Source organism: Protomyctophum parallelum (assembly GCF_964188405.1).
Source record: "Protomyctophum parallelum genome assembly, chromosome: 8".
Classification (NCBI taxonomy): domain Eukaryota; kingdom Metazoa; phylum Chordata; class Actinopteri; order Myctophiformes; family Myctophidae; genus Protomyctophum; species Protomyctophum parallelum.
This window is the reverse complement of record NC_139703.1, coordinates 44387424-44458884: the sequence shown is the minus strand read 5'-3', so window position 1 is coordinate 44458884 and position 71461 is coordinate 44387424. Positions and strand designations below refer to the sequence as shown.

The 71461-nt window shown below is 41.8% G+C and overlaps 6 protein-coding genes and 1 gene segment (V, D, J or C); 5 read left to right on the top strand and 2 right to left on the bottom strand.

Annotated features, from left to right (window-relative positions):
* Window positions 1–10473: 10473 nt before the first annotated feature.
* LOC310862637 (transcriptional repressor scratch 2-like) lies at window positions 10474–13394 on the top strand (the record flags this gene model as incomplete). The annotated part of the gene is made up of 2 exons (XM_083770630.1): window positions 10474–10643; window positions 12559–13394. The coding sequence occupies exons 1-2, from the start codon at window positions 10484–10486 to the stop codon at window positions 13392–13394; spliced, it is 996 nt and encodes a 331-aa protein (XP_083626756.1). The 5' UTR covers window positions 10474–10483.
* Window positions 13395–20636: 7242 nt separating this feature from the next.
* Window positions 20637–24160, top strand: tcf15 (transcription factor 15). The gene is made up of 2 exons (XM_083770663.1): window positions 20637–21339; window positions 21975–24160. The coding sequence occupies exons 1-2, from the start codon at window positions 20854–20856 to the stop codon at window positions 22038–22040; spliced, it is 552 nt and encodes a 183-aa protein (XP_083626789.1). The 5' UTR covers window positions 20637–20853; the 3' UTR covers window positions 22041–24160.
* Window positions 24161–30077: 5917 nt separating this feature from the next.
* csnk2a4 (casein kinase 2, alpha 4 polypeptide) lies at window positions 30078–44522 on the top strand. Its single transcript, XM_083771224.1, has 13 exons — window positions 30078–30198; window positions 32626–32934; window positions 33472–33583; window positions 34824–34925; window positions 35435–35485; window positions 35847–35906; window positions 36673–36756; window positions 37122–37232; window positions 37373–37474; window positions 37658–37758; window positions 38096–38244; window positions 39475–39564; window positions 42933–44522. Exons 2-13 carry the CDS (start codon window positions 32834–32836, stop codon window positions 43043–43045), a joined length of 1176 nt encoding a protein of 391 aa, XP_083627350.1. The 5' UTR covers window positions 30078–30198; window positions 32626–32833; the 3' UTR covers window positions 43046–44522.
* Window positions 44523–44849: 327 nt separating this feature from the next.
* Window positions 44850–49943, bottom strand: slc2a10 (solute carrier family 2 member 10). Of its 2 annotated transcripts, XM_083770925.1 has the most exons (7): window positions 49881–49943; window positions 48810–48887; window positions 47269–48543; window positions 46986–47108; window positions 46401–46536; window positions 46184–46291; window positions 44850–45187 (listed from the first exon to the last, which is right to left on the bottom strand). In XM_083770925.1, exons 2-6 carry the CDS (start codon window positions 48814–48816, stop codon window positions 46189–46191), a joined length of 1644 nt encoding a protein of 547 aa, XP_083627051.1. In that variant the 5' UTR covers window positions 48817–48887; window positions 49881–49943; the 3' UTR covers window positions 44850–45187; window positions 46184–46188. The 2 variants fall into 2 exon arrangements, with proteins under 2 accessions (XP_083627051.1, XP_083627050.1); XM_083770924.1 differs by lacking the exon at window positions 44850–45187 and having other exon boundaries at window positions 45874–46291.
* Window positions 49944–50813: 870 nt separating this feature from the next.
* Window positions 50814–53368, top strand: tp53rk (TP53 regulating kinase). Its single transcript, XM_083771430.1, has 2 exons — window positions 50814–51081; window positions 52220–53368. Exons 1-2 carry the CDS (start codon window positions 50841–50843, stop codon window positions 52702–52704), a joined length of 726 nt encoding a protein of 241 aa, XP_083627556.1. The 5' UTR covers window positions 50814–50840; the 3' UTR covers window positions 52705–53368.
* On the top strand, window positions 52756–57236 carry LOC310863046 (immunoglobulin heavy constant gamma 1-like). The segment is given in 7 exons: window positions 52756–52773; window positions 54329–54581; window positions 54896–55228; window positions 55318–55425; window positions 55626–55994; window positions 56239–56556; window positions 56902–57236.
* Window positions 57237–58104: 868 nt separating this feature from the next.
* Window positions 58105–69474, bottom strand: serinc3 (serine incorporator 3). The gene is made up of 10 exons (XM_083770502.1): window positions 69253–69474; window positions 66434–66595; window positions 65794–65987; window positions 64705–64784; window positions 64246–64383; window positions 63132–63301; window positions 62724–62814; window positions 61925–62126; window positions 60681–60911; window positions 58105–59320 (listed from the first exon to the last, which is right to left on the bottom strand). Exons 1-10 carry the CDS (start codon window positions 69289–69291, stop codon window positions 59182–59184), a joined length of 1446 nt encoding a protein of 481 aa, XP_083626628.1. The 5' UTR covers window positions 69292–69474; the 3' UTR covers window positions 58105–59181.
* Between the last annotated feature and the right edge of the window lie 1987 nt (window positions 69475–71461).

Here is a 71461-nt window from a genome sequence, read left to right as displayed (position 1 = left end):
GATTTTTTAAGGGATAGAAAGTAGGCTGACAGGAAACGGGAGAGAGATGGGGGGATGACATGCGGTAAAGGCCGTGTCGGGTCCGGGAGTCGAACCCGCGGCACACCGCGACTGGATCACCAGTCCGGTGCCCAGACCGTTACGCTACGGCCTGGGCCCAGTATATTACTTTTGCAATTAAATCACAAAACAGCCTATAAATGAAATGCAAAAGGATGGCTGTATTATACAATGCAAGAGGGTACTGTAGGCCAAATGTAATGGAGAAGAACAACTATTATTGCTATTAAAATGATAATTTAGCAGCCTAGATACTTCTATTGGTACATTGTGTAGATTTAGGAAAGTCAAATTAAATTAGTGGTTGGTAGACAAACAATATCATTACTGTGCGTGAATTGGTTGGAAGCATAAGGTCGGATTTCAGATTTTTGTGCTACTTGACATAGTAACTGTTATTACCCACATTTTCAAAATACTGCATTGTAGATGTAATAGCTTACTAACTAGTAAAGCATTAGTTATTTATTTAATGCGTTTACCACCAACTGCTGATGCAGGACAGGCAAGATCTTATGGAATAAGGTTGAGAATTATAGGCTAGTCCATTGAGCAAATGGAGTCACTGATGTACAGGATAGTTTTACAGTTTCAAATGCACATTATTAATTCATAGTTGAAAGTAAATATGTTCCAAACATATTGGGTAATGCTAATCAATAGTCCTGTCCAAATGTACAGAACAAGGAGAAGAATGTCTTACTGTGTTTGTTCTTTGACCTGACAGTCATTACCGATACTGAACAATATCACGGTTAGCCGTAACAAATGCCTATTCCCATGTAAGGTGAGGAAGCACTTTCTATGTTGAGGTTGATGCATGCTGGGACAAAGAAATTAATGTTTTTCATTCTGGGAAAATGAATGAATAAATATATCCCCCATCCATTTAATGCCTCGAACCTTTAACCTTTAACCCAGGAAAGCATCTGTGCCATTTTAGATTCTAACCATTATATTATACTTTGGCAATTCAAAAATCATGACGATTTGTGCAAATCTTTGAATTTAGTATATCATTTTTAAAGAAAACATTTAACTAAAATCTTCTGGTGGGTCCCTGGAACAAAATATTCTGAGATGGGGATCGGCTAAATGCGACATCATTTTGGGGGTCCTTGACATGAAAACTAATATAGCAACATACGTTCTTCAGAAGAAAACGATTAGTATTTAGAAAACATTTTAGATCTTGCCGATCTTAATGGGCTAAAAGTGGTGAATAGCTCTATATTCCGACAATAATTCCCACAGAGTATTGGTTCTCTATCTGTCCTGCTCTGTAGTAAACAGAAAATAAATAAAGTACAGAAAATATATGTTCAGGTCGGGATACCAATTTAACCCATTTTGGGGCCGGGAACCCATTTTTGGTGTTATGTTATGCTTTAGCTATTGAAAGATAGCAGATCTACAAGCTCATAGCGCGCCACCGAGTGGCGCGCTACGAGCTTGTAGGTCTGCTATTTTTGAAAAACGATGAACGACTGACATAGAAACTTTTTTTTTCTTCAGAAAACGGTCAAAATGGGTTAATTCAGTCAGGAGAAAGAAGTGTAGGCTACAGGAAAAGCAAGTAACAAAATTGGAACACAAGCTGATAAATGATCTTTTTTTCTCTTCCAATATAAAATGTGTAACCCACCTGAAATGTCTGTTCTGAGGATGTGGTGCATCTGGCTTTGTGACTGCACATATTCCTACAGGCTGTGGCAATACAGTTATATGGAGACGTGGAGACCCTATTAGAATATATTTACTTTTTTTCCTTTTGTGTACAGTAAGTTGACAGGAAATGGGGGGAGAGAGATGGAGAGTGACACGCAGCAAAGGTCGTCGGAATCGGGACTCAAACCTGCAACACACTGTCAGGCTTAGCAGCCTAGGTGCACAGACGGCAAGGCCAGCCTGGGCAATATTGCTTTAACTTCTTAACAATAAACCTTTTGTTTTAACCAAAAAATATCACTTTAATATGAATAGTTCTGTGACAGCTGCTGAGCTTAAATCTAGAAAGTCATTAGTAAATCATTACAGTTTGTCCTCTTTAATGCCCCAAATTTCTTACGGAGCTTAATCTTAAAGCCCCCTTTCTAGAGCACTATCCCTATGAACTATCACTCTTAAAAACAGTGCAACGTTTTTTTCTCAATGCATTCGAGCTTTCGAGGCCAAATTGAGAGTAGCCTAAGTAGCAGTATAGTCCTCAGTCATTCAGGGCAGGAAGCATGACTGCCCAATGCAGTAAGCCAATTCTCCATGTTTCTGGAGTGAAGGCAAGGTATGGCTCTATGGGGAGGCTGAAGCAGAGTCCCCGTTCAACAGCTGTTGCTGCTTCCCTTTTTTGCCTGAACTATCCTCTCCTCTTCTGCAGAGAAAACGGGACAAAGACAGGCACGTGACCAAGGCCTGAGGGAGAGAAACCCAGCAAATCCATCACAGTGAAAGAGACAGCTGCATGGGCCCCCCTTTAGTCTTCCATACAACATATAGCAAAGCTCTCCTGGTCCTCCCAGGACTTCCAAAAACAAAGTATATACAGTAAATTCACAATACAATTCAAGTAACATGCACAGTATAACAGTAAGATGCTGCAGAGAAACACATCTTTATTGCAAATACTATGAACAACAATCGACAAATTCACTCCATGTCTTTTCAGATCAATTGGATGTCACTCCGTTCATTAACTATGATTGCCTTCAATGTGAATGCACTAAAAGTTCCAAGTTCCATCTCCAATGACCCAACCAGCCTTATAGAAAGAAGAATGTGTGTGTGTTAAGCCCTAAATCAAATTAGCAAGCTTTCAATCACTGTAATTGTATAATAGAATAATACTGTGATGGAGCACTATATTGGCCTCACTGTATACAGTAAAAGGAAAGAATATCTCTCAATCAGAATAATTGTATGCAGATAAGAAGATAACCCTGTTATCCATAGCCCCTGTGTGCGTGCGTGCGTGGGGCACAAAGACCAAGCATATGTTATTTTATTAAACTAACAATCTGGTCCATTTGTTTCTCTTTATCCCATTTATGAGAGTGCATGTACTTTTAAATGAATCCCTCAGTAATATTAATTGTTAATAATCTTATTCCATCAGCAACTGTATCATGACAAAACTGTCATTCCTGTTTTTACATGAAAATAATCAAGGGCTTTCACACTGCCTAACGTTTGCTGTACATTTGATGTGTTCATTATCCGGATAGACCAATGGCCCTGATTATCATATGAAATATCTGTAGTCACAGGCCATCTCCATAATTAACTCCACAGCCTGATTGCACTCTATTTGTTGTATTCAGATGTAAAAGGCAGAATGAGTATGGACCAGTTGTGGGAGGTGTCAGATGGTCACTGACACACACACACTCCCACATCCATTCTCCTACCCGACCCGGTGTGTGTACTGGTCTGAGTGGAGCAGTCCATCTGCTCACTGGGTCAATAAAACTCTCACACACACATTTTCTCAAAGAGTGAGAAGGGTGAGAATGCCAATTAGCTAAGTGAGACAGATTTTGACAGTATTCATTTGCATTCTTTATGGCCCTCACATGATTGTAATATTCTGAGCATAATCATGGATTTTTTTTTGGTCTAACGTGACTCAGATATAAAAGAACAATTGATATGCCATTATTCATATACACGCACACAAAGCTCATATAGTACTGTTAACCAGGCCTAATTAGGTATATTTGTCATTACTACATATACAATTGAGAAGAGCACACTTTGTGTGTGGTTCGGTTGGCCAAGTCAGACCGTGACGTGACGTATGTGGAAGTACCGTTATGTGGCCTGTGCTTTGTAGCCAACTGGCCGTGATACGTCACTGACTTTACCTGCATTTTCAATCCAGCTTTGTGGGTATTCGCAGTTTCCCTTTCCGTGATGCGATGGACCGCTTACAGAGCGCCCACACAACCTTCCCAGCATGAAAAAAAACCCAGTGGCCAAAGATACATCGCTGTCTGCCTTTAAATGTAGATTCAAAATGTGTGTGTGTCAAACTCAGATCGCAGTGCCACATAGACGTGTGGCGTTAGACGTGAGCACTCCGCAGGCACACGCTTTCTGTTGTAGCGAAGTTACGCAGTGAAGTTACGCATGGTTCGCATGACTGCACTAACAGCAGTACAACACAACATGAACAACATTATGTATCCAGATTAATTATAGTCCTAATTATTTGGCACATGATTCTTGGTGTGTGTGTGTGTGTGTGTGTGTGTGTGTGTCTGTCTGTGTGTGTGTGTGTGTGTGTGTGTGTGTGTGTGTGTGTGTGTGTGTGTGTGTGTGTGTGTGTGTGTGTGTGTGTGTGTGTGTGTGTTCATTCTCAAGGTCGGCTGTACCTTTGACTATAGCCTGGAAGAAGCCTTTCTAACCAAAGTGCTGAAGTATCAGCAGCTAATGCAGACCATCTCACAGCTAGGCTACAGATGTAAACTTTTAGTTTTTATCTTTGGCAGCCTAGGGCATGTGCATATAGTTGGTTGTGAGGGGCTTACAAATGGCCGGCCTTTCCAAAAGGAGAGCCAAGCAGTTAGCGAGGTATTGCTCAGTTTCAGCCATTATAGGAAGCCGCTCAATTTGGAGGAGGCGTTGTTTCCTTTATCCATGATTTATGTCTGCTGCCCTGTGTCCGACATGTCAGCTGTACTGTATGTAACGATGCTTTGCCGTCCATGCACGTTGTAACTGGCTGCTCTCCCACTGTCAAACTGCACTGTCAGTGTCTATGTCCTTTGTACAAGGTATTCCTGTACTTCTCATTATGTGGACATAAATAAACATTTCAAATGTGTGTGTGTGTGTGTGTGTGTGTGTGTGTGTGTGTGTGTGTGCGTGCGTGGTATGCATGGACACATTAAAGAATAACACCAGATTTAGTTCAGTGCATTTCAACATATCCCATCTCTGGCCTTCTCATGTGGCTATGCTCCACCACTGAACTGAGGCACATTGTCCAGTATTTCCCCCATTCCATTCTTTAACAAAATGGCTGATGAAGCAGAATTGGCGTGTTGGGAAATGGCGAGTAGTTGTGGTGCGGTCACCCTGGGGGACAGTAAATTTCCCTCTGCTTGTGTTTCAGCGTCTGCGACCTCCAAGCTTGGCCAGGCTCTGCAGAAAGCCCCAGCTGAGGGGCTGCTGCCACGCGCATGGCTAAGGTGACGGAATTCAGCCCGACTCCCCCTTCTTACGCACAGCCTCACGCCCTTTATGAAACCTCAGCAGATGGCCAGGAGACAAAGAGTGTAAGGGTGAGAAGCCCCCCTTTCTCCATCTTTTCCCCATGACCCCCATCTCACCCAACACTACTCCACTACAAGCACCCAGTCAGTAGTTTCAGCTTTACAGCTGGCCCCTATCACACCCATTGTAGCCTCTTTCTCAAACACTCCCCCCCCCCCCCCCCCCCCACCATTATTATCATCACTGACCCCAACCAACCCCCACTATCCTGCAGCTCAGGCTCGCCACGTGCTTCTCAATTAAGTCAAAGCAACGGTACTTTAGCCCCTTTTCCTGCTCATGCAGATGTAACGATTACTCTCTGATATTCCATTTCTGCCAAATGAGCTTTTTTAATGCGGACATTAGCCAAACTGTTCCCGGTGTCCTTTTCAGCGGAGAGCTCCCATTTGGGGCCCTTCGGCAGGTAATTCTCCTTTTGACAGAGCAATTGAACTGGACAGCGCTGAAGGGCTATTTGGCAAAGAGCCATTTAGTGTAAGTGCTCTCAAGGCCAACGAATGACACTTGTAGAGACAATGTCACCCCCAGTGACACCATCAGTTGATTGTATATTGAATAGAAATGGTGGTGATGTACGCCCGGGCGAAATGTATGCAGTATTATTGGCAGGAAGAAGTCCAAGGCAAGTGTCCCAGGGAAAGTTAATTCACTCGGGTGCAATGGAGGTCTCTATCAATATCAGGTGCCAAGGACAGCAGGACAGGGACTTTTAGCTGATAAACTGTGTTATTTCACTAATGTGCAAGTCGCAGTGGTACACTGGCACCACAGGTTGTGCAAGGGACAGTGTTCCAAACCCAAAGTCATATAATGAATGGTCTAAACATGCTCAGGGTTGCAAATGTAGGCTTCTGCAATGGAATAACAATGGATTTAATTTATAATGCACTTTACATTCCACGGAATCTCAAAGTGCAAATACAATAGGCAAATGTATAAAAGAGGAAACATCACACGATTTAATTATAACAGTGGTCCTCAAAGTGCGATCCAGGGACCCCCATGGATCCTGAGGGGGTTCCAAGGGGTCCCCAGCAAAATAAGGAAAAGTTCAAACAGGACAACCCTCCCCAATAGTCTATGTACAAGCTCACTACGCGTTCCATGATTGCGTCACGACATTTTCTCTCATGGCAATCTCTGGCACAAAATCTTTTCAAATGGCCATATATCAATTTGGGGTGATTAATTTGATATTTGAGAGCTTTAAAATGAACACAGATGACTGCAATGTGTGCTTTGTGTTTTGATCAAGTGTATTTAATGTATAGATAGTTGCTTTTGCAATGCCTCTTTGTACTGCACCTGTTGTCCTATTGTCAGTCTCACAGTGTCATCCACGACCCAGCATGTCATTGTACCCCTATCACTATCAACCATCATATTCCACCTCCAATACCTCTCTGGCCTTTCTAATTTCCAACAGCATCTCTAGCTCGCGCCTGGTTGTTCCCCCGAGACCCCTGACACACACACACACACACACACACACACACACACACAGCGCAGGCCATGCACAAAGAGAGTGTGCAGGGAGGGAGTGACACATTTGATTGATGACCCCTAAAATGGAAAGGATAGAGATGGACAGATTCCTTTTATCAGGATTGAGGGCTGACTAGATTAAAATGTAGTTGTACAGCCCCCCCCTTTTTGCATCCCTGGCTGTTACCTCCCTCAAACCCCCCTCCCATCCAGCATCTCCTGTCATTCACCACACCACACCTGACGGCTCAGAGTTTTCCTCATCTCCTTGGCTAACCTGTCACCTCACCTTCTCATTTGAGTTGACATGGTGTGGACATGGTTGATTCTGCAAGACTTAACCAGCCACCTCTAGATTGATCTGTTCCTTTTTCCTTTTTTTGCCCCTACAGAAGTGCGTGCAGGGAACTCCTCAGCAGGCCACTCATAGCACGAGGCTCAATATGAAATGAATATATGAAATGTGTGCTTTTCCACAACCAACCACCATTGCATCTGAAAAAACACGCCTATTGAAGTGGGGAATTTCTCTTTTTCTCATTTAGTGACTACTGATTAAAAGAAGAAGGGATACAAAGACAATCACTCTCATTCACTGGCTTGCAGCTGCTTCATTGTCAGCCCGTAGAGAGGGAGAGGGAGAGAAAGATTTCAGTGGAGGCACTGAAAAGATATTGCAGTGAAAAGGACTTGCATTTGTTTTTTCAGAGGGCTCTTTAATGACTGGATGTGATTAGCACAAATTATCTCACTTATCACAACTAAACAGGACTTGATAGCTCATCTGTGTCTGCTTTCATCTGCAGCTCTACCCACTATGCATTTAATCAGATTCAGCATGCTACAGGGTACATTGAATCAGTGTCACTTAGTGTACATTAGCTAATGCTTTTGATAGGGATTGCAATTAGTGCTTAGATCGGGCCCCCCAAAAAGGCTGACCCTAACCCAAGCCTATGTACTTTAGGGTATAGTTTTATACCCTGGGGCGCAACCTGGACTATAGCCCAGAATATACAGTACCTTGGGGTATAAAATAGGCTATCCCCACTTTAACTTAAGTTTGACAGGGGGTGTATTTTGTGCTGTTACACATACACAACTTAGCTGGCCCGTTGCTGCCTGGTTTAAATCCAGACAGCTGTTTTTGTGTGCATAAAGTGCCTGTCAATCACAGTGATTGATTCATACAGTCTTATATAACATTCTGGTTAACACAAAAATTGTTTATTCCTCACCCTAACTATAAAAAAAATCACAGCCATGTGAAGCTAGGGACGCTTTTATCATCATACATCATCTCATTCCAGCCAATGAGAATTTGCGTCCTCACCTTCGTCTTCAATGTTTGTGATTACTGTTTACGCACTGATTGTGTTTACACAAACACTCAAAGCTTGACGAAATCACACTTGTGTGAACTGAGAGGCACCTACATGACGTCTCACGATGTCAATGTTTGTTTAAATGGACAGGTACCAGTCAAAAGGGAGACATCGAAAAGGAAGGATGGATGGGGAACGATGAACATATATCCATATACTAATATTGATGACATCAGGGATCTCCATCTCTCTCTCCCCATATATGGGCTTAATTGTGACAGCAGGTCGCATTTACCATGAGGCCGATTTCTGCTAAACACATTGTTAGTTAGTCGCACAGATTTCATCCAAATCTCCTGTTGGATTTCTCAGATTCTACACTGATTAGCTACGATTGCCTTCCAAAGTTTTCAGGAGTAGCCCGTTTTGTACAAAATGCTGCACATGTCCTGCTCATCCAGAATTCTATCCTCAGAGATGCTATGAGTGATCTGGCTCTGCATTTCCTTAACAAAATGAAGAAAATTGTTGCAAGAAACAAACAAACAAACCATGTTTATATTACTCCTAAACATTTTGCCACACACACACATACTATCATCCTGGTGGAGACCTGTGCCCAGAAGGGCACTTTTTCTAGTTCTCTCTGAAAACATGGAAAATCCCCCACATCAACATCTGTCTGTGAGATTATATATATATATTTTTTTATGATCTTAGTCAAACTGTACTTTGTAGAGTGTGAGCCATGCAAGCTGTGCGTGTGTGTGTGTGTGTGTGTGTGTGTGTGTGTGTGTGTGTGTGTGTGTGTGTGTGTGTGTGTGCGTGTCTCTGTCTGACCATAGTTTGACCCATGTAACCCTGCCGACACACAGGGGTCAGCCTGTCACAGCCGACAGGCCGGAAGTCACCATGAGGACCATTGTATGTGGAGGAGGCTTGAGGGGGTGCAGATCCATCAGAGGGGTGTAAATATGCCATGGACTTACAGCATAGAGGATGTGACTTATCAACCTCACTGAAATGTAAAGAATGTAACAGTGAATTGTGTGTGTGTGTGTGTGTGTGTGTGTGTGTGTGTGTGTGTGTGTGTGTGTGTGTGTGTGTGCGCGTACGTACATATGTAAATATATATATATATATAGCTATTATATATATATATATATATATATATATATATATATATATATATACATATTTATAATAGCTATCTATGTATTTATACATAGCTACATGTAATTTAATTATCACATGTATCATTATCGTAGAATACACACACACACACACACAAACAGGACAGATAATGCAGAAATACAAGTAACACACAATTTATAACGCATGGTTTGAATGCATGTTGACATACATTAAATTCTCTGTTCTAACTTCCTACAGTCACGGCAAGTTACTGCAGATTAGCATCACATCACATTTCAGTAACGAGCTGAGCCCACTAATGATGAACTATGAGGGGAAAAACCCTCTGATCTGATGAAGAGAGTGAGCCGTTTCAGGGCAACAGAAAGTGTGTTACCTACTTCATTGAAAGACAATGGAGGACAAGATGTTGTGTGTAGTGTCACCCACGTGCTCCTGCAATGCTATTGTCTGCTCCCCTTCCCAGTTAGAGGAGAGCAGTAAAAAAGGAGGAGGGTGATATGTTGACTGATTCCAACGTTTGAGAGAGAGAGAGAGAGAGAGAGAGAGTGTGTGTGTGTGTGTGTGTGTGTGTGTGTGTGTGTGTGTGTGTGTGTGTGTGTGTGTGTGTGTGTGTGTGTGTGTGTGTGTGTGTGTGTGTGTGTGTGTGTGTGCGCGTGCGTGCAGCATGCAGGGGGATGCACAGACGGCTCGTGGTAATTTGATGTCTGTCCCCGGGGATGTTTGATGGATTAATGCAAAGCAGCTCCCTTTTCCAAAGCACCACCTGATCTTTGGGGGCTTATGCCCCACATATAAAAGCTTGCAGTAGTGCTGAGCTCAGCTAGTCTAGCCGTTCCTCTCCTCTCTGTCTCTCCCCTCGCTGTGTACTTTCTTCCTTCCTTCCTCTCTGTCTGTTCTGTCCTCTTTCTGTTTCTCTCTTTCTCTTTTGTTTCTCTATACAGTGTTGTTTTTTTCCCTCTGGCATACAGGCCTTGTCGGTTGAGATTTTACCCCTTTTCATCTTTTTTTTTAAATCTTTGGACAAGAGGAGAATATCAAAGTACCCTTTCTTCTGCATTATCTGCCTCCATTTTGGGTTCTTTGCACTTTGGCCTTTTCTCAAGCAGTCTGTTTTTGATACACTTTTTTCTTTTTTTTTGTATATCTTAATTATTTTGGGGTTTTGCATCAGACAAAAGAAAATGCCACGTTCCTTTCTGGTGAAGCAGGTGAAGGTACATGATTTCTCCTCTTCTAACTACTACCACCATCAGCACCAGCATCCCTTGGATGGATCTTACAGTCTGACACATGCCATCACGGAGTCTGCCACCAACTTGGCCGTGCGCTTGAGTGAAAATGGTGAGTAAACACTGCTCTGTTTTGTCCAGTCTGTGGTTTATGTCCATTGTTCTGTGTGCTGCCATTGCTTTTTGCTTGTTGTTTACTGTGTTAAAATTTGTATTTGTTTGTACTTGTATTATCCAGTGTGTTTTTGTGTTGTATGTTTTATCAGAAGCAGATATTTATTTTATATAAACTGGGAAATGATGTAAACTAACAGACATTGATTCATGATCCACCTCCTGATGCAGGGGGCTGTGTTGCTGTCTACGCTTCATAATCCCCCCTTGAACCCCCCCCCCCCCACACACACACACACACACACACACACACACACTCCCCAGTCATGGGTACCCCCGTGCCTTCAGACTTTTGTTTTCCAACTCTGTGGATGCTAAATAGTATTCAGGTCACGCCAGCCCAATCAGCTTAATACCCGGCCAGATCACACAGCAGCCTTTGGCTTTAATACTATTGTGTACATGCATAATGATATATACATGTATGCAGGCACTGGGGGCACACAATCAGATCACAGCTTTCATGAGATCCCACTAAAGGAAAAAAAAGCTCGGGAGAAAGACGAAAGGAGATATCCACATGGGACTGGTTTGTCCTTAGATGATGCAGTTGCCCTTGAGTCTTTCCTCTGCTCAGCTAAACACCCCCAACCCCCCATCTCCCCCTCTCTCTTCTCCAACTGATCCTACAGGATGTTAGATAGCCACAGGGGGTAGGATTGCAGCAACACAATCCATATCTAGAGCAACGAGAGGTGATGGTACAGGGTTTTAGAGAATGGGTATTGACTGGAAAATAGAGAGTGGTGCAGGTAATTCAATGAAGTGCAATATGAGTAGTGAATTCAGATGACGTTTGCAGAGATAAAAGACCAGCATTACAGTGTGTGTGTGTGTGTGTGTGTGTGTGTGTGTGTGTGTGTGTGTGTGTGTGTGTGTGTGTGTGTGTGTGTGTGTGTGTGTGTGTGTGTGTGTGTGTGTGTGTAATTTAATGATAACATATGTTTTTCTCATAAGGAGCATAGTCATCCAAATGAATATGTGCTTTGACTGGAATGTACCAACATCACAGAGTATTCTTCTGCTCGTTGGATCATTTCTCCTCAGATTTAGGATGCCAGCTGTCTACTTCCCATTGTGTTGTGTTGTGGTGGGGGGGGGTGGGGGGGCTGCATGTGAGGGGGTGGCACAATATACTACGCACTGCTGTCAAGATCAGACTCTAACCCCCCCCCATATGCACACCCCCTCTTTATACCCGCCTTTCCCCATCACACAAATCGCACCCCACCTGTCACTCAATCTCCCCATTACCATATCCACAAACACTTTCAAAAACGCCACAGATGGGGAATGATCAGATTAAAATGATTTAGCGATTTAGGGGATTTCACCACTCAGACACTGCCATTACAGATACAGACGTGCCACTACTGGCAGGTGGCGACAGGTGGATCGATTGTGAGCAGAACTATTGCATTGAAAGGGTTTTGTCAATGTCAGCACATACAGTATGACTTGTATTCATCTGCTGTGGCCTTTTCAGATTTTTTTCTTTTTAATCATAGCACTTGTTGGAGCCAGATGAGTTATTGATCAGCTCAAAACTGTGCACTGAAGACTCATTAATATTTCATTCCCAAAGCTTTGCTGATCCTCGCACTTTCAAATGGCTTCCTGTATACTGTTTCATATTGATGACGGGAAGGTCTTTGGGGATAAACATTTTAATATGTATCAGTCGTTTTCCTTATACAGATAACATGCAACATTTCATTGAAATATAGATGGATTCAAATATGTATTTAAAAAAGACACAAGATGTTTAAATGTGAAAGTATAACTCACACTTTAGTGTGTCTACAAACGATCCCTCTTCTCTATGTTAAAAATGTTCCCCTTTTCCTTCACAGGCTACATCCAGGATTATATCATTCCCTCAGTGTGCCAGAAAACAAAGGAGCCGGGTTCCAGGCCAAGGCAAACTAGGCTCTCCACAGGGCCCCTGTACACCCAGGCAAGTGTTGGGGGAAGCGGAGGAGAGGAGTTCTCTGACCATGACATGGAGCATCCAGACAGTCCTGTATCCAGCGCTACGGCTGAGTCCGACAGTGGCAGCCTGCTGAGCCCCGATCCAGAGGAGTGCACCATCAACACCTTCCTCATCTCTGACGGACGCTCCCGCCGCAGCCCCAATCAGAAGTGTCCCCGCAAGGGGGGCAGCCTAACAGACAGCAGCGAGGAGGCAAGTTCTGCCGAGTCTTCTCCTACCAAAACAAAGTCCAAGGGACGCCATGTTTGCGGCGAGTGCGGAAAGTCTTATGCCACCTCCTCTAATCTCAGCAGACACAAACAGACCCACCGCAGTCTGGACAGCCAGCAGGCCAGGAAGTGTCCGACCTGTCACAAAGTCTATGTGTCCATGCCGGCGTTGGCCATGCACATGCTCACCCACGACCTGAGGCACGAGTGCAAGGTGTGTGGCAAGGCCTTCAGTCGACCCTGGCTATTGCAAGGTCACTTGAGGTCCCATACAGGGGAGAAGCCCTTTGCCTGCGCTCATTGTGGCAAGGCCTTCGCCGACCGCTCCAACCTTCGAGCCCACATGCAGACACACTCGGCCTTCAAGCATTACACCTGCAAGCGCTGCCACAAACAATTTGCCCTGAAGTCCTACCTGAACAAGCACTATGAATCAGCCTGCTTCAAAGGATCTGGAGATGAAGATGACTTCAGCTCTGAGGACTAACTTAAATGCTGCAACGTCTGCATTTATTTTCTATTTGAAATTCTTTTTCTAAACATAAGTGAGATGATAAGTGAGATGACAAAGACAGGTTGTGGATTCACAGACTGGTCTCTGTTTTGCATGCATGCATCTTCCTACTCCAGCCTTTTGGTAGAAGCAATAATCTCACTTACAATTGTTGAGAAGTTAATAGGGAACATATACAAATTCCTAACATTTTGAGCTTTGATTATAATTGAATTGTACATATTTTCTATTGTTTTGTATTAATTTAAATGCAATAATTTACCATTCAGTATTATTTTATACACCAACTAGCTCTTAATGTACTTCCAAATTGATGAGAAATATGTATTTGTGTATTTATTTATTTATTTATTTAACTATTTATTATTATTTATAAGATGATTTATTTATTTGTCAATGCATTTGTGAATTGAGCATTATTTATTAGAGAGATGATTTGAATTTGTTGAAAACAGAATAATTGAAAATATAATATATTTCTGAGAAAACTGTTCCAGGATCTGTTTCATTTGATGATGAAATGAGAAAATACTTAAATGTCCTTTTTTTTCATTCATGAAACTATGCACAAGTTTAACATTGAAAGGCAAGAGTTGAACTACCTGACCAGTAAAACAAATTACACAATGAATTGATGTAATTTGTGGAAGTTTTATTTGAACGTTCACATTTTTATGCTTCATTAATTATTATTAAATTATATTTTTCTCTTAATTGCATGTGGTCATATTTACTTCTTTGTTGTTCTGAATCCTAAGTAATTATAAAATACTCAGTTACTTCGGCCATAAAGAGATCAGGAAGAGAAAAACTCATTCTAAAATGGTTGTGGCTTTCTTGGCCAGCAGAGGGGGCAACCATGTTACAGAGCTAGAGAGAGTACCATCCCACCAAGCACAAGCCTTACAGTAAGTAAATGGTCTTAAAACTTCAATATAGTACAGTATGATAGAGTATATGCATACTGTTGATAACGTGTGTAAAGAGTTCTCAAGTCACATGCATAAAGGTGAACTAAAAATATACATCTTCCCTAGTACAGAGCCAAACAACTAACCTCAGGAAGCTAGGAATACATACACAGAGATGTCAGTCAAAATCACCATACACAAAAGGTGGACATTCACGCTGTTACTTAACAGGGTGTAACAGTGGTGCCCAGTATAGGCCTGTGCCCTTCCCATAGCTGCTGGCAGCCATGTGGGTCAAGGGTTTCCCTGGCATATAGCACAGGCCGCTAACAGCACAACGCTGTAGGCTTGAGGGCAGGATGTGCACTGAGCCTAGTGTCATGAGAACCAGGCCTTCTGGTCCAGACTAGACGGGGCTAAGCCCTCTTTGGCCTCCAGTCATCAGCCCCCCAAGGGAAACGCAACTATGTGTCTCAGTGGACAGGAGAGTGGAGATCACTATTTTCAGACACAATGACGGCCATTAAGAATACACGTGTGTGTATGCATGCACATATACACAGACAACAACATTCTCACGCACGCACGCACATACTCATGCACACACGCACACACACTCACTCACATGCACGCACATACGTACAATACATACGCACACACAACCTTTTGAAAAGGATATTGCCATAAGAAACAAACAAGACAGACATAAAACTTAGACAATGAACAAAAGGAGTAATTCCAGGTCAACAAATTAATGCTTGCCAGTCATCAATGCAAAAGAAAAAAAGCATGATGGGTGATTTTATAGTCTCTTGTATCAAATCTAAACCAGGAAAATGGCATCATGATCATGAGAGACATGTTTTTATTGCCAACTTCAACTTGTAGATTCCTCCTGTCTGATAAACTTTGTTGACCCATGGAAAGCTTGGAGGAGAACCAATAAGGACGCTGTGGTCCCAGGTGACACTGGAGGAAGCCGTCAAACATGGGCCAAATTTAAGGACAGATCTAGCCTAGTCTTGGATATTAAAGTCTACCGTGGGCTTCTCCACAAGAATTGTCGCGTGTGAGGAGACTTCCTGGATCAGAGCGGCTGAGCTGACTTCAGGCAGTCAGGGGGCCTCAAGGGAGATGATGACACCGGCCACAGGATCAAGAGGCACCTGTGTGGCTTTAGATATGTCCCATAAACAGCCCTATAGGGTGTTTATTTTAGCTAAGATGTTACCTTTGGCAGCTGTGAGTGTAACATGAGAAAAATGTTCACCTATGAAACTGTGATTTTCACATTTGCAACTTGGGACCCATCTTACACAGTGATCTCATTTTTATAAGAAGTGAAGATTTCATGCCTTAAATGGAGGTTTTGTTTAAGATATATTTTATATAGTCTTCAAATGAAAGGCGAAAGAGTGGAAAATGTGGTTGAGACCATTTGTTGAACCTTTTACAGTCCCACCTGTCTTGATTACTCAAGCTGTCGAGAGCTGTGTAAAACGATCAGTGTCTTTGGGAGGGAACAAGACTAAAAGAGAGGGAGAGAGTGGGGTTAGGGTGTAGGATGGGACAGAAGAGGAGAGGTTAGGCTAAGTCTTATCTTGAGGTCACACCACAGGGTTAACTGCACAGATAAAATACTGCTGCTACCGTATACATACTGGGAGCTACCTCACAATTGCGAATTAAATTAACAGGAACTGGGAAGGGAGAGTTTTGCTTTGACATATATCTATCTCCGTTATTATCAGTCATAGGAAAAATATAATTCTGTTATAAGTACCGTAATTTCCGGACTATAAGCCGCGACTTTTTACCCACAAGTAAGACGCGCAAACGCGGGAAGCGAACGCAGCTCGTAAATTGCAATAACAACAATTTGAATAAATTACGTACTTTTTTCTTTTTAGTTAGTAATTCTTTTTAAGTTTTCTACTGTGTGTGTGTGGTTGTTTGTGTGTGTGTGTGTGTGTGTGTGTGTGTGTGTGTGTGTGTGTGTGTGTGTGTGTGTGTGTGTGTGTGTGTGTGTGTGTGTGTGTGTGTGTGTGTGTGTGTGTGTGTGTGTGTGTGTGTGTGCTACAGCTGCACCCTCTGGTGAAGGGCGGGTGGTGTCACAGCGGGACAGACACACAGACAGACACACACACAGACATGATCTGCAGGGTCTCATAGTTAGTGCTCATTGCATTCGCAATCATTGCATTCGCAATCATTGCATTCGCAATCATTGCATTCGCAATGATTTGAACCCTGCGGCTCTGAGCTAACGAAACGGCCACTAGGGGGCCACCTGCGGCTTATAGTCCGGTATACATTTGGGATTTTCCCTAAATTTGGCTGGTGCGGCTTATATTCAGGTGCGCCTTATAGTCCGGAAATTACGGTAAATACTTATACTATAAGTATTCAAAATTACGAAGTAAAATATTTTTTAATATTGCTGTATTGAAATATAGAACAAAAATAAAAGAGCTTGTAGATTGTAGATCTACTTGTAGATCTGCTATTTTTACTATATTTAATAGGTCTTAAGCTGTTAATTGTGGAGTCAAAAGTACAATACGGTATTTCTATTTGAAATGTAGCGGAGTGAAAGTCACATGCATGCAAAATAAAGAAGAAAGAAAAGTACAGTACTCAGGTAAATATACTCCAGCACTGATTGTAGCCGCTATTTAAAAGAGCTCTGCAGGGGTGCAAACTGTGTAGTCATGATGAGTTTGACTGCTCGTTATCCAAACATTCTCCAATCAATCTCTGTCTCCCCTCTCATTCCTGTGGTTCTGCACTCTGTGCACCCTCTTATAAAGCATGAAGGCATGCACGCACAGTCGCACACGCACGCAGGAAAACATCAGCAGTGGTCTGCAGCTGGCTGTGAGGAATAACTGCTTATGGCCAGGGTCTCTCTGTGGTGCAGCTGTTTCTGATGGACTCAGTAAGTCAAGATGTCTGACCGCGGTCTCTCCCAGCAGTGTCCCCACTCCCCTCAGAGGAGATAACTGGGCAGTGTTGTAGCTGACTAGCCATGTGCTCATCATCGGCTCATCACTCAGTACTTGGCACATGCGAAAGGGGAATCCGAATGTGTGTGGGAGGGGTGTATTACCTGATGTCAGAAGAATGCAATGTGATGCAATGCAATGTGATGCATTGTGAGCTTGTATATAATATGCTATTCTGTTGTTGTTGGGTTTTTTTTGCCTTTATTGATAGTGGAAAGTGGAGACAGAAAGGAAACCGGGGGAGAGAGACAGGGAGTGACACACTGACATACAGCAAAGTTCGTCAGGAAGGGGACTCAAACCCACGATGTGCTGTCAGGCAGCATTAGGAGCCTAGGTGCCTGGACCACGAGGCCGGCTCGGGCCAGATAATTATGCTATTTTGGAAATGTTTTTTTCTTATGTGGTTAAATCACACTGTCTTAAAAGTTTGGGATGTTCTAATACCGGCTTCCAAATGTTTGAAATGTCTATGACCACTTCTCTCAGTAGTGTCACTCTTACATTTACCTTAACACAGGTCCTGCCCACTACTACACACTTCATTATTTCTTTAATCACCTCGAACAGGGTTTTAATGGCATTCCTTAGGTTGATGGAGTGGGGGCGGAGGGTAAAGTATTTACGGTTCCAAACTGTGAGACCATGGTGGCTAGGGGAGAGAAAACGCGGCAGGGTCGTGTTGCTGGCCGGCTGAGTGTAGTAAAACACCATGGTGTCCTGCTTTATGAGTGGAACCAGGTCCCGCTCAGGTCGCTATTGTTGGTGCAGCTGAGCTAGGGGCCAGGGGCCGCCACTGCACTGGTTTGATGTGTCAAGGGGCTGTGTTTGTGAAAACAATCCCTTTGATGACACACTCCCTCTCTCTCTCTCTCCTTGCACTGATCCCTCTCTCCCTACAGCAGCGCCAGTCAATCTGGAAGCCATTTGCTCCGTTTCCACAGAGAAAGTTCAGGCTTGATCACCTCCCGCATCTGCTGAGTGTTTATTTACACACAGCACTTAACCCATTAGACAAACCAAGCAGAGCCACTGATCACATTGGCCTTCTGAGGGCAGCGGTGGCTGGGTGGCTGGATTGGGTGAACTGTATTTGAATGATCTGTAAAGTTCAGATCAGTGGTTCCCAAACTTTTTAGCTCAAGCCCCAGAAGACAATTCTGACGTTCGCCCAGGACCAAAACTATAGTGACAATAGCAGATCTACATGCTCACAATGCATCCCTTTGCGCCACATTGTGAGCTTAGATCTGCTATTTTCACTACTTATTGTTCTTTGTGGAATTTCTTTTTTTTTATATATATATCTATCACACAAGGGAGACAATATCCAGTGAGGGTATATTTTGTGAGACACTATATTGATTATTGACTGGGTCTGAAAGAGAATCCAGACTAAATGTCAAGTGTAAATCTGTAGTAACATACATGGTGCGGCTAGGCTATAACATGGAGATCACAGAGAGTAAGCCTTGCTTATCTCCTGTTTCTGTAGCGTGAGGCAGCTTGATGTACAGTACAAGTACACCCCATGGTCATGACGCTAGTATAATTATGTCGCAGCCCCACCCCCCAATCCAACCCTTGTTGATGCTGAGTGCCAAGCAGGAAGGCATTGGGTCCCATTTGTCAGTCTTTGGAATGAGCTGGCCGGGGATCGAACCCCGACCTCCCAGTCTCAGGGCAGACACTCAAACCACAAGGCCACTGAGCTGGCATATTGCAAAAACCCTAGGAGTAATGGATTCATAGCATTATGATGGGCAGACAGATAATGAGACATTGAGGGGCATCACAAGGTGAGGTCCATCATTTAGTGACTTAGAACTATACAGTATATAGCTGCCTATACGAGAGGATATTTTTAATGCTCTAGAAAACCTATAAATGTGCATTATTAAATGTATTTCTAGAATTTCACTCATAACTGGGGAGGAGAGCCCTTTTGTTTATGACAGCATATATGAGGGGTTCAGCAGAAGAAGCTGTATACTTAGGCAAGAATGGGTAGTTGGTGAAATCTGCACTGGTACTGTGAGATAGGTGGCAATAGCCCGACTTAAAAATCAAACATGTGAGAGTGGTACCTGCATATCCATTGTGACATGATGTGCTTGGAATTTTTGGTTTCTGTTTTTTTATGGAAGGAATGTATACCATAAGCATTATTATCAATTTTATTTATTTATTATCACTGGAATTTGATAAAAGTTATTTTGTTTGGTTAAAGTAAGTGTTAAATATATTCTGATTCTCCATACATGACTGTCCAGCTCTTTATTAAACAGAAAATACATTTCCAGGTTGAGATAGCCTACCATTTTGATCCTATATAGAGGGTATACGCGTGACTGATTGATTGCTTGATTGATTGATTGAAAGATTTATTAACAGATTAGAGAATTACAGTATATTTCAAGCACAACTCATAAAGCATTACACTTGTTTAGAAGGGTCCACCATCATCATCATACCGGCCTCAGCATAGTAAAAGCCACCATCATTATACCCGGAAGTTATGCGGGAATGCCTACTGAGTGGAAAAAAACTACTTTCTGGCCTTCAGACATCCAAACAGAAAAGTCCTATTTGATTGCATTAAATGACTTTAAACAACATTAAATTCACTCACTTTGCCACTCGATCTGCCATCTAGGATAGAGAAGGATAACAAGTGAAATGGAAGACACGGCTCATGACAAAAAGAAATGAGCAGACATGGAACACTATAAAAAATGAAGCAAATAAATGGGTATAGGCTATACTCTCTCCTGGTTGTCTGAAATGTTGTCACCTACCTGGAAATGTATTTTGTATTTAATGTAAATACTAAATAGAGATGGAGAGAGCCATGTGACTGAACAAACACACTATAGCAATGAATACTATCAGAATGAGAATATATAGGCTATAGTGCTTTAACCTTTTAACAAAAACCTTTTTGTTTTAAACAATTATATGACTTATAGCCTACCCTACCTTAAATTGGGGGAGTCTTGTCGTTAAAATTAGTGGTTTGTCATGACAATATTCTGTTTTATATTCATGTCCTAGCTCAGCTGTGTGTTGGTTATAAATAATTATAGGCATATAACCTACATACAAAACCAACCCAAAACAAAAACTGAATTTGTAAACATGTGAAACATGTGATGTCTTCCATCATGGATGAGGAGGAGTGAGGACCAAAACATTAAGAGTATGATATTGGTCCCTCCCATTCAGTGGGGCGCAACTATAGTGTAGAAGAGTCCACTATAAAGAGCGCCTGCAGGAATATTATTACACGCACGTAGTAGACACGCTGTTGACCGTCACTCCCTCCATTGTCCGATGGAGGAGAAGTGTCAAAACAATCTTATATTATTCCACGGTGAATTATCGTAGGCTAGTACACGTTTCCAGTGACCTCTGTTTTCAGTGACCTCCTTTACGCGCCACTCTACATGCAACTGCCCATATAACGGATTTTTGTCAGTTGCATGTGAATTTGTGAAACGTATCCTTTTTTTTATCATGGCTTTTACTATGCTGAGGCCGTTGGCGACTCATCCCTTCTCCTCCTACGCTTCTGACCTGCATGCGATGTCCGACGACGAGGAGAACCGGAGCGAGAGCGACGGAAGCACGGACCAGAACTATGGATGCTGCGCCGAGAAGTACCGCCGGGTCTCCCGTGTCCTGGGCGTCGGCGTGGTGGTGAAGCAGCGGAACGCAGCCAACGCCAGGGAGCGGGACCGTACCCAGAGTGTCAACAGCGCCTTCACGGCTCTGCGGACTCTCATCCCCACGGAGCCGGTTGACAGAAAACTGTCCAAAATCGAAACCCTGCGCCTGGCCTCCAGTTATATTTCGCACTTGGCCAACGTGCTTATCGTCGGAGACGGACGCGAGGATGGCCAGCCTTGTCTGAGCGCAGTGTACAGCAGCACGCAGGGAGAGGGAGAAGGCAAACAACCAAGAACTATCTGCACATTCTGCCTCAGCAATCAGCGAAAAGGGGTAAACGTTTATGAATATTAAGAAATTAAACAGCTTGCTTTGTACATTTTATGAATAGTCTGTGCTTTAGACTTTGTACAAAAAAAGAAAGAAAAAAACAATAATAATTTGTTGCAACTTTTCACCTGCATGTTTCTGTTTTAGCAACTGTTTAAATTATGAAAACAAAATGTAATCCATTGCAGGATTACATTACATACAGGAGACACTCTGGTCAAAAGACTGCATGCATGCAGCCAACAACTTTATCAAAATAAGCCTGTTAATCAGAACAGGCCCTAGCTGATGTGTATCCTACAATATAGGAATATGTTCCATGTATCTGAGTGAAGTGGAAATGTCAAATGTGTCCCAAGTACTCTCTTGGGACTTTGTTTATTTATAGGGACTATAACCCAGTCATATCCTTTAAAGGGCAACAAGTTATTTTTTTTATAATGCTGCTATAAATATATATAATATAATAATATAATGTATTTGCAACAAATTAATTGTATCCTCATAGATGAAGAAATTACCCAAAACCAAAACGGTTTTGGTTGTTGCCTGTTCAAAGTTATTTCCTACAGAAGAATAATAATGCTCTGATCTAGAGTGAAAGCAACAACTAATGCAATGTCTTGCTTTGTTCACAGGTGAAAGACAGGCGAGACTGTCTGAAAATGCATGGTGGCAACACACTGCGAATGAGCCGGCGATGAAACTGTCTGGGGGCTGTTCAGGTTTAACCTAATCCCTATGGCAGACCTCAGGGAGCACTCCAGCCAACACTGACCCATGCACAAACCGGCCTTTCTAACGTTTCTAAAAGCATCTTAAAACGGTGTTCTTAGTGCGTTTGAAAACTAAGACAATCTTGAAGAAGATGCTTTTGGGAAGCTTGGTTCAGAGTGTCACGCACCTCTGGAAGCAGACTGTCACAAGAGAGCCGTTTCAGGAATAATGTGGGACAGAACAGATTACTCCACCCATCATGAGAAGGCTGTAGTGTACTGTACTTTCTACAACACTCAAGTGACACTGGTGGAATATGATCTTACAAGAAGACTCTAGTCAGTTGATTTTTCCAGTACATTTTGAATTCTGTTTTGAAATTAAATCTATTTTTTCATAGACATTCTTGTCTAGTATTTGCAGTGGTTTTAGCGATATCACTTTGTTTTATGAAACCAACAAGTTACCACTATGCAGGTTTTCAGTCCAGTAAATTATTTAAAAGGCATTGTCCAAAACAAACTCAGCCATAGCACGTACGGCAAACCACACATGTGAGTGAATATATTTTCTTCCTCAAAGCATAATTGTTTATACACAACACTTGATAAAATTAACTACCAGTGTGCTACAGGTGAACAGCATGCAAGTCTATGATATGCTCGTAAACACAAGCAAAGTGCCTTTAATTACAGAATGGTGGCTTGATAGTCACAAAAAGCTTGTAGCCCTTTTTTCCTGGCTTCGTAGCATGAAGAAAAAAATAAGTGAAATTACAAGCCATCTGTCCATAAAAAGCAATAGGAACCATGACTGGCAGCTGCATGGCAGCTAAGTGTAACTACATAGAGAAGTTCCAATACCGCGTTACATTTTGCTCTCAGTGCAATCATGCCGAGCTGCCTCAAAAAAGGAAGTAATCAATCTTGCCCTGAGTAGGGTCTTTCTAAAATAAGGCATGCAGCAGCATGAGTGACCACAGAGAGGCCTTGTCAGGATGGTACATTGAAGAGAGTGCCAGCGAGGAAGGCATGAATCATGCAAACTCGAATCAACACTGGCGAGGGTATAGGAAAAACAGGAAATACACAAATGAGGGGAGATGAGGATCATCGCAAACTGCCACACATTGTTTTGTACCCATTCAAATAAGCATCCACAAGGGGAAAAACGCCAGCTTTTCATTTCCTTTAATGCCTATATGTCTAATTCACAATGTTCTGCATTCTAGCATTCCATGCCCTGCAGGTCATCCAATTGCTGTATCTCAATTTGTCACTGTCACTCAGTACTTCTGTGTCCTCAAATGTTTGACTATTCAGGGCCTGGATCTGGAACACTTGTTCTCAACGTGAGGTCCTTGAAGGGTTAGCCAGGGGGTCCCCAGATAAATGTTTGGTAGAACCAAAAGTACCCTTGTGGGTCTGTAACTCAGAAAGTTTTAAGATGGAACCACATAGATGCTTGGGTCCATTTGGTTCCATTTGTACACTCTCACAGAGGATTTTAAAGTGTATGTTTGGGTCCCAGAATTAAAATAATAACAAAATGGGCATCCACAGCCAAATACTGGGTTTTTTGCAATTAAAAAGGTTGAGAATCACTGATCTGGAAAGTGCAAGTGTGCTCTTTAGCATGACTTGAGTTGAAGTAATAAATCTCCTGGGCTGTGATCCACATGTGGTGTTGATCAGTCACAGCTAATATCACCTTGCAGCCTGTTTCCAAGCAAACACAGCTGCTGATGAATCAACGCAGTAGATCACACCATGAGTAAAGGCGTATGGGAGACAATGTGTGTGTGTGTGTGTGTGTGTGTGTGTGTCCATAAACGTGACAAATAGTGTAAATGAAGGTATGCCATTGTGCATGTGTGTAAGTCACTTTATGTGAGTCTGTATGTGGATGTTCATGTGTCTTTTAATGCAGTGAATCGTGATTTATGCCGTGCTAGGTTCCTGGGACTAATCATTGTCATCATTAATGTCAACACAATTGGACACTGTGAGAAACACCAATCAAACCTCACTCCAGATATTACTCATGCAGGGTGAGTGATGGGGGACTGGACACAGCATAAATACGTAATATGTAAAATAAAATAAATAAATTCTAATCTAAAAAACAAACAAAAAAAACCCGGCTTGAGTTATTAACAAAGTCACTAGAAGGCTACATATTTTAAATCACCAGTGAAGTGATATCCATCCATCTACATATTGTGGTAATTGTTTAGGTTTAGGAAACACAGCGTTAGTGTGTAGAACTTCTTTCACACAATCGCAGAGTGGGATGGAATAACACAACATTTCTGCCGTGAGATTTGTGTTAGCTTTAATCCCTGGATGTTTAGAAATACACCCTCTGGAATTAAGTTATTGTATTCACACACCTTTGGGGCAGCACAAATGACTGTACACTTGCATAAAGCATCCCAGCCCTCCAGTCTCTCCACCTGTCAGTTCTAAAGTCTAATTAGAAGCTGCTGTGTGAGCTTATCATGCAGCTCTGGGGGCCTGGCGGAGCCCGTTGAATGGCTCCCAGAGGCCCCCAGGCAGGAAGATGTCATAGAGAAACAGGAAGGAAAAGGGCTGAGGGACTGACCCTGCCGAGGCCCTCCCTGTGGGGCCCAGGGCCCTGGGTCAGTGCCAGGTTTGACATCAGCCTGGGACCCAGGTGGCCCCACTGCTGCTTTGGTGCTAATTTTAATTCCTGGGTGGGAAAGTCAACATGGCAAACTAAGAAGTAGACAAGTAAATGAGGACAGTGCAAAATAATTATGAACACAGCTAAATTATATGACAAAGCGTTGTGGCTGTCATTTATACTGTATGTCCAGGTGGGCTGGTGAGAAGGCTTAGAACAACCACCTGACTGGTTGATTTCGTATAAAAGTTAGTGATATCCCTGTACAGGATAATATAAAGTTCCATTTGAACATAAATTATTGTGTCAAAGTCGTCAGCAACGCTTTTCCAATCCGCAGCCCCATCTGGTAGACATTACGTGGAGGATACCATGGGGCAAATAGGAAGGGGTAAGATTGTGATACAGTTCCCATCCACCTAAATAGACCCTTATGGTGCTGTATCTCAAGAGCTTGACAAGGTAGACACCTTCCACCCCCTCGTCGCCTCTTATTCAACCCTATAGCTTCCTGGCCAACCTGCCTGTCAAGGGGGATAATCGCCATCAGACACGCACTTGCGGCCCCTTTCATGGGACAAGGCCTTGGATAGCCTGCTTCCGATTTTTTATGATTCTTTTCCATTGATGGGTGGAAAGGGAGTACAGGGAACAACCCACTCCTCAGCAGCAGCCAAACAGCCCCAACCAGGGCCAGACAGTGGGAGTGTGTGTGTGTGTGTGTGTGTGTGTGTGTGTGTGTGTGTGTGTGTGTGTGTGTGTGTGTGTGTGTGTGCGTGTGTGTGTGTGTGTGTGTGTGTGTGTGTGTGTGTGTGTGTGTGTGTGTGTGTGTGTGTGTGTGTGTGTGTGTGTGTGTGTGTGTGTGTGTGTGTGTGTGTGTGTGTGTGTGCACACGCGTGCGTGCGTGTGTGCGTGTGTTTGTGTGTGTGTACTTACTGTATGGTTGATGCTGTTGACACACACTCCTCCCGGCAGCGGACACCCTCGGGACTATCGTTTCCCTCCCAGCGTGTGGAGGGAGGAAGCGGTGGAATTCCCTGAGACATTAGCACAGACAATGTCAGTCTACCGGGGCAGGGCCCTGATTACTCTTTACTTGGCTCCTGCTCGTGTACTGAACCTTTAGTCTCAGGGCGGGGGTCCTTAATGTGGAGGTGAAAAGGCAACTAATCTGCCCCCTTTCCCCACCCCCGCCTGGCAAAATAATGCAACGGTATGAGTGCGCAAACAGCTCTTTTGGGAGGAAAGCGTCTGTCCTCCTCAGAATCATCCATCACAGCCTAATGGTTGATCGCAGTATGACTAGGACTCGGTTCACAGGGGTTACTGCTTGTGGAAAAACCAAATATTAATACATTTGTGTACTGTTAATTTAACACTCAAGCTAATATTGGACCGTAAATTCATAAAAGGTCTTTCAATAAATGTAGATGCTGTGCATATATACCTTACATCCACACTGACAAAAAATACACACAAATACGCCAAAGCATAGTGGGGAAATCATGTAAGGTGAATGGATTGCTATGGATTGTTATGTTAAGGCATGGGCTTCTGGCCAGCAAATGCAATTGTTTACAGAAACTCCTGTAAGTAAGTGGGATGGATGGGAGGAAGACCACACGTCTGAATCTTTGAACCAATTTCAACACTCGGAGCAATTGTTTAAAGGATATCCTCAATCAAGGCCCCAAAGAGCACAATGAATAGTCTTGCTGACAGAAACATGCAGCCCTCCGTCAACCTTTTTGACCTGCCCACTGTGTGTTGGACACGAGTAACTGTCCCACTCCAAACAAAACATCATGATGTCATTTGATTTAAGTTATGTTTTCTAATGAACAATTGAAGATTACCAATCTAATTTAAAAATAGTGGCACCATGCGCAGACTCTTTTAATGTGTAATTCTAGGTTACAAAGCTCACCGGTAAGACGCCCTGAGGGCGAGAAGCGCATCTGCCTATAGAACATATAGAATTAATTCTGTACTGGCCATATATGGAGCATGTCTTGAGTGGACAGGGGTTGATGAGGTCAGATCAACATATGGAATGTAAGAACAGGTCAGCTCCATATATGGAGATCTAAGGGTAGCAGCGGGGGCAGTGAGTGTACAGGGTTTGATGAGGGCCCATGGGTAGGGCCAGGCCTTCATTTTTGGGCCTGTTGTGAATTCTAGTTGTTGCTGGCTGCTGGGCGCGGCTGCACTAATAACTTTGGGGCGGGCCCGTCTAGAATTTGAATGAACAGGTATCAGTCAAAGGGGAGACATCATCAAAGAGAAAGGACGGGTGGGGGAAAGATCAACATATGGAATGTCAGAACAGGTCAGATCCATATATGGAGATCTAAGGGTTTTAGGTTTGAGGTCAGATGTAGAGTTGCTGGCCGGCTCCATATATACAGATCTAGGTGATGGTCTAGTCTTCTCCATGTATGGCTATCCAGGGTTTGATGAGGTCAGTGTCGTGATCTTCATATATGGAGACGGCCATATTTGGAGTGTGTCACGAGGCGTGATGGACTGACGGCCATATATGGTGGCGTGATGTGTCACAAGGCGTGATGTCACGAGGCCTGATGTGTCACGAGGAATGATGTCATGAGGCGTGATGGACTGACGGCCATATATGTTGGCGTTACTGACTGGTGACTGACTGACGGAGTGACAGATATTTCAGGTTATATATATATATATGAAAAGGTTACTACTGTGGATGGAAGGGTTATCATATATTAATTTACTTATATTGATCCTATAAACAATTTAATATAAGTATCTTTTTTTTCTTTTTTTTTTAAATAATAATTAACATTCCAATTTGGGAGCTCTGGCTCATGGACTAAGAACCCAAAAAAACCTGAACCAGTTCCCATCGGGAACCAACCGGTGGAAAAAGGGGTCTGGGTGAAAAAATGGGTTGCAAAATCATGAGATAAAAGAAGAAAAGACATCAAGAACTGCCAGCCAGCAAATTGGTGCTGTCTGAACCAACATACGGGCATCGATCACGTCTGAGGACGACCTAGAGAGAGATTGGCGTCCTATTGAGGTGCCCTTTTGAGGTGAAATTGGTGCTTTAATTGGCTGCTGTGATTGGCTTGAAGGTGTGCCATTCTGCGCTGTGATTGGCTGGCCGGAATTAACCTCGCGTCAGAAGAAAGCCTGGTCTGTGTTCCAAAATCGGTGGAATAAGAATTCTGCCATTCATAGTACTGATTCCGTCTTGTGGTTTCCTGCCAGATGACTACAAATCATTGACTACAACATGACGAAAGTTACCATCCGCTCCCGACCGGATCATAAACCCCAAATGGAATGCTGCCCAGGCTAGGCTGGCATCATTGTGTCGATTCATTGAGACAGTATATATAGAAATCACCCCTGTGTGGGGCGCTCTTACGTATGATGATCATACATCATCATACTTATCATCATCTCATGAACAACTGAATTTATGTGATAGGTTAGCCGATTTGCTTGTCTACAAAAAAATATATATTCTTAATATATGACTTCACAATTATTAAATTAATTTTAAAGTAATTAATATAATAATCACTACAGAAATTAATGCAGCCATAATAAGAGCACTCATAATACAGATATTGCATAATATAACAGGGATATAAGGACCAAACCACACTGCCTAATATTCCAGTGGCCCAGGATTCCACATTTAATTACTGAAAAGTGAAAGGTCAAATCAGCTCTGGATTAAGAGGATCAATTTGTCATGAATGAGACTGAAAGCCATGGTCTAATGCATATTATTGTAATCCTGATTATTCGTCACTGTCCGGCCGAAACTAGCTAATTCCATTTTTAGGTTTATTGTCTCCACCAGGCCGAAGGCATGGGGAGAGAGTATGTTTTGCACTCCGTCCGTGTGTGTGTGTGTGTGTGTGTGTGTGTGTGTGAGTGCGTGCGTGTGTGTCCATCCGTCTGTCCGTCTGTTACCAGCTAATCTCCGGCACCATTAACCCGGTCCAAATTTTGCACACACATCCCTGGATGCCAACGATGAACCTCTGCCCCAAATTTTCCAGAACGGCCTGTTATAGTGTCACCAGGGGGCCGACTTTTAGAAAACACATTTTTTGCTGTTACTCCTCCAGATTCTGTCCATAATCCCGCAAATCGTTACACAGTATCTCTCTATAGTCATGTGTTCAAGACGGATCTTTTTGCAGGATTGGCCCGTTTGGAACAAAAATCCTCAAATCATGAAGACAGCGTGCAATTTACGTGAAATCTTTCACAGACTTTCCTACTAGGCTGAAGAATATATCCCACGGTTCCCACCCTTTTCACATTGGCCTGTTATAGCGCCACCAACAGGTGGATTTTTGCAAAACACATTTTTGGAACAAAATGCCTCAAATCATCCAATTGCCAAGAAGAAATGGCACCCTTTTCACATTGGCCTATTATAGCGCCACCAGGAGGCCACAACCTGACCTGGCCTAGTGGAGACCTGTGTCCCGAGGGGCATTTATTTTTATTTTTCCTGCATGCATGGTTAGCCTATATCTAAATATCGGCAGACAATGCACAGTTCAATTCTCAGTGTTAATTTAACTTTGGGAGGGTAAAAATGTACCACTCTCAGAGTGGTAAATTAAATGCATGTTGATGTTTAACATAACCATGAGTATATTGCTCGCTCACCGATGCCATTGAATGGTTCTGATGATGATGATGATGATGATGATGATGATGGGTCACTGACAAGGAGAGAAGAAGGGCTGGAGGAGTTGTTGGACCGAGATGCCTTGAAGCGTAGGGGTAGGTTATGAGTTCAAACCCTGTGCCTTCAGTTCCAGACAGTGTATAGTGCATTGTAACAGTTGTTGACTCTTGTTTCAATGTGAAAGTAGGGCAGGCTATGCAGGACTAGTAGCCGGGTGTACAAGATTATGTAGGACTAAAGTTTGCTATATTAAATAAACAGTGAGGAGAACATCATACATGTGTGAGTGAGCCGGCCCACAACTATCAAAGTCAGCAGGATCCCAATGGGATCCAAGAGGGGGCGATGTATGCACACAGTTCTATGGGATGATCCCATAGAACTGCATACATCGCCCCCTTTCGGACAAAGTCATGTTTCACTGTCAACATTTGCTGCTATTTTCTCCCTCCCAGGCCTCCCTTTTAAAACATTGACCATAAAGGTGTCAAAAGGCAGGACATGTAGACTAGCTACTATAAACTGTCATCATGTAAATCAAAATTGTTTTTTTTGTTGCGTTCTTTAAAAATTAAACTAATTAAAAAAATTATATGAATCTAAAATAATGTGATGAGTGGCTTTAGAACCTGTTGACATATTGTCCCTCCACGGCATCCGTCCCGCTGCTGCTCCGCCATATTGTCTCTGAGACAGCAGAAATCACACACCGGCGAGGCGGGGAGGGAAGGGAAGAGAGTCGCCAGAGCTTGTAAAAACTCAGCTTCACAGGAACAATTTAGATCGTTTAATCGATCAAATAGGTAAATATACACCACTATTGCACAATTCCACTGTAGATGTTGTAGCACCGTGTCTGCAATCTGTGGAACATTAGGGCCAGGGAGGGAGGGAAGGAAATTGGATGAGAGCTTCCCGAGCTAACGTTGGACAAACTTGGGCTTAATTTAGCTTCGCCGCGCGACCCTGTCGATTATTGTTGGCCAAGCGAACAAATTGACGGGTTCAATTTAATAAAGTCCACACGCGTTTCACGTCGACACTTTTTATCCCCGTTGGAAATTTTGCTTTTGCACCAGCGACAGGGTCGAGCGGCGAACTATAACTGATCCCTTTAGCTCGCGCTGATAATAGCTAGCTAGCCGATGCCGCTCACACTTATGTCGAACGACGGTGCCGCGCGCAAATCTACCAGCTCACATCGCGTCGGGTACGAGGCGCGTTGTGGGCTTGGAGATAGGGTGTTTTTTGTTGCGCTACGCCGTCGTACGACGGAGCATTGGCCATTTAGCTTCTGTCTTTCTTGGGCCCAATTTAGCTTATCAAAAGAAAGAGACATCCTGGGAGCTGTTAAAGTTGGCTAAATTACCACTGGCTTTTAGTCTCTTTATTCGCTAACTATCAAGACGTTTATGGACTGTATGTATTATTTTAACGTTGGTTTCTTAACGCCACCACAGGGTTGAACAGTAGCTAGCTATCGTTATAAGCTAGAACGAAAATTGGTTCATTCATGTGTTTAGGAAGGATGCAAGTTTGTCCTAAAGACATCTGAAGTCACCCATGAGATCACCTGAGTTGGGTTAGCCAAAACAGCTGTTTGAACATTAGCCAGGCGTCTGTAATTTAATTCGTTGCTGTTGACGCAGTGTGCCCCTGCATCCTTATAGTAAATCATTCCCCAGCAGCCAAGCGTAGACACAGATTGACAACACCGTAGATTCGGGCTAATGACTGGCATCTCTGCTCCTATTCTGGTAACATCATTGAAGTTGAATTGTAACATACGGTTTTCATGAAGACCGCTGATTAGTAAATGAGAACAGTTTTAAAGCCTGCCATATTTTGTCCTTGCTTAGTGGAATTAGGATGGTCTGAACCATGCTACAATAAGATATGTAAATATAGACATGAAACATGATGCTAATGTTTTCGCATTTAATATTTGTTTATAGGCAAAAGTGACAAGATAATGCCTTGTTACACATCATATTGTCACCTGCATAGGGATGGGAGGAGAATTTCATGTCACAATTATTGTGGGAACTTTCATCCCAGCATCCATATTCTGGGGGGGAACATTAGCCAAAAATAGCAGATCTACAATATCACAATGTCATGAGCCTGTAAATCTCATATAAATTAACATCTCTGCAATATGATCTTTTTTTAATATCTGTTTGCACACACGATACATTTTAACGATTATGGTCCCATCCCCACACCTGCATAGTGTTGTAATGTCCTTGATGTTTCTATTTCATTTCGCTGAACATAATGGGAAATCATTATTTTGGTGTTTTGATGGTAGTTAGGAATGATGTCTTGAGTCTGATAATTTGGGTGAAAAAACAAATCTTTCCTCTACCAATGATCATGCAGCAGGTCTCCCCTTCTGCTAGCAAAGACTTAAACTAAAATGTTTAACTTTCTTAGTCTATTCATGTCTTTGCTGCTTGCTGGTTCTGTAAGTGTTATGATATTCAGAGAATGATTTTAGTCATTTGAATAAAGGGTTTAGACAAGGTGTCTAATTACCTTATCCCTTGACTCATATCATGAAGAATTCACCATGATATTTACCTACTCGCCTACGCACCTCTGGGCGGGTCATCTGCATTAGTCAGTGCCACATTATATGCCACATGTGACTTGTGACATGCAGGGGTAGACATTAAGGGAAATTTTCCACTGGTCCTCTGGTCTAGTGACTTCAAGATCACTGCTACTGGCTCAGGAACATTATTTTTTAATTGAAAAAATAACAGTCAAGAATTTACCCTCATAATGATGGGTTCAGAGAACGCTATATTGTTTGTTAACTTAATTGGGTCTTTAAAAATATCACACAAAGTGAGGGGTGAAATTGTTATCATCATACATCATCTCATTCCAGCCAATCAGAATTTGCATCCTCATCTTCAATGTTTATTACGCAATGTTTGTGTTTACACGAACACTTAAAATTGTCCATTCATTGTCAATGTATGTGTAGGATAGAGTTTGTGCACATTCACCAAAAGCTGGACATAGGAGGGGATATCGCCCCTCAAATAAATTGCATTTATTTTACTGGCCCAAGTGGGTAAATGGAATGTGTGTTTTGTACGGGCCAGCGGTCCTGTACCATATCCCTGATATGGTACAGGACCGTTTTCATGATTATTTTCAAAGCCAATATGTAGGTATGCATGTCTAACTTTTGTTTTTCTTAATTTCTCTGTTGTCAGCTGCTGTCCATAGGTGCCCCTGGTGGCCCCACCCCCCTCCCCTTGCCCGCAGCCATAGCCCCCTCCCCCCATATCCCCTGCCCTGCTTATAACAACAGAAACATCCCCCCCCTCCCCCCCAACCTGACATCCTTGCCCTCCCTTCCTCCCCATCTTTCATTCATCGTGACGGTAGTGGCTCCCCATCACCTCTGCCAAGCTGTCGGACATGTCAGGACCCGTGCCGAGCCGGGCCCGCGTGTACACTGAGGTCAACACACACCGGCCCAGGGAGTACTGGGACTACGAGTCCCATGTGGTTGAATGGGGGTACGTAGCGTACTTCAGTGGTTCTCAAACTTCTTCATGTCAAGGACCTCCAAAATGATAGTATTTGGCAGTGGACCCCCATCTAAAAAAAAACCCACCCGTGTGAAGTGAGGGGCGCTCTTATCTTTGCTCTGACACGCATGACCTAAATTCTCCATTCGTTGTCAATGGGAATTTAATTTGTGTAGGACAAAAATAGCCGATTTGCTAGTCCACATATGACCTAAATTCTCCACTCATTGTCAATGGGAATTGAATGTCTGTGTAAGACGAAAATAGCCACTAATAGCTGAATATAGGAGGGGCTCAAAAATAAAATGGTTAAAATGATTGTGACGCTTTGCTGAGGACACCCCCTGGTAGTACCAGGGGGTTCCTTTTGGTTGTACCAGGCTGGTACAACCAAAAGGAAACCCGGACGGACCGCACTTTGAGAACCAATGCCGTACATACTAGTAGATGCCACTCAAATAACACCATTAATTAAGCTAGTTTTTTTTAATGTCCAACTGATGTTTGATTCCTTTTTGTGTACAGAAATCAGGATGACTTTCAATTGGTTAGGAAGCTGGGGCGTGGCAAATACAGTGAGGTATTTGAGGCGATCAACATTACCAACAATGAGAAGGTGGTGGTGAAGATACTAAAGGTAATTACAAGTATACAGAGTCATATAGGTCTTAAAGGAACACTTGACTTGACTTGACTTCTTCAACCATATCTCATACTGTATGTTTGTCCTCACTGATGCTCATTATAGTACAGTACTATATTCAGCGTGTGCGTGCGTGGGATAGCCGATCGCTACAATACTATTTCTCTCTAATTGAGCTAAGCTCTTCGTGCTCTCAAATAACGCTGCGTAAGGGTCAGAGGCTGTGCCCTATTGGCTCGTAGTCCCACGAGTGACAAGGTTTGAAAGGGATGTTTACTATGAGAACATACACACTATATCAAGGCTATATCATATTTATTATATTAGAATTTATATCGTATAAACTGCAGGTCGGCTGCCTAGTGCTCTTAGTTCTTTTAGAACGCCTCTTAACCCATTTAGACCTGAGGCCGATTCTAAAAACGCATTCTAAATCGTGTTACCTGAAAAACTTCAAATGTATGTTGCTATATCCTGTACATGGCAACAACCTAAAAATGGGTTCCCGGATTGAAAGGTATAGTTGCGTATAGCGCTGCATTTTCAATTAAGTTTAATTGAAAAAGGTCTTGATAATTGATTAACTATTAACATCCCTAGTAGGTCTATAATAATGCCACCCCAAACGTATATAAAAATTAGATCGTAGCTATACAAAATGTTAAAGGTGAGTCACTAATGCCTCATCTTTCAGAATGAATTAACATGCTAACAGTGTGTTTTAACAGAGGGAGAACAACGGCGAGCGACACATGAATTTAATCGCCTGCTATCGCTGGACAATGTCTACATTATTTTCATATTTTCGGGGGACGTTCTCCGCCCACTTTTCGACCATCGCCTGCTATCGCCAATAGTTCCCATTGACAAATAATGCACTTCTGTAAAATCGCTGTCAGTTTTATAGTTAAATAAAAATAAAATATTGTGTCTGCAAATAGCGGCCTGACTCTTCTGCAGTGTTATTTGAAAGCGCATGTCTAAGAGGCAGACTATGGCTACCATTTTAGCATGTTAAAGTTTAAGGGATTCTTGCCAATTATGTCATCAGCAGATCATTTTCAAGCTGTCCAGTCGACCTGTGAGACACAGTGACTAGACAGAAATGGCTCCATCTTTGCAGTGAGCTTAAATAAGGACGGATACTGTATTGTGTTATTTGTATAGCGCTTTACATAATATCACATGGAATGAAACGTGTGTTGAAAAAAAATGTTTCTTGTCGCCACATCAGCCAGTGAAGAAAAAGAAAATCAAGCGTGAGATCAAGATTTTAGAGAACCTGCGTGGAGGACCCAACATCATCTCCCTGATTGATATCGTTAAAGACCCTGTAGTACGTATACTTGATCAACACAAATGATTGATGCTTTGTACATTAGTGGAAATTACTGGTCAGATTTCACTTTGCCAGGGACTTTATTTCAAGCATTCATCTTTTTGTTTTTCATGTTAAGATGGCTGGTACTTTCAGTTCTAATGACATTAAATACCCTTCAAATTGCTTGATCTTTTCAAATAAACTATACCAATAGCATGGGGAGCTCAACAACTGTGCAAGCTTATGGGTTTCACTTGGGCTTTGGAAATATGTGTATGTAAGTACCTAAAGCTGTAGCTAGCTGCTAGTTAAATACCAGTGTCTCCTGTGTACAATGTTGTCCGCTTATCTGCTCGTAGATACTAAGCTCCCTGATTGTAAAATATTTCCATTATGAATTAGTGCAATAGACCTGACCTATTTATCCAGTATTTATCCATCTATTTTCATTGAACCATTACTTTGGCCAGTAGGAATCCCTTGTAATAAGATGACTATATGACAAACCCCGTTTTCTCTTTCAGTCTCGAACGCCTGCACTGGTTTTTGAGCATGTTAACAACACAGACTTCAAGGTAGGACCCACGCATTTTTTATTTATTGCAGTAATCAAATCTTCGGCCATACATACATACTCAAAATATTATTATATTTACCGTCTAAGGTTATTTTCACAGATATTGATGACGCAATAATAGTGACCGTCGATGGCTAAATTCTACATTGTGTACTTATCTCATTCAGTAATAAACTTTGGAAAAAGTATAATTATTGATTGAATACTTTATTAACAGGCTTTGGCCAAGCCCCTATAGGGCCTAGGCTTGTTCCCATTGTGGTCATCTGTATAATATCGGAATCAGTCAGAAACGGTATCAGCAGATATGACCCTGCAAATCATGTCATAATCGTGCAATCGTCAATTTTATTTTCCAGCAACTGTATCAGACCCTGACCGACTATGACATCCGATTCTACATGTATGAGATTCTCAAGGTGAGCCTGCATAATAACATGGATATCTGAAGTGTCGGTTGCTTTTGATTTGTTTTCTCTTTTCAATATTCAAGAACTTTTGATAACCCTTTTTTCTTTTTTTGCGGCTTACGCCTTTTATTGGTTTTTGAAGGGACAGACAGTAGGCTGACAGGAAACGGGAGAGAGATGGGGGGATGACATGCAGTAAAGGCCGTGTCGGGCTCGGGAGTCGAACCCGCGGCACACTGCGACTGGATTACCAGTCGGGTGCCCAGGCGGTTACGCCACCGCCTGGGCCACCCTTAAATACATTTAACCCATTTTGGGCGGGAACCTCTTTTGGTGTTTTAACCCATTTTGGGCGGGAACCCCTTTTGGTGTTAGCATTATGTTATACTTTAGCTATTGAAAAATAGCAGATCTACAAGCTCATAGCGCGCCACCGAGTGGCGCTACGAACTTGTAGGTCTGCTATTTTTGAGAAATCGAAGAACGACTGACATAGAAACATAGCTTTTTCAGAAAACTGTCAGGATGTAGAAGACATTTTTAGAATCTGATCTCAGGTCAAAATGGGTTAAACATTGTTATAATTTAGCTATTGAAAAATAGCAGATCTACAAGCTCATAGCGCGGTATTGGCGCGCGCTATGAGCTTGTAGGTTTCAGATTTTTTTTAATTTTATTTATTTTATTTCTTTATTTCGAGGTCAGGCCTAAATGGTTTGAAATGTTGAGACAACCAGGAGTGTGCTAACGGGGAGCATTTTGACTGTTTCTGTAGGCCCTGGATTACTGCCACAGCATGGGGATCATGCACAGGGACGTAAAGCCCCATAATGTGATGATTGATCATGAACACCGTAAGGTGAGGATCTACAAGCTTTTTCTGTTTTCTTTTTGTGTGCAGCGATGGCAAAGACTGAAATAATAAAACTTTAGTTGTATAGCACCTTTCATGACATGAAATGCAATTACAGAAAAGAAAAGCAAGGCATAAAACATTAAAATAATAGCAGCAATGCAATACAGTGAGGACATGAATAACGAAAATATAAGCAAGAGTGTAGAAGTAGGTCTTGAGCTGTCAGAGGCTGTCTGTCGAAGGTATAGTGGGAGTTTGTTCCATGCTGTCGGCCCATGCTGACATTGTGACATCTTATGGAGTAAGTGTTTGAATGAAACGTGCAGACAGTGTCTGTTTCTTGAAGCTAACTACTTATGTTTGTTCAGCTACGCCTCATTGACTGGGGTCTGGCCGAGTTCTACCACCCAGGGCAGGAATACAACGTCAGAGTGGCGTCGCGCTACTTCAAAGGCCCGGAGCTCTTGGTAGACTATCAGGTATAACGATTGAGCACCACCAGCCGTTGACATTCACTACCTGCCATTGTGCTTTGTTACAACTACCTTTTGAAATCTGTTATTTATAAAAAAATTGACTCTTAACAGTTTAATATAGATTTGGACTGCATTTGTTTCAGATGTATGACTACAGTCTTGACATGTGGAGCTTGGGCTGCATGCTTGCTAGCATGATCTTTAGGAAGGAGCCTTTCTTCCACGGTCACGACAACTATGACCAGGTAAAAATGCAGTCCCCAAAATCACAGGTGTAGGCACAGAATCGCACTTGACATACAAGTTACTGTGCTTTGTTGACATAAACAAAAAAAAATCAGTTCCCTGGTACCTTCAGACCGGCAAGTCTAAAAAACGATGAAAAACTAAGATCCCCTGTATTGTAAATACTGTATTTCCTCCTGTAGTTGGTGAGAATAGCGAAGGTGCTTGGTACTGAAGACCTGTATGACTACATCGACAAGTACAACATTGAACTAGAACCTCGCTTCAACGACATCCTAGGAAGGTAGGTGACTGTTCTTGGGTGGTTTGTTGATCTTCAAATGGCTAATTCCAATTACAAAAGCAGTTGCAGAGCTACCAACCTGCACACATTTTGTGTACCAACCACGCAATTCTAGGTGTCTATACGCCTAGAATTGCGTGGTTGGTACACAAAATGTGTGCAGGTTGGTAGCTCTGCAAGTTGTCACATGATTATATTCAACCTCCGTCTGCCACCCTCAACCCATATTTATCAGATAATTATCAGATTGTTGTCCCCCTGCTTTTTATTTTGGTGTGCATTCTGAGATCTCAGCCTGTGTTTCTAATGCTGGCTGTCCTGCTTCTGCCCACCCCAGACATTCTCGTAAGAGGTGGGAGCGTTTTGTTCACAGTGAGAACCAGCACCTGGTGAGCCCCGAGGCCCTGGACTTTCTGGACAAGCTGCTGCGTTATGACCACCAGGCCCGACTGACCGCCCGTGAGGCCATGGACCACCCTTACTTCTGTAAGCCAGGAAACTGCAAGTGCCTTATATATTTTATCACAATGGTGATGCTATGAAAACAGCCAATGGGCCCTTCGCTTATGCCCCACCCACTCCACACTGCCAGACCAAGGATTGGCAAGCTGTGCTTGCCAACACCTGTCCGGACAGGAGTTTTCATGCACTGCATGGCAAGACTACATATAGTAGCAGTTAAGACCCTGAGCACACAGGACGGAGTTCTTAGTAACGCCCAGCACTCAAGACGGTGATTGATCAAAATTATTGATATCAAAACCGATCGCATCGCTCCACAGGCTGGGGGTGTCTGTTGTGCAACACTCAATGTTATTTTCCGGTGGGACATCATCGAAAATGTTCCCCCCATTTTAGCCGGTGAGATCGAAAATCTTAAAACATGAATAACTCTTGATCTAAATCATTCCGTCCAATTCTAAGAAAAGATTGTGTTAGATGGCCCACCGCGGTCCCGCCGCTAGTCGCGTTAGAATTAATCATACCTCCCGTTGTCGATCGCCTCGAGAGTGTTTTGGCTACATCAAGCTACGTCAGCCACATCCGGGATATCATCCAGTCCGTCACTAAATGTGCTCCGCTGCTATAAATCGCTGGGCGATATGATTTAATGGATTAAATAACCCCGGGTATTCGGGGTGTTAATAAAGAGACTAACTCAATTAATTAATATTTTTAACGTGGAATCCGAAACAGGAAGGCTGTTCTGGTGTGTTGAACTTGGAACTTGAGCATTATAAGTTACTGACTGTCTCCATAACATCAACGTCATCAAATCTCTTCGGATTTGTACATTTAGTTCGTTTTATATGATTTGCACATTTGTTATGATTAAGGTGATAATTAGTATAGTTGTTTGTTATGATTACGGTAATTAGTATAGTTGTACGTGCTCAACAACACAGCCATGCAGCCTTGAAGTTAAGTACAGATTTCAGCTTTGAAGGGGTGAAAATGCAACTGTTTTCGGTGTACGTGGAATCGGCTGCTGCTTCATATTCACCATTGTGATATTCCTATTGTGTGGCAAAATGGCTAGGACAGGTGACGGAAGATTGCCAGACATTGCCAGACCATATGACAGTTAAGCGACGTTGCTAAGATAGCATTGTATAATTGCTTTTCGGGTGGGGTTTGGCGAAGGGTCCATTGGAAGATTTCATGTTTCTAATAGATGCTATTTGCTGTTTTTCTTTTTGTTTGTTGTTCCCACAGTTCCCATTGTGAAAGATCAGTCTCGCATGTCGGGGTCAGCAAACTTGCCCAGTGGGAATACAGCTGTTAGCACAGCCAACATGATTACTGGTGAGTATGCACGCACATGCTCCACATCCCAGATGGAAGTCTGAGATTATTTCGCCTTGCTATTGAGGGTGTGGGGTTTGGTCAGAGTCGATCGATTAAAACAATTTTCGATGTAAAAGGGCAGTCCAACCTCTAGGGGCCACTAGTGGGGTTTTAGATATTGATCTTGTGTATTAAACTGCATATTTGGGAATCACTTAACTTACTTTGGGATTTTTGGAAAGAAAGTAATATTGGATCCTAGATCTTGACCTAGACGCCTGTAGTCAATGTTTCAGTCATGCGATCTTCACGTGGCAATGTTGAGACAATGATGTAACACGTCTTGGGATGTTTTTTCTGCCTGTCTTCCTGTGCATCTACAATTTGGGCATTTAGATCATTGTAAATGGCATCAACCCTAGTCAACAAACGAACAGAGTATTAAAGTGTATATAGAATACCATGTAGACATCAAATCTAGCATCTGTCTGTAAGCAGCATGATCTATTCTAAATAATGTTCTTGGCATTTGTGGTCACACAAACGTTATTTTGCAACTAAATAACATAACAAATGTGAACAAGTAACCAACATACATCTACAGTATTATATAACTAGCATTCAATCAGCGCACAATTAGATTTTCACCGCAGAACGTTTCTCATTACACGATTTTCTCATGTACCGTTGATACTGATGCACCAACCAGCAGCACATAGAGTTGCAGCAGCAACGTTAACAACAAACCCCACATGCAAACATGAGAATGCGTGGCTACTTGCTTGGCCCTGTTGATGGGACATTTAGATTTAAAAGGCGAACAGATGGAAGCGTGGATAAAAGCACAGTTGTGTGCAATAGCAAAGGGAGAGGTTCCATCTGGGGCTAGACCAGGGGTTGTCAAACTGGGGATCCGTGGGCTATTTGCGACCCGCGGAGACGTCCAATGCGGCCCATGACATGATTTAAAAAAAAGCTCTAACGAGTAACGACACCACTGCTTGTTGGCATCCTCTCCCCTTTCCCCCGCCCCCTACTGTTCGCTGCTGCGGACTTCTCACACTCAGCTGGGACAATGGGCTGCTGATTAATGTGGAATGTTGACAACGTTGGCTAACCAGCTAACGTGAAGACGTTAGCTGATTCGTTGATTCACTGGTTTGTTGATTCACTGGTATACCAAAATAATAATAAAAAAAACTGCTTCTCACTGTTCTCAGGTCAAATAACTAGTCTCCCTGAAACCCTCAACTCGCACCCTCCGCTCCTCAAACACATTCTGCCTCAACCCCGTCTACCATACCACCTTTATTTATATAGCACATTTAAATAACAACGAAGTTGTACCAAAGTGCAGCTCATTCCAAAGCTTGAGCTACCACTGCAAAAGCCTGGTTCCCTCTGAGCTTCAGCCTGGTTTTTGGCACCACCAGGAGAAGCTGGTCAGAGGACCTAAGGGTCTGTGTGGGAACAATTCAGAGAGATAAATGGGTGCTAAGCTGTTTAGACACAAAACGACGAGCAGGATTTTGAAATAAATCCTCTATCGCACAGGAAGCCAGTGGAGGGAGGCTAGTACAGAGTTAATATGGTCTCGCTTACGTGTACCTGTAAGCATCCGAGCAGCGGCGTTCTGGACTAACTGTAAGCGAGAGATGGAGACCTGGTTGACAGTTGACACCAATATACAGGGCATTACAGTAGTCGAGGAGGGATGTCATAAAAGCATGAATTACAGTTTCAAACAGAGCGGGATAGATGAGATTTAACCTTTCATGGCCTCCTAAGCTGGAGGAAGCTCTTCCTTACTACCTCATTTATCTGTTTATCCATCTTTAGGTCGCAATCGATTTTAAACCCTAGATTGGTGGCAGTTGGTGTTAAGAAGGGCTTAAGGGGGCCCAAATCACCAGGAGGAGACACATGTGCATTTGTGGGCCCAAACACCATAACTTCGGTTTTGCTGTCATTGAATTTTTAAAAGTTTAAAGCCAGCCATGCTTTTACATCCTCCAGGCAAGCTAGCAGGGGTTTTAAGGAGTCAGGATTGTTGTGTTTTAGAGGCAAATAAATGTGGCTGTCATCAAGTCAAGGCCTATGCACCATGGGTGACGTGCTTTCTGCATGGTTGCTCCAGAACTGTGAAGCGCCCTCCCTGTCCACATGAGAGCGCCACAGTCCATTGACTCATTTAAGAAATAAATAAAGACCTACCTTTTGTAACAAGGCCTTCTTTTGAACCCACTGGTTTTACATTTTGACATTATGCCATCATGTGATTTCATCATGTGATGTTTTTAATCGTGTGATGTTTCTTTGTTAATGCATTTCTATTGTAGCATTTTGAGATTCCATGGGATGTAAAGTGCATTATAAATAAAATCCATTCTTCTTAAATAATATGCGATTAAAATACGATTGAGATGAATTAAGGCGAGAGACCCCAGGTGAATAGGGAAAAAAAGTTAAATAATAGCTATCACAATGAAACTTCTCCAGTTGATTACTTAAATTAAAACTATGATTTTTTGTATTACAAGTTTTCTGAAATTATGTTTAAATATGCAAATTAGCCATTATATGCGCTAATTTGCATACATTTCGGGACGATAAATCTGAAGATCGGATAAAGCCAGGTTCAAAGTTATCATTTCATTTTGTTGACACATTAGAGACAAAGAAAATTACAGATGGGATTTTGATGATGATGTGATCTCTAATCACTCCACAAGACTGGAACGTTTGGTGCATGTGAGTTCAACTGAAATGGAGATTCTTTGTCCCAGGAAAACTCCTTTTGAGAAAACGGCCTTTAAAGATTTGTATTGTAAAATTCCAAAACGTTTTATTTGAAGCCACTATTGTGAGACAAAATATCTCATCCATCAAACCTTGGCAACAACATATAATGGCATATATCATTGGAAAGGTCTGGACCTCGAGCTGACTGTGGTCTGATCCAAATCACTTCCTTTGTACCAACAACCAATCATGAAAATAGAGATGGTGGATTTTCACCCAGAAAAACGAGTCATTGGCTAAAATAAACTATCAAAATAAACATCTAAATCTGTATTTTTAATGTGTATTTTGCTTTCGTTTGAAAGAAAACATGTTTAGGAAGCAAAATAGCAAAAAAGAAAAGAAAAACAATCATGATTTCACCTGTAGTGTCAAGCCTTAATTACAAAGCCTGCAAAAAAAGTAGTCTCAGCCCTAATATCTAATACAAAATATATTTTATCATCAAATTAAAGAATTTAATGGTTCAGGTTATGCTTAATCTATGCTCCATTGTCTGCATGTCTCAACATCACCTCCTAGAGATAGATGTGTGACAGTAACTAGTAGCATGTCCTCTGAAACATCTTGTTTGCTTCTTCCAGGCATCTCTGCCTTGCCAGCATCTACTGCCCTGGGGCCCCTCACAGGCTCACCCGTCCTCTCTGCTGCCACCAATGCCCTGAGCACACCTGTGCCCGCTGCCGCACCTCAGTGATGGCAAAACACTCCTTCTCTTCTCCCCACCTCCACCTTCAGCCAGGGGAGAAGCCAACAGGTGCCACTCTGCCAGTCTTCACCACCTCGAACTGTCTCAGTCTGACTACTTTATTTCCACAAGTCCAGGAACGCCGACCTCCTCCTGGGGCGGGGAGTGTTGCCTGAAACATGTTTCTGTTCCTTTTTCTCCTTGAATGAACGTTGTAACATGACCTGAAATGAATGTTCTGTGTAATTAACATACAGGTTATTCCTTAAAAAAAGAAAAGAGAAAAATAATCCTACAAGCTGTAGTGATAAACGAAATGAGTGCGTGTACGTTTGACCTGAGTAAGAGTCTCATCCACCACTGGTGCAAGGTCTAACACCCAGTTTCATATTTTAGTTTGACATTACAGACACTGGTCAAAAAAGGTACTTGGTCATAGGCAAAAAGTAAGATCTTAGTCATTTGGACCAAAAGGAGCACATTCTGTATAGTTTACTATTGTAATGTCATCAACACAAGACCTGGCACGAACTCCTTATGAAATATTTGAACCAGTCTAAGACCTTATGGACGACTCAACCTCCACAGCATTTTGGAAGTGTTTGGTGCTGTTCTGTGCTCCAGGTGTATGTGAATACTGAAGCCCTCACTTGACATTCATCATGACACTTCAACACTTCCGCCTGAATATTTTTGTCTTGCCTTTCTACCAAACCAGATAAACCAGTTGTCTTTTGATATGCGACGCCCCAGTTTACTGGATTATTTTTTTTTTGTACTGAAATGCTTTGGACTGCTACATATGGTTTCTTTTTTTTTAAATGGGTTGAAGATATAATACTGATACTGTTGTAATCTGATCTCACAAGCTGTCCATTCAGGTTCTTTTGAAATGGTTTCTCAAACGTGCTGCTTTCCAGTTCCTCGAACTGCTTCAAGTTGCTTTCCTTGAACTGCTTCAAGACATAACCAAAGTTTACTCAATCGCTTGGGAAGAGGAGACTGACCAAACTTGAGTTTTGTTTTTGTGGGAAAAAGTTCCATATGGAGATGCTGAAATGCAGGTTGATTATTTTGTTCTAGTATTAACATCACAATTTGCCGAAATAACCTGTATTCGACTGAAATGCAGTTGGCACTGGTGTAACTTTTTGTTTAAATGGAGTTTGATGGTTAAGTTGTGTTCATTCACAAATTGGCTGTAATGGACCCTGAAGGAAGCATTTAACTTGAAGGATTGAATTGTTCCCAAACCTTTTAGTGCCAGAGAGTGACATTGTGACTTTTAGATCCTGCTGTACATATGTATCCTTTTGTTTTTCATTTGAAATCTGAAAATGCAAAGAACACAATACATGTATACATTGACCAGATAATGGAGTTGTATGAGTCCCTACATCACTGTATATATTTTTATGTCCTTATGTAGAAGGCCTAGTATTTGAAAATATTTGTGTAAATAAACACGTGTTTTATTTATCAAGTACATTTGACTGCTTTATCTAGGCCATGGTTTTGGTTGATCTGGGCCAGAAGAGTCTTGACTACATGTATTTATGATTATGAACTCACAAGCTAAAAAATAGGCCAATGACAGTGAAATCTACCTCTCCATTCCCCAATTTAGAGCTAAAGCCGTTTCCATACTCATTCTCAGAAGATTAGAATGTACGTAGTTGAAACCTGGTATTATGTAAATGGAGAATGCCCCTCCATAAACCTCTGCTGGTTAGTACAAGGTTCAGAAAAATGCAAAGATCAAATAAATTCTCTTTAGGAATAAAGGAGGAGTAAGTAGCACAAACTATTTAATCGACAGGCAATACATTTTAGAGTGCAAAGAAAACGAGTCATACAAAGCAAATGGAGCATTGTGGCATGCTCATGTTTATACACCCTCCAATCATATGTACTGTACATAATCCAAATGGGATGACGATGCAGTCTATTTAAAAGACTGAAGCTCACTTTCACATACTCAGTGCATCTCCCTGCTACCACAAATGACATAGCAGTTGGGTATAAGTCACTCCATGTAGGTTCATATGTATTACCTGTATATCTCCCAAGTTATGTCCTTAGGGCTTCATATATCTTCTGTGTTTAGACTTTGCCTCGTGGGGATTTGAGGTCAGTCAAGTTGTTCTGCAGCCAAACAGCTAACCTATTTAGAAAAATCATCCATCCATCCATCCTCAACCGCTTATCCGTAGTCGGGTCGCAGGGGCAACCGCTCCAGATTTCCCTCTCCAGAGCAACATTAGTAACTTCCTCCTGGAGGATCCCGAGGCATTCCAAGGCCAGTGAGTAAGTCCATCTCATCCTTGGTCTGCCCGGGAGTCTCCTCCCAGTGGGACGTGCCTCGAGGACCTCCTTAGGGAGACGCCCGCGAAGCATCCTAACCAGATGCCCGAACCACCTAAGCTGGCTCCTTTCCAGGCGAAGAAGCAGCGACTCTACTCCAAGTCTCTCGCATGACTGAACTTCTCACCCTATCTCTAAGGGAGATGCCAGCCACCCATCGAAGAAAACTCATTTCGGCCACTTGTATTCGCAAATTTCACAACCTTATTTCGGTCATGACCCACACTTCATGACCATAGGTGAGAGTAGGAACGAAGATTCCTCGGTAGACAGAGAGCTTTGCCTCCTGGCTCAGCTCTCTTTTCGTCAAGTGCACACCAACAAAAATGAACGTTTACGGCATGTTTCGGCTATGAGCTTTCATCAGAGCATGGCTCAAAGCTGAAACATGTTCATTTTTGTTCGTGTGTGCCAATACATTTATTTGAAATCCTGGATGTGCTACCTTTTAGGGATTTTTTTTCTCCAATTCCTACTTTTGATGTATACTGGATTTTTGGTATAGCACTCCACTGAAAACCATTGATGATGCGCAACCTTTTTCTTATCTAACATCTGTACTATTGTACCCGTTATAAATATCCTTGATGATGTGCAAATAATCAATGTCAATTTATAGGAAGATGAAGCATTTCTCATTGATGCCATGGTTCATCATTACAGACAGTTCTTTTAACCAGGTGTGTAAGAAAACACAAATGTATAAATGTAAATGTATAAAACCTCCCATGTGTTCCACTGGCAGTTCAGTACATTTAAATACTGGAATGACCGCATCATCAGGATGGCTATCTTAGCCCTGAGCTGCTTGCCTGACTGTGTACTCTCTGGTATTTGACAGATGTGATTTTCCTGCTAATGAAACCACAGCATTTTTCACTGGAGTGTATCCTGCAAACAGAGGAGAACATACATGATGTGTTAGATAGAAGATGGCTTGAACAACCAGATTTCTGTCGTAGGCGTAGCGTAGCAGATTGAAATCAATGTAATGTCTTACCTATTTAAACTGAGTTCCTGGTCTATTTCCTCCAGGGACTTGCCCTTGGTCTCTGGGAGAAGGAAATAAAAGAACACGATGGAAACCAAACCTGTCAGCCCATACAAAAGGAAGGTACCTGACAGGCCAATGGAATCTGTCAAGAAAAACAAAGTTGACGTAATTTGACTTTGACCTGTCACCATTTGAAGTTATCAGTTGATTCTGCAATGTAACAAATAGAGGCGGCAGTGGTTCAGGAGGTAGAATGACCATCTGGGAAGTGGGAACTGGTTAGATTCCTGGCATTTGTGTCAGTGTTCAGTGCAAGACAAAGAAACCCTCACTGCTCCCAAAGTTTGTACCGGGTACCTTAAATTGTTGACTCCACGGAATGTAACGCACATTTTTAAGTGCTTAAATGTATAAAGGCACTATAGAAATGCAGACCATATAAACCATTTGGTGCACGACACTGCACGTAAACAAATCAAAGTTCAGTTTATTTGTAATATACAGCAAAAGATCCTGGCACAATATTAGTACAAAAAGAAAGGGAGACAAAAGACATGAGATATGAGGACAGAAAAAAATCAGTCAACTCACCAATGACATTCAAGAAAGAGAATGTGACTATGAGGTTAGCAGCCCAGTTAAAGCAGTTGATGAATGCAAATGCTCTTCCCCTCACACCAGCAGGAAATATCTCACTCAGCACAAGCCAGGTCACTGGTGAAAGACAAAAATGATAATGTGATATATTTTAAGTCCAGTCATTCACTGAGAAAAATGAGTGCAATAAACAAACGGTAGTAACCAGTGCCACTTGTAAATAGACCATGTGTTATTCTATTTGTATTCATGAGAAATGTTAAGGCACAACACACACTTGGTCCAAATCCAATGGAGAAGGCGCTGACAACAGCCATCATACAGATGAGAATGATCCAGTTTTCTACTCGGCCATGGCCAGCTGGCGGAAGAGCCACAGGGTCAGTGCTGGCAGCTCCAATTTGTTTAATGCCATTGTCCTTTTCCTCCCTTAATCCTGTCTCATAAAAGAGTATATGACTCTCATCGTCAAATACAGTCTGATTGTAAGGAATCAAAGGTGGCAAGGTTGCGTTTCCGATTAAGTCCTGAGAATCACAGGATTTCTCTGCGCTGAGCACCGAGCGTCCGCTGAGAAGTCCAATAGTTATTAAGCCTACGGACATCACAGAGCATCCGCCAAGGAGCAATGCTCTCCTCCCCACCCGGTCAGCTAACATCATGCTGACCACAGTGGCAATCACTTTCACTGCTCCCAGGCCCACAGACGCCAATACCGCTGAGGCACTGCTCTGGAATCCCACGGATTGAAAGATTGTGCAGGCATAGAAGAGAACATTTGGCTGCCCTGTGAACTGCTGAAACATAACCAGTCCAAGCCCAATAACAGTTCGAGTCCTCATGTTGTCTCTACGTTGGAAGAGATACATAATGCTGTACTCTTTATTTTTGTAAAGTCTGTTGACATTGGGCTCTGTATCGTCCAAGTCTTGATTTCCACTTGGGCCCATTAAGCCCCTCTCAGTCTGACCACAATCTCTATGGCTGGAGGTATCTTCATTGCTGGATGGAAGAAACAATATAGACACAAACTGAACCAAAGTAGGTATTATGGCTAATCCAAACATATACTTCCAGCCTCCATTTGTATCAGAGAGGACATAGTTCATTGCATAAGCTGCCAGGATGCCCACAGTGATTCCAGCTTCATACAGAGTTACTAACAAGCCCCTGCGGTTGGCAGTGACCAGCTCAGATACAAAGATACAGCAGGCCATGGAGGATATGCACATAGCGAACCCCACAATGATACGGCCCACCACCAGCGTCAGGTAAGAACTTCTGAGCAGCATCACGCTTCCAGCCAAGATCAACACATTACTGAGGAGAATGGAGTTCCTTCTGCCATGCTGGTCGATCAAGCAGCCACCCACCACAGAAGCCAGTAAGGCTCCCACCAGCAAAGCACTGACCAAAGCCTCCTGCTGGACACACGAGAGCCTGAACTCAGCCTGGAGCTGGAGCAGTGCGCCCGAGATGATACCCAGTTCATAGCCGAATACGATGCCACCTAGTGTGGACACCACACTGGCGAGTAACAGGACGGAGCAACCTAGGGAAGAGGATAGGATTTGAAGTTTAAAAGACCAGAAGAAAATAATTACATTAAGACTGAAAACTGAATACACACACAAACACATCAAACAGTTGTTTAACTGCGGATGGTAATGGTTGTTTGATTTGCATACACATGGTACAGTCAGTATAACAATTATTGTGCTTGTTTCAAGTGCCAAATATCGGCCCTCAATCAGGACATGATGATAGAAATAGGAAAATTATTTGTAGGGTTTTAAAATGTATTTTAAGATAACTTACCCAGCATTATAGCCCCTCTTCCAACAATTCACATTTCAAATTCATGGACATCCAATCAGGGTTCTTACCAAACAGTCCCTGTAAAACAAATTAACAGAATAAAATATATAATCCAATCTGCATGAGATGCCCAGTGTCGTGTCCTGCTGTCTCTCAGATTAAACAGGGCAGCACAAGAGCTCATTGCAGCCCCTAGTAGCCATGACAACTCTCTTGTTGATTGCCATGATTTCATTAGGTAGACCACTTCATATCGGCTCAACAAAACCCACTGCTTTGTGTAGCAGTGCAGAAGATCATAGATCACACACAGTTTTTACTTTATGGAAATATGCTTAATGTAGAAGATTACAACCACATGATGATGACCAGTTGAGCTTGGCTGTAGCTTTTGTAATTTGCAGAAGGCAATCCAAATTAGGCATAGCCATAGGTTACTCAATTAATATTACAACAGAAAAAGAGCACTTGCTGGAATTAATACACATATGGCTGAGTAAACATTCAGTACATGAACATGAACTCCATCTGCAATTCTGCACAACATATCTATTAAAGGGATTTTATGTATAGGCTATTAGATAAAACTAGCCCACCCTTTCTTATAAGATCTATAACACATAGGCTATATCCCAATTGGCATATAGTTTGGAAAACTATAGGCCTACTACTATTAATTATTCAAGGGAAGTTCAACAAGTGGAAGAAAGCGTATAGCTTTGCATCGGTGCATATACATTTTCCGCTACCTTTTTTAACTGTCCGAAATCCGAATAGTCATCAGCTCGGTCAAAAACAAATAGAAAAGTTTCGCTCACGAGTCACGTCTGTCACGACTTTAAAACTATAATAATCCCGTTATCCAAGTGACTCGAGCGCAGCAGACAGTCACAGGACACCCGGACACGAAAACAAGAGGAACAAAAATGTAAAACGGGAGAAAACCATGGAGAAATGGCATTTATCTTTCCTCCATCGTGGTATTATTGGGTCTCATGTCAATTAACTGAGAACTAACGCGCTAACGTTGCACGATTTTGATACGGATTTGACATAATTTAGGCTACTCACCAGTCACCATACATCCTGCTGCCTGATGAAGATGCTCTATGAACAACATGAACTACTGGCTCATTCCATCAGGAAGTTCGAAGCTACGTGGCAAAGAGCGTCTCAAATTGCAAGAAAGTTTTCCAAGTTTGACGCCAGAGGCCGACACATTCCTCCACTTCAAAGAAGGATGAGAACAAAAAAATTAACCTGACCATAGGCTACAACCTTTTCACGCAGCTATATTAACATAATAGTTAAATTAATAGTGTAAGTGTATTGTTTCTTCCTTGGATGAGTTGGTTCTATCCGTGATTGACGTTTGAACTGAATCGAATTTAGAAGGAAGCCTAAATATATTAGTGTCATTGTTAAATGTTAACACATGCCCGTGTGAAATTGTGAATGTTCTGAGCAACATATTTTTTTCATCACATAATATTTAATTTAAACAGGACTTCGATTTCACATTTCTAACTGCTAAGGGTAAACAAATTATTATTTCCAACCATTTGCCAAAGCATTCCTTATTTTGTTAACATTGGTGTCCACAATGTTTAGGTAACAATTAAATGCAGTGCATTGTAAATCAAATGTTATAACTGTAATAGACTAATAGTAATGTAAAAGAAGCCTAGGATTCTAGCCCCCCCGCCCCCCCTCCCCTCAGTGTTTAGCCATGCTGCCATGAACAGAGTATAACGTCACGTCACGGCACTGGCAGTACTATGATCTATGACGTCATATTGTTGATAACAGATCAGAACTCTGACGACGTGACGTAGATGTGATGTGATCATGTGACGTATCCTCCACGATGCAGGTCCACACAGTATATTTGCCATACATATTTGCAAATAAAATACAACCCTTTTTTGCACGGACGTGTAATTCTCCTCCACAACAGTGAGTGGCAGTAACCTGAACAAGTAGAGGGTAGAGAGAACCATGGAACTCGAAGAAGACGAACACAACACAAACATGGCGCAGGAGAAATGCGATGATACTCCTTTTCAGGGGAAGTTTCCCGAGTTCCGTAGTCAAATAGATTTGTTAAAACAGGGAGCTGAAGCGCGTGTGTACCGGGCCACATTTCTGGGCAAGCCGACTATTGTGAAAGAGAGGTTCCGGAAAAAGTACAGACATGCCCTTCTGGACGAGAAGCTGACACACCGGAGGACTGTGCAGGAGGTGCGCTCCATACTGAGGTGCCGAAAAGCAGGTATAGTACTGAACCTGTACTGCAATGTGCGTCTTCTTGACTTGACTTCTTAATTAAAATGTATTTTTGTTCGTAATCGTAATCAAGTTTATGTTGCTTTGGGGAGAAAGGCAAGCAGACCAGTAGGCAGTAGCCCTGGTCCAGTGCGTCGACCAGGGCTAGCAGACTAGCAGAGTCTTTGGACATGTGGTGGACAGTGCACCACATGCTGCATGCAATTCAATTCAATTCAATGATAGAAAACACACGTTTACATTGCCAAAACAAGTGTCAAAACAGTTCTGAGCAGTTGAAAGTATATACAGTTGGAGGGCACTGCACTGCACTTTCAAGGTAAATAAAAAGCCTTGCCAAGCCGAGAGAGAGAGAGGTGTGAATGGAATCATGTGCATGCGCATATATGGCACATCTCTCTCATGTCACGTGTATATCCACGGATATCCCAAGCCGTGTATATCCACGGCTTCTGTGACAATTACCTAAACATGAGAGAGATGTGCCATATATGCGCATGCACATGATTCCATCCATGACCATGAAATGGAAGGCAAAATACAGCACGATATAGTTTCACATGCCACGCATAGACTTGTTGTTGTAGGCTACTGCGCAATGGCATATTATATATTATTATATATTGGTATATGTTAATATCCACAGTTTCTCTGTAGCGGTCCGCAATTAACCTATTGTTCAAGCTTCACACTCCAATACAAATTAAACTAATTAAGCGTTTAGCATTAAGTAAACAGAGCAATGTCACATTGCATTGTTATAGGCTACATGTTATACAGGTGCATGCATGTACACTCGCTTTAGTCGCTTAAATCACATGTGATGTCATGCGACTTGTCAATCTGTGTTCCCATCATGATATTGGATACATAATGCAATGTTTTACTTATTGCTCCCGTGAATGTAATCCTGTTGGGACTGGTAAAGAGCATGTGGAGAATGGAGATAGTTTATTATTTAATAGAGACCCAAGTAGTTAATTAGAATGGTACCCTCTACCTTACTGAGATGAATCCCTCCCAAAAATGGTGTTCTATGGCTGCTGTACATGCAATGGAGGGAATATCAGCCATTCCAGAGCTAAAAGGGCTCCTTAACTCATTACATTTATCTTATTCTGCAGCTATTCCTGTACCAGTTGTTTACTTTGTGGACTACACCACACACAGCATCTTCTTGGAAGAAATAGTAGGGTCCACTACGGTCAGAGACCACATTGCTTCCAGCCAACAGTCCCAGCCAGAGCGGGACCTGGAGCAGTTGGCCAACAGGATTGGCCAGGTCCTGGCTCTAATGCACGACGAGGATGTCATCCACGGAGACCTCACCACCTCCAACTTGCTGCTGAGGAGCAGCGTGGAGAAGAGCCAAGGGATTGACCTGGTGCTCATAGACTTTGGCCTGAGTTACATCTCTGCCCTGCCGGAGGACAAGGGGGTAGATTTATATGTGCTAGAGAAGGCCTTCCTAAGCACCCATCCCAACACCGAGACTCTGTTTGAGAAGCTACTGAAGAGCTACACGGCCTCGTCCAAGAAGTCTCAAGCTGTCATCAAGAAACTTGACGAGGTCAGGTTGAGAGGAAGGAAAAGGTCCATGGTGGGCTGAGAACACACACTGAAGTATACACCGACAGTTTCCTTTTTATTTGATGTAATCATGGATGGTGCCGTCATGGTTGGTTGGTAGCAGAGCATTCAGCATCAATTATTTTCCTGCTCCTTTTCTAAATATCTTTTCTTAAATCTGATTTCTGGGTGTTATATTAGATGAGAAATTATCATGGAAAAATCATATAGCATATATAAAAGCCAAGGTGGCAAAAAGTATTTTTATTTTGAACAAAGTAAAATATGATTTGGATACGAATTTATTGAGGATGTTGTATTGTACACTGGTTTTACCATTTTTTATTTACTGTCTGGAAGTATGGGGCAACTCATTCAAGAGTAATATGACTCCCTTGATTATGTTACAAAAAAGAGCGTTAAGAATCATGTATAAAGATACTTATCTTCTTCCTGCTCCTTTTCTTTTCTGATGTGGAATATGTAAAAAAGAAGTAAAATGAATATAATCATGTAAAACCATGACTGAAATGAAATAAATAAATATGAAATGAAATGAAATATAGATTAAATTAAGTCTGTGTTGTTCTCACACAGGGATTACATTTAGGAAACTCCTGTTGTGTACATGACATGATGAAAGATACAAGGTTTTTGTCTGTGAGTCAGCCAGTGTAACAAATAAATGACCATTGTCTCGTTGATTGTGTCTGTATATTTGTTCATTAATCAAAATGGAATAGCACATATGATTTGAAATAAATACAATTAAATAGAAATTATTTCTAACAGTTACAGTATGACTATGTTGCTGTTGGTATTTATTTACTTTGACTTTAGTATACTAACTCTGCACATAAATTATGTGCGTCATATCCTATTCTGAGTGTTGAATGGAGCATTCTACTCACGTGATGTTTTATTATGAGCCTGAAGTGAATGAATGAATTTATGTGTGTCAAAGTTTACTTTCACAATTTCTTCAACATGCACTGAAAAACATACCAGAATTCCAATGGAACAACGGAAAACCATAACAATTATAATACAAGTAATAGCTGTTGTTTTGCACTTAAAAGGTAAGAATAACCAACAACAAATGTATTCAATGATTAGTTTTTATATTAAAATGTTGTTTGCGAGGACAGAGTTCCATTACCGGTGTAGCTACAGTATTTGGCGTCATTAGTTGAAATGCTGATAACATTTGTGCTGAACAAATATGCAGGTTATTTTGCATTTCTCTTCATAGTACTGTCAAGGTTTAACGAAATTATTTCCTGTATATGCAATCCTGTTTTATACATGCTTTTCCATTCAAATGTATGCAAGGCCTATTGCACAGCACTACAGAATAATCTATTTGTATTTGGTGTTATACTGTAGGTTCTCCGGTTGACACAATGGGGACAGTACGGGCTGTATTTTGCGTGTCTTAAGTACCAGGTCTTATTCCCTAACTTGAGTAAACTAAAGACCTGGAGGCGTGATCAATGCTCTTTGACCACTCAGAATAGCCAAATGGCATTGATCACGCCTCCAGGTCTTTAGTTTACTCAAGTTAGGGAATAAGAGCTGGTACTTAAGACACGCAAAATACAGCCCTAAGTGTCTTAACAGGGACTGATGTGACTCTAAGCTGCCTGTTTGACAAATTGTTCAAGCTTGTTAAGTTGAGCACTCTGACAGTTGAATGGAACATGGTCGATAAGCACTTACACAAGCATATAGTGTACACTTTTGAGGATGAGGGTGCACATGCGAACTGTACAGGCTGTCTGGTGGACAAAATGGGACTGCTACAAAGCAACGCATCTCTCCAGCTGCGTAATGTGACTGTTGGCGGTGAAGGTATTTACACCTGCAGAATCATAACACCAGTGGTCTACACAGAAACCATTCAGCTGGAAGTGTTGGGTAAACAAAATCAGTTTTATCTTTGAGTTCACTGAGTTTTGAAAAGTGTGCCCAGATAAGCTCTTGTTTTAGTAACATGAAGGAATGATAAATTAAACTATTTTGTACACTGTACAGCACGCTAAAATATTTAAATGGCTGAGAAACAAGGCACAGTACTACAAAGTGTACTCTGTACTGTAGTGTGTGTGTGTGTGTGTGTGTGTGTCTGTGTGTCTGTGTGTGTGTGTTTTAAATAGCACTAAGCAGTATGTTAAATATTTATATAGCTCTTTCTTTTTACTCAGAATAGACTGCACTGTTTTTGTTCACAGCCCAACCTTCAGTGTCACTCCCAGAAAAAGCAGTAGTGACAATGGGAGAGGAAAAGACTCTATTGTGTGACGTCACAGATTTTTACCCAGAGAAACTTGAAGTGACATGGCAGATACAGAAAGGCCCTCTGACAGTCCCTGCAACCACCAACTCAGGCTTCCATGTCTGCACAGAAATGGCCATTCTTAACCCAGACGGCACCTACAGCATTCGCAGTAGCATCACTGTGCATTCTTCTGCAGTGGATCACAGAGAAACCCAAATCTTCTGCCAAATCAAACACAAAACCTACAGGGATCTTTACAGCAAAGGTGTTATGCTGACAGTACAAGGTTGGGTTTCAAAATATTGTTTTCAACGTTACAGTGAATTGCAATAGTCATTATCTTTATCATCATATGCTTTCACCTTTCTTCTGCAGCTTCAAGGGAGCCACATTACAATCCTGTTACACTGATAGCCGTTACCAGTGTTGTGAGTTTATTGATGGTTCTCTCTGTTATCGGTGGGACACGGCTTATCTGCACAGGTATGTGTCAACTTCATGACGATGCGTCAATACACACAGTACATAATGGCATTGGTACATACAGTAACACTAAACAAATGCTGTAACAGTGTGTATTGTTGACCATTTGGTTACATTCTCAGTTACAAATTAATAAATGAACAGTGATTTTACTGTGTATACATTGCAGGTGCACTTGTATAATGTGTGCTCACATGCAGTCATGCCTGCCTTCATAGGTCCACCCTGCGTCTCTGACATCATCGCACCGAGCATCATCTACACCAAGGTGCCAATGGAGCTTAAATGTACCATCAGAAGGGTTCGACTGAGAGAGCTCAAAGTGAAATGGTACAAAGTGGCAGCCAATGCAGACTTTATCCTGGTCCCAAACAACCAGTTAGAATCAGATCCTATATTGGTCAGTGAGGATCTGAGTGACCAGGCGATCCTTCAGTCAGAGAGTAGACATGATCATGTGTCCATCCTGACTGTCTGTTTGACTGTCAGTGATGATCAAACTACATACCGGTGTGTGGTGAAACACAGGGCCAAAAACATCACCAGAGAAACCACTGTCAGTACAAAAGGTAAAACGTTAAACATTTCCACAGTTAGTGTCAATGAACTGAATGGGCATTGTTTGGTATGAAGCTCTGGTCATTTTCTATTAGGCTACAAGCTTGGGAAGTAATGGATAACCTAAAAACAACTATAATCTGTAAGCAGGAGTGGTCATAATTATACCAAGCATTGTTAACATGCTGTACATTTACAGAGCATTTAACAAATAAAATGTAGATTTTATTTGATCCCATTCACACTCTACTCCAGTGGTCCCAGACTTTCTACAGATCTCCAGCATCCCGCAAATCCCTAAGGTTCAGAGGCTGCTGGTACTGTGCTGTCGGGTGGAGAGGTTTTATCCCGGGGACATTCGCCTGGAGTGGTTCAGGAATGACGGGGAGCCAGTTTGCACCGTCACTAACTTTGGGCCTTTCTCAGACCATGAGGCCCTCTACAGTGTGTGGAGTAAGATTCAGCTGGTAATGGCCAGAGAGGATGAGATGGCTGTCTACAGTTGTCGTGTGTACCACTCCAGTTTCCCCAAACCAGGATACAAAGATGCTTGGTATCATATCAATACCCAAGGTATTTGAACATTAGCTAGATGCTACTATGTCACTTATAGGTAAAGTATACTGTTTAATTACTTGTAGACTGTAGGGCTGTCATTTTCAAATGCCAGGTTTGATATCTTACCACTCTAATTCAACATTTACTCAATTCATGGTGATTCATTGTAATCACAGCAACGTTGTACTTTTTAAGTCTCTGGATTGGATTGTCTTCTAAATGCGTAAAATTGTAATTACTAGTATGTTTTGAATGAGCAAAGCTTCATCAGAGAGAACATATGTGGTCAAACTAGTTTCAGTAAATCTACTAGTTAGTTCCATCTACAATGTGAATGTGGCTCACTTCTGTATTCAACAGGAACCCCTCCAAATGTGATGTTTGTCAACTGTGAGCCCTTGTGCCCTCTTCTGGGTGAAGAGTGCACACTCAACCTCTGCATCAAAGACTTCTGTCCCAAAGATGTTTCCATTACTTGGTCCAAGAATGGAGAGATTCTCACAAGTGCCTTCAATACGCCTCCCAGTCTCAACATCAATGGCCTGTATACCATGTGGAGCTTCCTAAAGTTGACCCCGAACAGGGAGGACCAGGGCTCTCAGTTCAGCTGCCAGGTGGTCCACAGTGCTCAGAAGGAAGCTGAGGAGAGGGCCTTCACAATGACACATCTAGACATGATAACCACTGGATTCTGACAATAGGATGGTTATGAACGGACACATGTTGCTTATTGCGACTGAAGGTTGCAGATTACTATGAAAACTTGGAAAAACCTATCAGTCGTTCGGTCGGTCACGCCTCCATGTATGGTTGCTAGTCCATTACGCCTCGTGACGTCACGTCTACAATCCTTGTTATGCCCATATATGGAGATCCCTGATGTCATCAATATTAAACTCACGCCTTGTGACATCACACCTCGTGACATGCTCCATATATGGACATGCTATAAATTGCCATGAACCACTGACACCAGATTAATAGTTTAACTGCTTCTCAACTGTGCCGTATTAAGAAGCTGTTTCAGCGCAACCTCTGCCTGGTGGAATTAGCTGCAATGGAGTTAAGAGGTTTTGTCCGAAGGTTTTTATTGGATCAATATTTTTTTACCCAACACACAGACATAACGGGTGTTCAATAGCATTGATTTATGAATCAAAAGCCTCAAACATTGAGTTAGGTGTCAATTAATCAATTGATTATCATGATTTTTGGAAACCTAAATATATCCCAATGAATTACATGCACTATAGTATATTGTTTTTGTATGCTACTTATTTCAGTCTCCATGTTAGGATTTATTTTATAGTGGTCATGAGGTGCACACACATCCAAGCAAACAGGTGCTCGAACAAAAGAGATAAATGAAAGAGAAGGAGGAAGTCTGCACACCATTTTGAATGCTCCCAAAAATAATTTATTTACCTAAGAGGTAAACAAACACAACATTCGTCAGGTATACTGGTACTGGTCACAGTGGTCAGTATACCTGACGAAGGCCACAGAGGCCCAAAGAATTACATTAAATACAAATAATAGAAAATCTCAAATTTGGCAGAGGCTTAAGTTGATTGTGAATCATTATGTCAGGAATGTAGTTTCAAACAAAAACTGGGTTACCACATTTGTGTATTTAACACTGCTCTCAATAATTTACAGATACTGTATAAGGCATTGGAAGGCATAGCAGCAAACTATCAAGATACTATTACAACAAATGAATTAAACTTAAGCAATACAATAAAGAGATAAAGCGACAAAGAGAGAGTCAACCTCGATGGAGGTGCAATAAAAATAATAAAATAAAGTGAACTGGTGCTACAAAGATCCATGGGACTGAAATACTAGATGAAAAAAAAAGGCGGCGATCCTCACAAAATGAGGAGAGGGTTAAAAGTTAAAAACGGCCAACATGTTTCGACTCACACGAGTCTTCATCAGGGCAGGTATGAGATGCTCGGATCACCGCCATTTTTTTTTACAATAAAGAGATACTTTGAAATAATGGAATTTCAAAGATGTGTGAAAGCCCACTTCACAGAGCCTCATTAGCTTTATGTACACATTTTGTAATAACAATGTATGAAAATACAATGACTCTGAATAAAGCTATTTGTGACAAAGCAAGTGCATGACTGGAGTATTAAATATAATTGCAATAGTACTGTGCTCTGGTGGAGTAAGCAAATAACTGTAGGTTGTTGAGACTGAGTATGGTAACAAAAATGGTCCTATTTGACTTTGGACTTTCATATAATGGGTTCATATTATAACTGGAATGTATTTGTAACAAGGAGGGTTGTTTCTGCTTTCAACACTGGATGTCCATCAAATGCTATATCTATGGGTGAAATTACTACACTTAATGGCTAATGCTTAATTTATACTTTGTAATAAGACGGTTTCAAGTACTGAAAATAGCTGTTGTACAAACTGACAGCGCATTGCATCTGCGACGCTATTTTCGGTGCATGACACTGTCATACGACAAAGTAAATTATATATCGGGCATTATTACATCACCAATCTTACCACCAACCAATCGAGAATCGACATCTACAACATTCAAATATAGGCAATATGTTACGTGAAAAGTAAAGAACCAGGTCTGTGGATGACAGACGGGGGGCTGAGCGCTGTTCAGCTGAAATCGCGGTTGGTGAGAAGCATAGGGGCCACCAGGGTCCAGATGTACAGGGCCAAACATACCCAGCTGGATGTGATCTTGACCCACACTGCTGGCCACTTACTGGAAATGGCACTGTAGTCTGCATCAGGGCTGTCAAGCACCAAAAACAGAAAGGTGATTAGTGAACTGTAGCGAAAAATAGAACAGTGTAATGTATGTTTGTATAAATTGTATTGGTACTTGTTGTTATTCTATGTTGTGTTAAAATAATGTGTGATTCTATATGCACTGTATATTACAAATGAACAAATACAAACTTTCAATAATGGACTAAGCGGTTTTATTCCATTGCAGGACTGACATTTCTAACACATGACGTATTCTTCAGACCAGGCCTATTGAAAGAGAGACTTACAACACTTACTACTTGATCTTGCTGCGATGCAATCACGTGGTTCATGTATCGCATGTGTTAATCTCTACACACCAATATGGAACTATACAGTAGTCGTTTTTGGAAATATCAGTCACCCGATGACGAGCGTTAATTCTGAATTATTCTTGTTATGGTTATCTTAGAGCACACCTGAACACATTTATAATCAACTGTAAGTTGTTTTTGGTAATAAATGATTGAATATTGAATATTATGAATATTCTTCGTTTACAGCGTAAATGTAATAGCTCTCTTTGTCAATAGCTCTTTCTCAGACCAAAGATCTCAGACCAGAAATGTCATGTGCCTTGTTAAGACTGAAGGCGTCATGGGACCTCTTCAGACTAAAGGAGGCGTCATGTGATTTTGAAGCTTCAGTCCTGCAATGGAATAAAGCAGTGGTTCTCAAAGTGGGGTCCAGGGACCCCCAGGGGTCATTGAGATTATTCCACAGGGTCGACAGCAAAATTAGTTGATATGCCATCAAAATCAGTTTTAAATATCCACTGCCAGAATAAATGTGGCAAGAGTAGATACAGAGGCCACTTGGTCTAAAGCCATAAAGATAATCCAGCCTCTTATTAATTGAATAAAAAAGATCTTGTATCTGTAGTGTATTTTGTTTCTTCATACAGTACTGCTTCTGTCTTGACTATCCTTCACATGAAAATGTTTGAGAATCACTGGAATAAAGTCTGGGAGTAAGATTTATTACAATCTCTGCTGGTCATTTGAGTGCTCCCACATGGCTGAGCATCCCTACTATAATCTCCCTTTTGTTCATTGTAGTGCAAAGACAAACCTCAACTCTGGTCTTTACACTATTCTTTTACGGCATGGCTCTGAAAGATGGGTAGCTGTCTTTATTAAGAGGGTCTATTTGTGTTTGCATCTGTCTTTTCTGTCCGACTGTCCGGTTGCATCTTCTGCTAGCCTCTTTCAGAGCCAAGCTGTCAATATGAGTCTACATGATGTCAACATGAACTACATGAAGCCACTTCGTCATTAGACCCCAACTTCAGGCCAAATCCTCACTGTCTAAAGTCTGCTGTTGAAGGGGGAGAATATACCAACCTGTACCAGTTGGTGAGAGTCATCATGATGTAGAGAGAGGCCAGGAACAACATGAAATGGAAGAAGGAGTAACTATACTGGACCGTGTCTCTCTCATTGTCCTCCACCCGCCTGGGACCCCGAACATCTTCACACGAGTCTGTGGTACTACAGCTGCTCTCTGCCAGGCTGCCTGAGTCTTTGGAGGCCATGGTCAACTTATTCACTTGGCTGGTGTTGGATGAACGGATGCTGCAGGAGAAGATTGAATTAGTATTTGTTTTCCATGACATTAGAAACCTAACTGTTCATTGCAACAGTACTGTATGTAAAACACTTCAAATTAGTCATGTGAAAAGAAGAAAAAAAAAGTATTTATTCATTGACAGATTAACCCTTGTATCAGATTATGTCAGGTTGAAGAGAATCTTTCATCGTGAAACAATTTGTCACATGACATCTACCTTTCCAAGCAATTTAGAGTTGATGTACTAATCTAGTGGTTCCCAAACTTTTTAGCTCAAGACCCAAAGAGAAATTTGCCCAGGACCCAAACTAGTGAAAATATGTTCACTATTTCCTTACATGTCTTAGATTTTTTTATTATCTTCAGTAAATGACTGAAAGGTTTAACTCTTTTTGGGAATGTTTTTTGAAATAATATTTTAAAACAAAATGTAGGAAACAAAAAAGTAAGGGGCAGACAGTGTTTTGTAACCAGTGTACTAATCCATCCCATCCAATAGGGTATGCGTGTGACATCATCATCAAACCAAGGAAGCTCTGAGAAGGAAGTGAAGTGGTCACGTGACTGGGCTGCTCCATGACACTTTCATGGGAGCCAAACTACCCGGAAGTTTGGCAGAATGCATTAGAGTCAATGAGAGCTATGAGGTAGCTAGAGAGGTATGGTATCTCTATAAAAATAGAGATACCTGGCAGCCAAATATTGCGATACTTCGGAGCCAGAAACGATACCTGCTGCTGTTTAGATCCTCAGATAAAATTATATACTGTGCACTCTGTGCACATCGAAAAGTAAGTGATTAGAAAACAACCTGTGATATGTCTTCTGTTATTTTCCAGAAGTGATTACTTTACAAAAGGTCTCAATTGTTCATAAATAATGTTTGTTCATGAGCTGGTCACTGAGCTCTCATTGACTCCAATGCATTCTGCCAAACTTCTGGGTAGTTTGGCTCCCATGAAAGTGTCCATGAAAGTGTCATGGCGCAGCCCAGTCTATAGGAGTGCTCCTACAGTACCTGGAGTACAGGATGCAGAGCACAAAGATGGCCAGCCCCACAATGCTCTGGGCATCCCACCACGGGAGATGCGGGGAGTTGATGGGCTCCTCTGTATCGTCGAGGATCACCACGGCCGTCTGGTTTTCAATCTCCAGAGGGGCCAGTGTAGGGATAGCAATCTGCTGGATGATATGTAGCAGGCTGGGGTTGCATTTCCGATCTGGAGTGGAGTCGTTGGGTAGAGGAAGGTAGTTTTATTTTTATTTCTTTTGCTCAACATTTGTATGTATATAATATTACTATGCAATTGTATACAAATATACCAACACCATGACCCTGTCTATTCATCATATTCTCATGATGAATTGTGCCATATAATATGGTGTTTAAGTCAAAGATGTCTGCGATCAATACTATAGGTATGAAATGCCTAATTTGTTTGTTTTTATTGATCTCTCTCTCTCCCTCTCTTCCCCTTGCCCCCCTTCTTCTCTTTCTCTTATGGAAATAACAAAAACGATGGAGCTAGGCAGCTAGCACATAAACTATTTTACCCACTGTAAACCTATGATGTGACAATAGTTGACAACCGCTCATGCCTGAGAACACATGAGTGTGCCTTTCTCTCATTGGTTATAGACTGGTCATGTGATGTCATGTGTCCATTAGCCACTAGTGCAGGTAATGTCCGAGAAAGGGAACATAATACCTCAATTCTATGGCCCACAAATGTAGATAAATAATGTTTTTTGTTCATCGTTCTTGTATGAAGCTAGTGGATTCTCCAATTGTTCAAACAGAGCTTAAAGTTTCTCACCAGGCTCATTGGTCATAGCAGACCAGGTCAGATACATGGTGTACAGGGTCATGATGGAGGACTGCAACAGTCCTGATCGTGGCTGAGATTCCTACACATGCACAGAAACAAACAAAATATTTTAATTCTATTTAGCAAAACATTAGAGGCATTCCCACCATATCTACCATTCTAAACCTTCAGAGAATGTTTCAGTAAAACATACATTTAAAAATCATATTTCATGGTATACTGTAACTAGTTTAGTTAGTAGACACAATAACAAGATCGTGATAATTTGTCTATATATATTATGCAGCCCTACTAAATATCAACACTTTAATCAACCAAGTAAATTAAAACGATATTTGAATTCAAGAAAGAAAGCAATAACATTAGTACATTACACTAGCAGTTTCTGTGCAGTACCTGTACTTTAGGCATTATGGAGATTACAGAGGCCACGATGCATAGCAGCATATTGAAGCTGATGAAGAACTTATTGATGAGGCAGCCCTGAGGCTGAGTGTAGAAGATGAACAACAGCACAATGGTAACACACGATGCAAAGTAGCCGAGGACCGTCACTGCCAGCAATGCTACAAACAGAGGACAGAGCTAGGTAAACATTTTGCAAAGAAATTTAAATTGGTTTCATATCTACAGCAGTATACACCAGTTCAATAATAAAATAACAATCTGGTGATATTTCCATTATTTAAATCAGTGGTTCTCAAATGTTTCATGTCAAGGACCCCCAAAACTGATATGTATGTATGTAACATTTTCTACATTTCTTTCAAGACTTAAAAAACAAATTGCAGATCTACAAGCTTTCAAATTGTTTTCAAATAGCCAAATTGTTTTTTATGTTATATTAAAGGGATTGTGACATTAAAAAAAAGGTTTTGGAATTGTTCTTGTTTTTTTTAGGTTTTCTAATCTCAATTGCACCCAAAAAACATGAACTTTTAACATTCAGTAGATTTTCTGTGATCTGGGGTTTTCTGGCTCAAACAGGTGCTCTGATTTGCCGGCAGTAAGTGACATCACTTACTGCAAATCCCATATATGTCAATGGGATTTGCCAGCAGATGTCACTGTTTCACTGTGTTGCCTGTTTTCATTGTAGCTCAAAAGGCCCAAAGAAACCCAAAGAAAACTTCAGACTACAGAAAATCCACTGAATGTTCAAAGTTCAGGTTTTTTGGGTGTAATTGAGGTCATGAAACCAAAAATAAAAATAAATGAAAATGAATGTCATAAAACCTTTAACATTTATTTCTGGGGAACCTCTTCAAGGACCCCAACATTGAGACCACTGATTTAAAGGTACTTTTTCAGATTATTTACCTTAAACCTGTCAATTTATTCTGAGGATATGTGACAATCTCACATGATACTTGAGAGCTCAGTCTTTAGGCTTTGGCCAAACAGTGCATGATGCATAGGGAAGTATTACAGTATGTATGCTATAGGGTTCATATGGTTAAGTACAGTTATCTGTCCATTTCTCTGGTGAGATAAACTGTGGGTGACTGACCTGCGTACCAGCCTCTGGCATTTTCCGTTTCCATCCTCTCTACCCAAGATTCATTCCATGAGTGGGCAAAGTCCACCAGCAAGACCAGCTGGATCAGAATGAAGCAGAATGCCCCAGAGGTGCCCACCGCGAACCATGCTGCAAATACACACAAGGGTAAGGAAAACACAGTATGTATAGAGGGTAGGTACTATAGAGGGTAGGCACGTGACATCATCATCATACCCAGAAGAACCCAAAAAACTACTTTCTGGTCTTGACAGCCCATACATCCAAACTAAAAGTCGTCGTTTAATGCAAATCTGATTGCATTAAACGATGTTAAACTCACTTTGCCAGTCACTTTGCCACTCGATTTACCACTCACTTTATGCATGTGCATACCCTCTATACAAGTACTAGTTGAAAAGGGAATGTAATTATTTGGTCACAAAAAAAGAATAAAATAAAAGATCTTACTGTGAGTGAAAGGCCCCTCAGGAATATAAAAGGCACCAACAGTCACTGCCACCATGGCAGCAATCTTAAAGAACCAAAACCTGGTGAAAGAGACAGCCTAATGAATACTATTTATTGTTATTATTAATAATATCAGTGATTATTATCTCTGAGTGGTTAAAAGACCCTGAGCTTTAGAGTTCAAACTATTTAGGTCAGACTCTCACCTTGAGAGTCGGTGTCAGGCAAAAATACTTTTTTCATAATTGATTAAATAGATTCCTTTTGATAAATCTCTAGAGAGCAAACCTCCTTGGTACAGTATGAAGGGTGAAGCATAATAGTTCAGGCAGTCATAGTACAGTATGTACACGCATCACTTTTCCAAGTGGACACGCCCCCCTCATCTAGACATGGCAAAACATTGCGCAGCATGGAGCATTGGAGTTTGGAAGCACTCATTTTGATTGATTGATTGATTGATTGAAATATTTATTAACAGTTTGCAGAATTACAGTACATTTCAAGCACAAACTCAATACAAAGACTGATAACTGAGTGGACGACCCAATTAAGCATTACACTTGTTTACAACAACAGGGTCCACCATGTTCAATTCATCAAAACATTTAGAGACGTACAAATAGACACTTCTATATAGTTAAAGAACATGAGATAGGCCCAGGCCGTAGCGTAACGGTCTGGGCACCGGACTGGTAATCCAGTCGCAGTGTGCCGCAGGTTCGACTCCCGGACCCGACACGGCCTTTACTGCATGTCATCCCCCCATCTCTCTCCCGTTTCCTGTCAGCCTACTGTCTGTCCCTTCAAAAATCAATAAAAGGCGTAAGCCGCAAAAAAAAAAAAAAAAAAAAAAAAAAAAAAAAGAACATGAGATATCACTCAACAGTCCTGCGTTCCTTTCTAAATTGCACATAATGCAGGAGGCAGCAGGAGCGCTTCCAAACTCTGACACAAAAACAAACATGATGCTGGTTGCATTCATAAAGGTGAAAACTAAAGCAATTGAGTGTCATCCTTTTCTTTTTTCCATTGTGTCACAAAGACAAATAAAATGATGATGATCTCAGCTGTTGTTGAATTGCTTACCCATTATGGAAGGCAGCACGTGGGTCCTTAGTGTTTTTTACTTTGATCATGGAAATGGCAAATGCCAAGAAGCACATGCTCATGCCAAAGCACACCCGGTACACAGCTTTGTAACCCACGATCATCTCACAGTTGACATCGGCTTGGAGACCAGGGATGGAGGAGTCTGCTCCGTCTTCACAGAAACCTGGAATCTATGGTGTATCACAGATACAACTTATGAAAGATATAAGGCTTCTACAAATAATTGACATGTAAAAATAAATTATACAATAAATACCAGGATTCAAGTGTGATTGACAGCTCCCTTCGTAAACCAGTTACCTAAATATGGTCTTTTTAAGTAATATGTGAGTTCTCTCTAAGGTAACGGAGTGTCTCTCTAACAGACGCAGTTATGTGACAAAGTATAAATATAAAATAAACATATTCAATTAGTCACGATGGTGAAGCTAAGCAGTCTCCTGTGGAAGGGATTGTGAGAATGGATTGTCTTAATGCGACAGGTTACACAGTGTGTCTTTGTGAATTACCCTTTGATTTAAATCAACACTCAGGTCTTGAAATAAAAATGTCGTTACACCTCCACAAACAAGCTGTCAACCAGCGAGTGGTGTGCTGTGTTTCAAGTTCAACATACCCTTTTGAGCTGCTGCTCCACTCCTGGTATCAGCATTATGCAGGCTACGATGGTCCCTAGTAACAGGATGAAGGCGTAGATGACTCGTGTCACTGTGGAGTTTCGGCTGTGGGGACAACATTTGCACAACAGGCATGTGGCACCAGTGCAAAGACACGGCACCTAGGAAACACAGAGATGGGACAGATAACGGTTGAGCACCAGAAAACGTTAAAAAACGTAAATGTAAAAAAGCGACTCTTTATATAACAAAATAAGGTATTCAACTATTTTTTCAAATAATGGTGCTTGTAAATTGGATAATATTGTTGCTGTCGGGTCTGAAACCATATGTCCAAAACTGTTACTTTTCAGGATTCAAAAATAGCAGATCTACGTGCTCAAAGCGTGTTGCTTTGCGCCACATTTCGAGCTTGTGGATCTGCTACTTTGGATGCTTTTGTCTGACGCTGTTAGTGTGGTATGATCAAGTAGGGAAGCAACGACAGCCGAACAGCAACGATATGGAACTTAATTTAATAGTTATTTGAGAAAATTAAGCCCAGTCCTGTACAAACATTCACAATACAGACTTGCAACTTTAAAACCATTTGCAACAGAACCCTGAAACTGTGGTTTGCAACTGTACAGTCCACACCCAGGCGCAGAGCGGCAACTGTTTCCGCAGCACTGCAGTGACAGACGGTGACAAATGCAGACACAAGCAGAGAATGAAAATATGATTGGCGACGGTGGCTCAGGGGTAGAGTGGCTGGATGGTAACCACAAGGTTGCCAGTTCGAACCAGGGCTCCCCCAGAGTTAGTGTTGAAGTGTCCTTGAGCAAGACTCTGAACCCCTAATTTCTCCTGATGTGCTGGTTGGTGCCTTGCATGGTTTCCTCCGCCATCCATGTATGAATGGGTGAATGTAATGCACAATCTATGTAAAGCGCCTTGGATAAAGGCGCTATATAAATGTACCATTTCTTACTTACAGTACAGTAGCTAGAGTAGTCTTCTACTTGTACTTACTACTGGATATTAAATATGGACTGACTGAAGGACTGACTGAAGGCCTATTGTAAGCTATAGGCCTAAAATCTAAGGGATCATTATAAATTGACAACAGAAAGTCAGCAGGATTGAGGGAAAGTCCCATTAGAGATAACGCAGAGAAGACTGGAATAAGACAACTGCCTTGCGTAGAATGTGGGACAGCCTGGAAGATTGTAAACAGGTTAATACCACAGTCAGACGCTCACACCAGCTTAGGTGAGGTCTGAGGTCAGCTTACAACAGAGCAGGAAGGGAACCAGACGAATATGTGCCAGATACCAACCATTATACAGGTCTACATCAGGCCCGACCTGCAGGATGGTTGGCCTGCCTGGGTCAAGAGGCTATAGCTTCACATCATGGAAGATGTGCATTTCATTGGTCATAGGCTTGTTAATTTAAATAGAAATACAAGTGCTAAGTAATGTTGAGTTGAGTATGTGGCGTTTATTTTATTTCACCCGTACAAAATCCTGATTTTCTCCTTGTTCTGTTTTATGCGTGTGTAATTGAATTGCTGAAACACACTAAATCCACAGCTAACTGGTGTAAAATCTAGTTGAGAAGCAGCACATTCCTTCCTTCCAAGTTCTGTTGTGAGCCTTGAGCCTTGACCGGCGACCGTATTTCATCAACTTGGACAGAGAGACAATAAATGTTATATATTGGTTAACTTATCTCTGTGCTGCCACAAGCTGGCTGTAGTCCATTAATGACTACATCCACAGCTCTTGCACTTTAGCCATAGCATTGATAGAGAACTGACTACTTTCCTGTCTACTTTTATTAGTATAATTTTCTAATTGTTCCAAAACAGTAGGCTATTTGTTGTTTCTCTTGGTTTGCGTGATATTTACTAAATCTATTTCTGAACATGGCGTGTGTTTTGTTATGACAAAGCAACAAAGCATGTATGGTTAATCCCATTAATCACGTGTAAGCTGATAACCAGCATGGTTTAATTAACCCTTTGCTGTTTCACAATATGATTTTGTAATACTTCATGTCTATTATACAACAATTCAACATGTATTTATCATACAAGACATTTGGGTACAGTGAGCTGAAAGGTCTTATAGAACCAGTCAGTGTGGTATTCTCTATCTGTGTCTGTGCAGCATGATGATATTAATAATATGTGAGGCTAGAATGTAGCCTATGTGGTGGACTGAAGCCCTCCCATCTGGTGGTAAAAAGAACACTTGCTGATGAAGATGTTTTCAAGCTATAAGCATGTAGTAAAAATAAAGTTATTTGTCTTGAAGTTTGGAGGAAAGGAAAGGGAGACCCCATCCTATATGCAGTTACCACCCCTAGGGCCCTAGGATTCATTCTGAGATGCTCATTGAGTGAGCCGAGCTCACAAATAAACTAGTTTAATCAATGTTAGCACTTTCCTACATAATGTGTTTCATTCTTATTCTGATTGTTGTTGTTGTTGTTATTATTAGTAGTAGTAGGCTATTCATATTATTATATAGGCCTAATATATTGTGGAGTGTGGACAGTGCCAAAATACAGTCCAGAAGCTTCAGGCTAAATGCAATAGGTCTGACTCTGATACGTACGGATTTAAATATGATAAGCGTAGTCATATCTATCTAGGCCTATATTCAGGCCATTACGTTACCTGTTGCTTTAATGCGCATCCAGTGCGTTCATCACACTGACTGTGCCAGTGTAAAAAATAACTATACTTACATATAATACAAAACATTATTCTGTATAATTCTGTAGCCTATAATTCTTTGACATTTGTATGAGCAATAATTATATAACTTACCCAACTTGCGATAGAAAAGGCCCCCAAAATAGCTCCCATAATTGTCCAGTTTCAGAGCGCAGAAGCACGGAATCGGTGTTTTTTCTCTGTCTCTCCTCCAGGTTGGATAGGCCTGCCCTACACGTTAAGCTATTAAAGTTGAACACAAATGTTTCAACTATCAAACAGCTGAAGAACTTGAAGGCTGATTCTCCATATCAACATTCACTGATAACGTAACGTGTTGCGACTACAGTCCGTTCCGAGTAAATCTGTGGTGCGCAATCTATCCTACGTCATGTACAATGACGTAATTACGGGCGCGTTCGGAAATAGCGCACTGAGCGCACTGTGCAATGCAATCTAATGGTCGAGTGCGCTCCGGTGCGGTATTTCCGAACGCGCCCCTAGATCAACGCAGCTGCCAGATAAATGTGGTTCTGAGCATATGAAATTATGAATTATCAAATACATATAGCTTGTTGTGATTTATTTTTTATTAAGTGAATCTATTCAAGCCAAGGTGCTAGTCTGTTGTAGGTCTAATAAACATTTATGGTATAACATTAAATAATTTATGTTATAGGTCTAGGTCTAGGTCTAGTGCCACTAATAATATAGTGGTAGTAGTGGAGGATGGAAACTCTTTGATGTTTGCCTTGATGCCTTATCCAGCACCTGGCCTAAATACAGGCAAGATATGTGCACACACACACTGTACAATCTTCTCTGCATGTGAACAGGTCTAGTGGTCTACCAACTTCGACTAAGGCTAGGCTATACTAAACTGCTAAAGCATTTCAAATCACCATGGCAAATAAAATATGAGCTAATTACTACTGCATTTTGGAAGTCTAGTATATGAAGCTATAACTCCTGATAGACATAAATATTATTTCAACAAAGGCAAAAAGTGGTGACAGGTTCACTTTGGCGCTCAAGAGCCCTCTTGTGAACTACTGTTGCCACCTAGTGGCAGACACCACACGTGACATGGTATTTACTATTCAGCAAAATCCAAAATATCTAAAATGTTGGCCTCTTCACAGTTCACAATCACACACTCAGACAAAAATGCATTAAATATGAGAATGAACACTGGAGTCAAAGAAATTAATGTTTTGTGTTACAAAGAGTTGGCCCGTACAGCATTTCAGCATCTTCTGTAGGCCTACATGATGTGAAGTCTCAGGGTTGTGAAGCGCACAAGGAAAGCTTTTCCTAAACTTAAAAAAAAAGATCAACGATTTACCAGTTACACACATATACTCTCATATGCGCGCGCGCACACACACACACACACACACACACACACACACACACACACACACACACACACACACACACACACACACACACACACACACACACACACACACACACACACACACACACACACACACACACACACACACACACACACACACACACACACACACACACACACACACACAGAGACTGTGAATGGCAAATAGAGTCCAGGACCAGGATCCACCTGCACAGGCTGGAGTTGAGTCCTTTATGTCACTATTCTCAACATGTGGCAGTAAGTTTACACACACATGTATGCTCAAAGCATAGGCGGATTATGAGACAATGGGCCCCAGGGCACGGGGTCATAAACCCCCCCCCCCACACACACACGCACACACACGCACGCATGCACGCGCACACACACACACACACACACACACACACACACACACACACACACACACACACACACACACACACACACACACACACACACACACACACACACACAGAGACTTGCACTCAACAGCACAACATTTACCTGCATGTCATATTATTAATATGACAGAGTATTATACATTATACCAGGAGGGGTCCACCATTCACCGATGTATTATACATTATACCATTGCACGATAGAGCATAAATTACTCATTGAGTAATTTATGCTTTATCGTGCAATGGTATAATGTCAAAAATACCTGATCTACTACAAGGTCACACAACATGGACTGGCACAGAAAAATGTCTGGTATTCCCAATAGTGTCAGTCCTTAGTCAACTCCTGGAAGCGACTGCAGCCAAGACGGTAATCCAGTCTGGCAGTGTGCCGCAGGTTCGACTCCCGATCCCGACGGCCTTTACTGCATGTCACCCCCCCGTCTCTCTCCCCATTTCCTGTCAGCCTACTGTCTCTGTCCCCGCAAAAGCCACACAAAAAAAACTAAAACATTTAAGATGATGTATATAATTATTT

Bases quoted from the DNA above. Each gene is read 5' to 3' on its own strand.
- tp53rk (XM_083771430.1), top strand. From the start codon at position 50,841: ATGGCGCAGGAGAAATGCGATGATACTCCTTTTCAGGGGAAGTTTCCC. The intron at 51,082-52,219 runs GTATAGTACTGA...CTTATTCTGCAG, and splicing joins ACTGAGGTGCCGAAAAGCAG to CTATTCCTGTACCAGTTGTT.
- tcf15 (XM_083770663.1), top strand. From the start codon at position 20,854: ATGGCTTTTACTATGCTGAGGCCGTTGGCGACTCATCCCTTCTCCTCC. The intron at 21,340-21,974 runs GTAAACGTTTAT...CTTTGTTCACAG, and splicing joins TCAGCAATCAGCGAAAAGGG to GTGAAAGACAGGCGAGACTG.
- slc2a10 (XM_083770925.1), bottom strand. The intron at 47,109-47,268 runs GTGTGTGTTGTG...GTCTTTCACCAG, and splicing joins CTCCATTGGATTTGGACCAA to TGACCTGGCTTGTGCTGAGT. The intron at 46,292-46,400 runs GTAAGACATTAC...CTCTGTTTGCAG, and splicing joins CAGGAACTCAGTTTAAATAG to GATACACTCCAGTGAAAAAT.
- serinc3 (XM_083770502.1), bottom strand. From the start codon at position 69,291: ATGGGAGCTATTTTGGGGGCCTTTTCTATCGCAAGTTGG. The intron at 64,785-65,793 runs GTAAGCAATTCA...CTCTTTCACCAG, and splicing joins CGTGCTGCCTTCCATAATGG to GTTTTGGTTCTTTAAGATTG. The intron at 64,384-64,704 runs GTAAGATCTTTT...GTGTATTTGCAG, and splicing joins TGAGGGGCCTTTCACTCACA to CATGGTTCGCGGTGGGCACC.
- csnk2a4 (XM_083771224.1), top strand. From the start codon at position 32,834: ATGTCAGGACCCGTGCCGAGCCGGGCCCGCGTGTACACTGAGGTCAAC. The intron at 35,907-36,672 runs GTGAGCCTGCAT...CTGTTTCTGTAG, and splicing joins ACATGTATGAGATTCTCAAG to GCCCTGGATTACTGCCACAG. The intron at 37,233-37,372 runs GTATAACGATTG...CATTTGTTTCAG, and splicing joins AGCTCTTGGTAGACTATCAG to ATGTATGACTACAGTCTTGA.